A 72,089-nucleotide genomic window follows, 5' to 3' on the forward strand; every position below is an offset into this window, starting at 1 on the left:
TTCTGCAGATGAAAGGCTGAGGAACGAGGTTCTTTTGTTTTGTTTTTTGGTCTCAGCAACACATGGAAACTTGCTTCTGCACACTGCCTCTGCTGGTCATTCTATATATTCTGCAGATGGAAAAGTCCACTGTTAGTCAATTTTTAGAACTTGAATATTTCCAAAGTAATGTAACAACAAAAAACAGATCTTTATAAAGCATTGATAATTAATACTATGGAGTCTGTAATATTGTGAAAATCCACAGATCATTAAGAATTCTAAACTCAATTTTATTTTCCACCTAGCATACTCTCAATCCTAGGTCTTATTTGCTACCCCTCTCGAGACAACTCTAGCACCTATATTAGGACGTAGATAAAAACATCTCATGGCCAGTCGAGTGACAGCATACCCTTCTCACTGAAAATCTTTTAGGTTATGGTACACCACTAGCAAATAAGTTATCTGATAAGTTGAGGTAGGAAGGTTTATGCTACGGTTAGTGGGAATAATAAAAACTATGAATAACAGATTCTAACATCTTCGTTTTTGCACATCCCTATCAGCTAACCTATAGAGAACTCAAGAATATTGGGATCGATCACAACTTCAAACAAATGTAGGAGCCTCAAATAATGCCCTAGTTTCTTTCATCTCAGAATGTTAATCTTCAGTTGGGCATCCTGTCTGGCCTGCTACCCATTTCAATACCATGATAAATATATTCCATTGTATGCTAGGCAATTGATTGTCCCTCATGTCAGATGACATCCTCCTGTAGCTTTATCGTGTTAGGGCACCACTTGACAAAGCGACCAGGGGACGATTACGAAGGAGAATGAGACCTCAGCAATTACGCGCAATATATCTATCTAAAATAAACACTGCAAGGCAAGTAGTAGGAGGTGTAATGGCAATGTCCTTTGCACCACTGAAAGCATTGGGCTCCTTTTGAAAGTTGGCTGGAGTTACAAGAACACAAGGTATCCTAAACAGAAATACATCTCTAGTACCAGAGTAACATGCAAAGTGCAGGGAACCACGTTAAATGAGCTTCCCTACATGTGAAACTAAGTCAATCGCTCTAACTTAAGAAAACTCATTCCAGCCTCAAAGAAAGTAATTTCCCCTGAGGAAATACTGCTAGCACAAGTCTCAAAAGAAAGTTTTCTTAGCCTTGTAGACATTCAAAGTGTTTGATAAACTATCATGACACTCATAGCGTCCTACACATTGCTACAGTCTTCACAAATTCAATTTATACTGAAGACCCTACTAAAAGGTACTGAAAACCGTCAGATGCGATGAACTTCTTTTAATGACAAGCAAACTGAGTAAATCATAGTTTGACTTACCATATAAATTGAAAACGGAGTAAAGAATGCTGATGGAGTTTTTTTTTATTTCGTCTCAGGAACGCAGTCATTCTCTTCTGCAACACTGCCTGCTGGTCATTCAATATATTCTGCAGATGAAAGGCTGATACACAAGTTTTTTTTTTTTTTGGTCTCAGTAATGCACGGAAATTCTCTTCTGCACACTGCCTCTGCTGGTCACTCAATATATTCTGCAGATGAAAGGCTGAGGAACGAGGTTTTTTTTTTTGGGTCTCAGCAACGCAGGGAAATTCTCTTCTGCAAACTGCCTCAATATATTCTGCAGATGAAAGGCTGAGGAACGAGGTTCTTTTTTTTTTTTTTGGTCTCAGCAATGCAGGGAAATTCTCGTCTGCAAACTGCCTCTGCTGGTCACTCAATATATTCTGCAGATGAAAGGCTGAGGAACGAGGTTTTTTGGTCTCAGCAACGCAGGGAAATTCTCTTCTGCCCACTGCCTCTGCTGGTCACAATATAGTGTGCAGATGAAAGGCTGAGTAACAAGGTTTTTTTTGTTTTGTTTTTGGTCTCAGCAACGAAGGAAAATTCTCTTCTGCACACTGCCTCTGCTGGTCACTCAATATATTCTGCAGATGAAAGGCTGAGGAACGAGGTTTTTTTTTTTTTGGTCTCAGGAACGCAGAGTCATTCTCTTCTGCAACACTGCCTGCTGGTCATTCAATATATTCTGCAGATGAAAGGCTGATGAACAAGTTTTTTTTTTTTTTTTGGTCTCAGTAATGCACGGAAATTCTCTTCTGCACACTGCCTCTGCTGGTCACTCAATATATTCTGCAGATGAAAGGCTGAGGAACGAGGTTTTTTTTTTTGGGTCTCAGCAACGCAGGGAAATTTTCTTCTGCAAACTGCCTCAATATATTCTGCAGATGAAAGGCTGAGGAACGAGGTTCTGTTTTTTTTTTTTGGTCTCAACAATGCAGGGAAATTCTCTTCTGCACACTGCCTCTGCTGGTCACTCAATATATTCTGCAGATGAAAGGCTGAGGAACGAGGTTCTTTTGTTTTTTTTTTTGGTCTCAGCAACACATGGAAACTTGCTTCTGCACACTGCCTCTGCTGGTCATTCTATATATTCTGCAGATGGAAAAGTCAACTGTTAGTCAATTTTTAGAACTTGAATATTTCCAAAGTAATGTAACAACAAAAAACAGATCTTTATAAAGCATTGATAATTAATACTATGGAGTCTGTAATATTGTGAAAATCCACAGATCATTAAGAATTCTAAACTCAATTTTATTTTCCACCTAGCATACTCTCAATCCTAGGTCTTATTTGCTACCCCTCTCGAGACAACTCTAGCACCTATATTAGGACGTAGATAAAAAGATCTCATGGCCAGTCGAGTGACAGCATACCCTTCTCACTGAAAATCTTTTAGGTTATGGTACACCACTAGCAAATAAGTTATCTGATAAGTTGAGGTAGGAAGGTTTATGCTACGGTTAGTGGGAATAATAAAAACTATGAATAACAGATTCTAACATCTTCGTTTTGCACATCCCTATCAGCTAACCTATGGAGAACTCAAGAATGTTAGGATCGATCACACCTTCAAACAAATGTAGGAGCCTCAAATAATGCCCTAGTTTCTTTCATCTCAGAATGTTAATCTTCAGTTGGGCATCCTGTCTGGCCTGCTACCCATTTCAATACCATGATAAATATATTCCATTGTATGCTAGGCAATTGATTGTCCCTCATGTCAGATGACATCCTCCTGTAGCTTTATCATGTTAGGGCACCACTTGACAAAGCGACCAGGGGACGATTACGAAGGAGAATGAGACCTCAGCAATTACGCGCAATATATCTATCTAAAATAAACACTGCAAGGCAAGTAGTAGGAGGTGTAATGGCAATGTCCTTTGCACCACTGAAAGCATTGGGCTCCTTTTGAAAGTTGGCTGGAGTTACAAGAACACAAGGTATCCTAAACAGAAATACATCTCTAGTACCAGAGTAACATGCAAAGTGCAGGGAACCACGTTAAATGAGCTTCCCTACATGTGAAACTAAGTCAATCGCTCTAACTTAAGAAAACTCATTCCAGCCTCAAAGAAAGTAATTTCCCCTGAGGAAATACTGCTAGCACAAGTCTCAAAAGAAAGTTTTCTTAGCCTTGTAGACATTCAAAGTGTTTGATAAACTATCATGACACTCATAGCGTCCTACACATTGCTACAGTCTTCACAAATTCAATTTATACTGAAGACCCTACTAAAAGGTACTGAAAACCGTCAGATGCGATGAACTTCTTTTAATGACAAGCAAACTGAGTAAATCATAGTTTGACTTACCATATAAATTGAAAACGGAGTAAAGAATGCTGATGGAGTTTTTTTTTATTTCGTCTCAGGAACGCAGTCATTCTCTTCTGCAACACTGCCTGCTGGTCATTCAATATATTCTGCAGATGAAAGGCTGATACACAAGTTTTTTTTTTTTTTGGTCTCAGTAATGCACGGAAATTCTCTTCTGCACACTGCCTCTGCTGGTCAATCAATATATTCTGCAGATGAAAGGCTGAGGAACGAGGTTTTTTTTTTGGGTCTCAGCAATGCAGGGAAATTCTCGTCTGCAAACTGCCTCTGCTGGTCACTCAATATATTCTGCAGATGAAAGGCTGAGGAACGAGGTTTTTTGGTCTCAGCAACGCAGGGAAATTCTCTTCTGCCCACTGCCTCTGCTGGTCACAATATAGTGTGCAGATGAAAGGCTGAGTAACAAGGTTTTTTTTGTTTTGTTTTTGGTCTCAGCAACGAAGGAAAATTCTCTTCTGCACACTGCCTCTGCTGGTCACTCAATATATTCTGCAGATGAAAGGCTGAGGAACGAGGTTTTTTTTTTTTTGGTCTCAGGAACGCAGAGTCATTCTCTTCTGCAACACTGCCTGCTGGTCATTCAATATATTCTGCAGATGAAAGGCTGATGAACAAGTTTTTTTTTTTTTTTTGGTCTCAGTAATGCACGGAAATTCTCTTCTGCACACTGCCTCTGCTGGTCACTCAATATATTCTGCAGATGAAAGGCTGAGGAACGAGGTTTTTTTTTTTGGGTCTCAGCAACGCAGGGAAATTTTCTTCTGCAAACTGCCTCAATATATTCTGCAGATGAAAGGCTGAGGAACGAGGTTCTGTTTTTTTTTTTTGGTCTCAACAATGCAGGGAAATTCTCTTCTGCACACTGCCTCTGCTGGTCACTCAATATATTCTGCAGATGAAAGGCTGAGGAACGAGGTTCTTTTGTTTTTTTTTTTGGTCTCAGCAACACATGGAAACTTGCTTCTGCACACTGCCTCTGCTGGTCATTCTATATATTCTGCAGATGGAAAAGTCCACTGTTAGTCAATTTTTAGAACTTGAATATTTCCAAAGTAATGTAACAACAAAAAACAGATCTTTATAAAGCATTGATAATTAATACTATGGAGTCTGTAATATTGTGAAAATCCACAGATCATTAAGAATTCTAAACTCAATTTTATTTTCCACCTAGCATACTCTCAATCCTAGGTCTTATTTGCTACCCCTCTCGAGACAACTCTAGCACCTATATTAGGACGTAGATAAAAAGATCTCATGGCCAGTCGAGTGACAGCATACCCTTCTCACTGAAAATCTTTTAGGTTATGGTACACCACTAGCAAATAAGTTATCTGATAAGTTGAGGTAGGAAGGTTTATGCTACGGTTAGTGGGAATAATAAAAACTATGAATAACAGATTCTAACATCTTCGTTTTTGCACATCCCTATCAGCTAACCTATAGAGAACTCAAGAATATTGGGATCGATCACACCTTCAAACAAATGTAGGAGCCTCAAATAATGCCCTAGTTTCTTTCATCTCAGAATGTTAATCTTCAGTTGGGCATCCTGTCTGGCCTGCTACCCATTTCAATACCATGATAAATATATTCCATTGTATGCTAGGCAATTGATTGTCCCTCATGTCAGATGACATCCTCCTGTAGCTTTATCGTGTTAGGGCACCACTTGACAAAGCGACCAGGGGACGATTACGAAGGAGAATGAGACCTCAGCAATTACGCGCAATATATCTATCTAAAATAAACACTGCAAGGCAAGTAGTAGGAGGTGTAATGGCAATGTCCTTTGCACCACTGAAAGCATTGGGCTCCTTTTGAAAGTTGGCTGGAGTTACAAGAACACAAGGTATCCTAAACAGAAATACATCTCTAGTACCAGAGTAACATGCAAAGTGCAGGGAACCACGTTAAATGAGCTTCCCTACATGTGAAACTAAGTCAATCGCTCTAACTTAAGAAAACTCATTCCAGCCTCAAAGAAAGTAATTTCCCCTGAGGAAATACTGCTAGCACAAGTCTCAAAAGAAAGTTTTCTTAGCCTTGTAGACATTCAAAGTGTTTGATAAACTATCATGACACTCATAGCGTCCTACACATTGCTACAGTCTTCACAAATTCAATTTATACTGAAGACCCTACTAAAAGGTACTGAAAACCGTCAGATGCGATGAACTTCTTTTAATGACAAGCAAACTGAGTAAATCATAGTTTGACTTACCATATAAATTGAAAACGGAGTAAAGAATGCTGATGGAGTTTTTTTTTATTTCGTCTCAGGAACGCAGTCATTCTCTTCTGCAACACTGCCTGCTGGTCATTCAATATATTCTGCAGATGAAAGGCTGATACACAAGTTTTTTTTTTTTTTGGTCTCAGTAATGCACGGAAATTCTCTTCTGCACACTGCCTCTGCTGGTCAATCAATATATTCTGCAGATGAAAGGCTGAGGAACGAGGTTTTTTTTTTGGGTCTCAGCAACGCAGGGAAATTCTCTTCTGCAAACTGCCTCAATATATTCTGCAGATGAAAGGCTGAGGAACGAGGTTCTTTTTTTTTTTTTTGGTCTCAGCAATGCAGGGAAATTCTCGTCTGCAAACTGCCTCTGCTGGTCACTCAATATATTCTGCAGATGAAAGGCTGAGGAACGAGGTTTTTTGGTCTCAGCAACGCAGGGAAATTCTCTTCTGCCCACTGCCTCTGCTGGTCACAATATAGTGTGCAGATGAAAGGCTGAGTAACAAGGTTTTTTTTGTTTTGTTTTTGGTCTCAGCAACGAAGGAAAATTCTCTTCTGCACACTGCCTCTGCTGGGCACTCAATATATTCTGCAGATGAAAGGCTGAGGAACGAGGTTTTTTTTTTTTTGGTCTCAGGAACGCAGAGTCATTCTCTTCTGCAACACTGCCTGCTGGTCATTCAATATATTCTGCAGATGAAAGGCTGATGAACAAGTTTTTTTTTTTTTTTTGGTCTCAGTAATGCACGGAAATTCTCTTCTGCACACTGCCTCTGCTGGTCACTCAATATATTCTGCAGATGAAAGGCTGAGGAACGAGGTTTTTTTTTTTGGGTCTCAGCAACGCAGGGAAATTCTCTTCTGCAAACTGCCTCAATATATTCTGCAGATGAAAGGCTGAGGAACGAGGTTCTTTTTTTTTTTTTTGGTCTCAACAATGCAGGGAAATTCTCTTCTGCACACTGCCTCTGCTGGTCACTCAATATATTCTGCAGATGAAAGGCTGAGGAACGAGGTTCTTTTGGTTTTTTTTTGGGTCTCAGCAGCACATGGAAACTTGCTTCTGCACACTGCCTCTGCTGGTCATTCTATATATTCTGCAGATGGAAAAGTCCACTGTTAGTCAATTTTTAGAACTTGAATATTTCCAAAGTAATGTAACAACAAAAAACAGATCTTTATAAAGCATTGATAATTAATACTATGGAGTCTGTAATATTGTGAAAATCCACAGATCATTAAGAATTCTAAACTCAATTTTATTTTCCACCTAGCATACTCTCAATCCTATGTCTTATTTGCTACCCCTCTCGAGACAACTCTAGCACCTATATTAGGACGTGGATAAAAAGATCTCATGGCCAGTCGAGTGACAGCATACCCTTCTCACTGAAAATCTTTTAGGTTATGGTACACCACTAGCAAATAAGTTATCTGATAAGTTGAGGTAGGAAGGTTTATGCTACGGTTAGTGGGAATAATAAAAACTATGAATAACAGATTCTAACATCTTCGTTTTGCACATCCCTATCAGCTAACCTATGGAGAACTCAAGAATGTTAGGATCGATCACACCTTCAAACAAATGTAGGAGCCTCAAATAATGCCCTAGTTTCTTTCATCTCAGAATGTTAATCTTCAGTTGGGCATCCTGTCTGGCCTGCTACCCATTTCAATACCATGATAAATATATTCCATTGTATGCTAGGCAATTGATTGTCCCTCATGTCAGATGACATCCTCCTGTAGCTTTATCATGTTAGGGCACCACTTGACAAAGCGACCAGGGGACGATTACGAAGGAGAATGAGACCTCAGCAATTACGCGCAATATATCTATCTAAAATAAACACTGCAAGGCAAGTAGTAGGAGGTGTAATGGCAATGTCCTTTGCACCACTGAAAGCATTGGGCTCCTTTTGAAAGTTGGCTGGAGTTACAAGAACACAAGGTATCCTAAACAGAAATACATCTCTAGTACCAGAGTAACATGCAAAGTGCAGGGAACCACGTTAAATGAGCTTCCCTACATGTGAAACTAAGTCAATCGCTCTAACTTAAGAAAACTCATTCCAGCCTCAAAGAAAGTAATTTCCCCTGAGGAAATACTGCTAGCACAAGTCTCAAAAGAAAGTTTTCTTAGCCTTGTAGACATTCAAAGTGTTTGATAAACTATCATGACACTCATAGCGTCCTACACATTGCTACAGTCTTCACAAATTCAATTTATACTGAAGACCCTACTAAAAGGTACTGAAAACCGTCAGATGCGATGAACTTCTTTTAATGACAAGCAAACTGAGTAAATCATAGATTGACTTACCATATAAATTGAAAACGGAGTAAAGAATGCTGATGGAGTTTTTTTTTATTTCGTCTCAGGAACGCAGTCATTCTCTTCTGCAACACTGCCTGCTGGTCATTCAATATATTCTGCAGATGAAAGGCTGATAAACAAGTTTTTTTTTTTTTTTGGTCTCAGTAATGCACGGAAATTCTCTTCTGCACACTGCCTCTGCTGGTCAATCAATATATTCTGCAGATGAAAGGCTGAGGAACGAGGTTTTTTTTTTGGGTCTCAGCAACGCAGGGAAATTCTCTTCTGCAAACTGCCTCAATATATTCTGCAGATGAAAGGCTGAGGAACGAGGTTCTTTTTTTTTTTTTTGGTCTCAGCAATGCAGGGAAATTCTCGTCTGCAAACTGCCTCTGCTGGTCACTCAATATATTCTGCAGATGAAAGGCTGAGGAACGAGGTTTTTTGGTCTCAGCAACGCAGGGAAATTCTCTTCTGCCCACTGCCTCTGCTGGTCACAATATAGTGTGCAGATGAAAGGCTGAGTAACAAGGTTTTTTTTGTTTTGTTTTTGGTCTCAGCAACGAAGGAAAATTCTCTTCTGCACACTGCCTCTGCTGGGCACTCAATATATTCTGCAGATGAAAGGCTGAGGAACGAGGTTTTTTTTTTTTTGGTCTCAGGAACGCAGAGTCATTCTCTTCTGCAACACTGCCTGCTGGTCATTCAATATATTCTGCAGATGAAAGGCTGATGAACAAGTTTTTTGTTTTTTTTTGGTCTCAGTAATGCACGGAAATTCTCTTCTGCACACTGCCTCTGCTGGTCACTCAATATATTCTGCAGATGAAAGGCTGAGGAACGAGGTTTTTTTTTTTGGGTCTCAGCAACGCAGGGAAATTCTCTTCTGCAAACTGCCTCAATATATTCTGCAGATGAAAGGCTGAGGAACGAGGTTTTTTTTTTTTTGGTCTCAGGAACGCAGAGTCATTCTCTTCTGCAACACTGCCTGCTGGTCATTCAATATATTCTGCAGATGAAAGGCTGATGAACAAGTTTTTGGTTTTTTTTTTGGTGTCAGTAATGCACGGAAATTCTCTTCTGCACACTGCCTCTGCTGGTCACTCAATATATTCTGCAGATGAAAGGCTGAGGAACGAGGTTTTTTTTTTTGGGTCTCAGCAACGCAGGGAAATTCTCTTCTGCAAACTGCCTCAATATATTCTGCAGATGAAAGGCTGAGGAACGAGGTTCTGTTTTTTTTTTTTGGTCTCAACAATGCAGGGAAATTCTCTTCTGCACACTGCCTCTGCTGGTCACTCAATATATTCTGCAGATGAAAGGCTGAGGAACGAGGTTCTTTTGTTTTTTTTTTTGGTCTCAGCAACACATGGAAACTTGCTTCTGCACACTGCCTCTGCTGGTCATTCTATATATTCTGCAGATGGAAAAGTCCACTGTTAGTCAATTTTTAGAACTTGAATATTTCCAAAGTAATGTAACAACAAAAAACAGATCTTTATAAAGAATTGATAATTAATACTATGGAGTCTGTAATATTGTGAAAATCCACAGATCATTAAGAATTCTAAACTCAATTTTATTTTCCACCTAGCATACTCTCAATCCTAGGTCTTATTTGCTACCCCTCTCGAGACAACTCTAGCACCTATATTAGGACGTAGATAAAAACATCTCATGGCCAGTCGAGTGACAGCATACCCTTCTCACTGAAAATCTTTTAGGTTATGGTACACCACTAGCAAATAAGTTATCTGATAAGTTGAGGTAGGAAGGTTTATGCTACGGTTAGTGGGAATAATAAAAACTATGAATAACAGATTCTAACATCTTCGTTTTTGCACATCCCTATCAGCTAACCTATAGAGAACTCAAGAATATTGGGATCGATCACACCTTCAAACAAATGTAGGAGCCTCAAATAATGCCCTAGTTTCTTTCATCTCAGAATGTTAATCTTCAGTTGGGCATCCTGTCTGGCCTGCTACCCATTTCAATACCATGATAAATATATTCCATTGTATGCTAGGCAATTGATTGTCCCTCATGTCAGATGACATCCTCCTGTAGCTTTATCGTGTTAGGGCACCACTTGACAAAGCGACCAGGGGACGATTACGAAGGAGAATGAGACCTCAGCAATTACGCGCAATATATCTATCTAAAATAAACACTGCAAGGCAAGTAGTAGGAGGTGTAATGGCAATGTCCTTTGCACCACTGAAAGCATTGGGCTCCTTTTGAAAGTTGGCTGGAGTTACAAGAACACAAGGTATCCTAAACAGAAATACATCTCTAATACCAGAGTAACATGCAAAGTGCAGGAAACCACGTTAAATGAGCTTCCCTACATGTGAAACTAAGTCAATCGCTCTAACTTAAGAAAACTCATTCCAGCCTCAAAGAAAGTAATTTCCCCTGAGGAAATACTGCTAGCACAAGTCTCCAAAGAAAGTTTTCTTAGCCTTGTAGACATTCAAAGTGTTTGATAAACTATCATGACACTCATAGCGTCCTACACATTGCTACAGTCTTCACAAATTCAATTTATACTGAAGACCCTACTAAAAGGTACTGAAAACCGTCAGATGCGATGAACTTCTTTTAATGACAAGCAAACTGAGTAAATCATAGTTTGACTTACCATATAAATTGAAAACGGAGTAAAGAATGCTGATGGAGTTTTTTTTTATTTCGTCTCAGGAACGCAGTCATTCTCTTCTGCAACACTGCCTGCTGGTCATTCAATATATTCTGCAGATGAAAGGCTGATAAACAAGTTTTTTTTTTTTTTTGGTCTCATTAATGCACGGAAATTCTCTTCTGCACACTGCCTCTGCTGGTCAATCAATATATTCTGCAGATGAAAGGCTGAGGAACGAGGTTTTTTTTTTGGGTCTCAGCAACGCAGGGAAATTCTCTTCTGCAAACTGCCTCAATATATTCTGCAGATGAAAGGCTGAGGAACGAGGTTCTTTTTTTTTTTTTTGGTCTCAGCAATGCAGGGAAATTCTCGTCTGCAAACTGCCTCTGCTGGTCACTCAATATATTCTGCAGATGAAAGGCTGAGGAACGAGGTTTTTTGGTCTCAGCAACGCAGGGAAATTCTCTTCTGCCCACTGCCTCTGCTGGTCACAATATAGTGTGCAGATGAAAGGCTGAGTAACAAGGTTTTTTTTGTTTTGTTTTTGGTCTCAGCAACGAAGGAAAATTCTCTTCTGCACACTGCCTCTGCTGGTCACTCAATATATTCTGCAGATGAAAGGCTGAGGAACGAGGTTTTTTTTTTTTTGGTCTCAGGAACGCAGAGTCATTCTCTTCTGCAACACTGCCTGCTGGTCATTCAATATATTCTGCAGATGAAAGGCTGATGAACAAGTTTTTTTTTTTTTTTTGGTCTCAGTAATGCACGGAAATTCTCTTCTGCACACTGCCTCTGCTGGTCACTCAATATATTCTGCAGATGAAAGGCTGAGGAACGAGGTTTTTTTTTTTGGGTCTCAGCAACGCAGGGAAATTCTCTTCTGCAAACTGCCTCAATATATTCTGCAGATGAAAGGCTGAGGAACGAGGTTCTGTTTTTTTTTTTTGGTCTCAACAATGCAGGGAAATTCTCTTCTGCACACTGCCTCTGCTGGTCACTCAATATATTCTGCAGATGAAAGGCTGAGGAACGAGGTTCTTTTTTTTTTTTTTTTTGGTCTCAGCAACACATGGAAACTTGCTTCTGCACACTGCCTCTGCTGGTCATTCTATATATTCTGCAGATGGAAAAGTCCACTGTTAGTCAATTTTTAGAACTTGAATATTTCCGAAGTAATGTAACAACAAAAAACAGATCTTTATAAAGCATTGATAATTAATACTATGGAGTCTGTAATATTGTGAAAATCCACAGATCATTAAGAATTCTAAACTCAATTTTATTTTCCACCTAGCATACTCTCAATCCTATGTCTTATTTGCTACCCCTCTCGAGACAACTCTAGCACCTATATTAGGACGTAGATAAAAACATCTCATGGCCAGTCGAGTGACAGCATACCCTTCTCACTGAAAATCTTTTAGGTTATGGTACACCACTAGCAAATAAGTTATCTGATAAGTTGAGGTAGGAAGGTTTATGCTACGGTTAGTGGGAATAATAAAAACTATGAATAACAGATTCTAACATCTTCGTTTTTGCACATCCCTATCAGCTAACCTATAGAGAACTCAAGAATATTGGGATCGATCACACCTTCAAACAAATGTAGGAGCCTCAAATAATGCCCTAGTTTCTTTCATCTCAGAATGTTAATCTTCAGTTGGGCATCCTGTCTGGCCTGCTACCCATTTCAATACCATGATAAATATATTCCATTGTATGCTAGGCAATTGATTGTCCCTCATGTCAGATGACATCCTCCTGTAGCTTTATCGTGTTAGGGCACCACTTGACAAAGCGACCAGGGGACGATTACGAAGGAGAATGAGACCTCAGCAATTACGCGCAATATATCTATCTAAAATAAACACTGCAAGGCAAGTAGTAGGAGGTGTAATGGCAATGTCCTTTGCACCACTGAAAGCATTGGGCTCCTTTTGAAAGTTGGCTGGAGTTACAAGAACACAAGGTATCCTAAACAGAAATACATCTCTAGTACCAGAGTAACATGCAAAGTGCAGGGAACCACGTTAAATGAGCTTCCCTACATGTGAAACTAAGTCAATCGCTCTAACTTAAGAAAACTCATTCCAGCCTCAAAGAAAGTAATTTCCCCTGAGGAAATACTGCTAGCACAAGTCTCAAAAGAAAGTTTTCTTAGCCTTGTAGACATTCAAAGTGTTTGATAAACTATCATGACACTCATAGCGTCCTACACATTGCTACAGTCTTCACAAATTCAATTTATACTGAAGACCCTACTAAAAGGTACTGAAAACCGTCAGATGCGATGAACTTCTTTTAATGACAAGCAAACTGAGTAAATCATAGTTTGACTTACCATATAAATTGAAAACGGAGTAAAGAATGCTGATGGAGTTTTTTTTTATTTCGTCTCAGGAACGCAGTCATTCTCTTCTGCAACACTGCCTGCTGGTCATTCAATATATTCTGCAGATGAAAGGCTGATACACAAGTTTTTTTTTTTTTTGGTCTCAGTAATGCACGGAAATTCTCTTCTGCACACTGCCTCTGCTGGTCAATCAATATATTCTGCAGATGAAAGGCTGAGGAACGAGGTTTTTTTTTTGGGTCTCAGCAACGCAGGGAAATTCTCTTCTGCAAACTGCCTCAATATATTCTGCAGATGAAAGGCTGAGGAACGAGGTTCTTTTTTTTTTTTTTGGTCTCAGCAATGCAGGGAAATTCTCGTCTGCAAACTGCCTCTGCTGGTCACTCAATATATTCTGCAGATGAAAGGCTGAGGAACGAGGTTTTTTGGTCTCAGCAACGCAGGGAAATTCTCTTCTGCCCACTGCCTCTGCTGGTCACAATATAGTGTGCAGATGAAAGGCTGAGTAACAAGGTTTTTTTTGTTTTGTTTTTGGTCTCAGCAACGAAGGAAAATTCTCTTCTGCACACTGCCTCTGCTGGTCACTCAATATATTCTGCAGATGAAAGGCTGAGGAACGAGGTTTTTTTTTTTTTGGTCTCAGGAACGCAGAGTCATTCTCTTCTGCAACACTGCCTGCTGGTCATTCAATATATTCTGCAGATGAAAGGCTGATGAACAAGTTTTTTTTTTTTTTTTGGTCTCAGTAATGCACGGAAATTCTCTTCTGCACACTGCCTCTGCTGGTCACTCAATATATTCTGCAGATGAAAGGCTGAGGAACGAGGTTTTTTTTTTTGGGTCTCAGCAACGCAGGGAAATTTTCTTCTGCAAACTGCCTCAATATATTCTGCAGATGAAAGGCTGAGGAACGAGGTTCTGTTTTTTTTTTTTGGTCTCAACAATGCAGGGAAATTCTCTTCTGCACACTGCCTCTGCTGGTCACTCAATATATTCTGCAGATGAAAGGCTGAGGAACGAGGTTCTTTTGTTTTTTTTTTTGGTCTCAGCAACACATGGAAACTTGCTTCTGCACACTGCCTCTGCTGGTCATTCTATATATTCTGCAGATGGAAAAGTCCACTGTTAGTCAATTTTTAGAACTTGAATATTTCCAAAGTAATGTAACAACAAAAAACAGATCTTTATAAAGCATTGATAATTAATACTATGGAGTCTGTAATATTGTGAAAATCCACAGATCATTAAGAATTCTAAACTCAATTTTATTTTCCACCTAGCATACTCTCAATCCTAGGTCTTATTTGCTACCCCTCTCGAGACAACTCTAGCACCTATATTAGGACGTAGATAAAAAGATCTCATGGCCAGTCGAGTGACAGCATACCCTTCTCACTGAAAATCTTTTAGGTTATGGTACACCACTAGCAAATAAGTTATCTGATAAGTTGAGGTAGGAAGGTTTATGCTACGGTTAGTGGGAATAATAAAAACTATGAATAACAGATTCTAACATCTTCGTTTTGCACATCCCTATCAGCTAACCTATGGAGAACTCAAGAATGTTAGGATCGATCACACCTTCAAACAAATGTAGGAGCCTCAAATAATGCCCTAGTTTCTTTCATCTCAGAATGTTAATCTTCAGTTGGGCATCCTGTCTGGCCTGCTACCCATTTCAATACCATGATAAATATATTCCATTGTATGCTAGGCAATTGATTGTCCCTCATGTCAGATGACATCCTCCTGTAGCTTTATCATGTTAGGGCACCACTTGACAAAGCGACCAGGGGACGATTACGAAGGAGAATGAGACCTCAGCAATTACGCGCAATATATCTATCTAAAATAAACACTGCAAGGCAAGTAGTAGGAGGTGTAATGGCAATGTCCTTTGCACCACTGAAAGCATTGGGCTCCTTTTGAAAGTTGGCTGGAGTTACAAGAACACAAGGTATTCTAAACAGAAATACATCTCTAGTACCAGAGTAACATGCAAAGTGCAGGGAACCACGTTAAATGAGCTTCCCTACATGTGAAACTAAGTCAATCGCTCTAACTTAAGAAAACTCATTCCAGCCTCAAAGAAAGTAATTTCCCCTGAGGAAATACTGCTAGCACAAGTCTCAAAAGAAAGTTTTCTTAGCCTTGTAGACATTCAAAGTGTTTGATAAACTATCATGACACTCATAGCGTCCTACACATTGCTACAGTCTTCACAAATTCAATTTATACTGAAGACCCTACTAAAAGGTACTGAAAACCGTCAGATGCGATTAACTTCTTTTAATGACAAGCAAACTGAGTAAATCATAGATTGACTTACCATATAAATTGAAAACGGAGTAAAGAATGCTGATGGAGTTTTTTTTTATTTCGTCTCAGGAACGCAGTCATTCTCTTCTGCAACACTGCCTGCTGGTCATTCAATATATTCTGCAGATGAAAGGCTGATAAACAAGTTTTTTTTTTTTTTTGGTCTCAGTAATGCACGGAAATTCTCTTCTGCACACTGCCTCTGCTGGTCAATCAATATATTCTGCAGATGAAAGGCTGAGGAACGAGGTTTTTTTTTTGGGTCTCAGCAACGCAGGGAAATTCTCTTCTGCAAACTGCCTCAATATATTCTGCAGATGAAAGGCTGAGGAACGAGGTTCTTTTTTTTTTTTTTTGGTCTCAGCAATGCAGGGAAATTCTCGTCTGCAAACTGCCTCTGCTGGTCACTCAATATATTCTGCAGATGAAAGGCTGAGGAACGAGGTTTTTTGGTCTCAGCAACGCAGGGAAATTCTCTTCTGCCCACTGCCTCTGCTGGTCACAATATAGTGTGCAGATGAAAGGCTGAGTAACAAGGTTTTTTTTGTTTTGTTTTTGGTCTCAGCAACGAAGGAAAATTCTCTTCTGCACACTGCCTCTGCTGGGCACTCAATATATTCTGCAGATGAAAGGCTGAGGAACGAGGTTTTTTTTTTTTTGGTCTCAGGAACGCAGAGTCATTCTCTTCTGCAACACTGCCTGCTGGTCATTCAATATATTCTGCAGATGAAAGGCTGATGAACAAGTTTTTTTTTTTTTTTTGGTCTCAGTAATGCACGGAAATTCTCTTCTGCACACTGCCTCTGCTGGTCACTCAATATATTCTGCAGATGAAAGGCTGAGGAACGAGGTTTTTTTTTTTGGGTCTCAGCAACGCAGGGAAATTCTCTTCTGCAAACTGCCTCAATATATTCTGCAGATGAAAGGCTGAGGAACGAGGTTCTTTTTTTTTTTTTTGGTCTCAACAATGCAGGGAAATTCTCTTCTGCACACTGCCTCTGCTGGTCACTCAATATATTCTGCAGATGAAAGGCTGAGGAACGAGGTTCTTTTGGTTTTTTTTTGGGTCTCAGCAGCACATGGAAACTTGCTTCTGCACACTGCCTCTGCTGGTCATTCTATATATTCTGCAGATGGAAAAGTCCACTGTTAGTCAATTTTTAGAACTTGAATATTTTCAAAGTAATGTAACAACAAAAAACAGATCTTTATAAAGCATTGATAATTAATACTATGGAGTCTGTAATATTGTGAAAATCCACAGATCATTAAGAATTCTAAACTCAATTTTATTTTCCACCTAGCATACTCTCAATCCTAGGTCTTATTTGCTACCCCTCTCGAGACAACTCTAGCACCTATATTAGGACGTAGATAAAAAGATCTCATGGCCAGTCGAGTGACAGCATACCCTTCTCACTGAAAATCTTTTAGGTTATGGTACACCACTAGCAAATAAGTTATCTGATAAGTTGAGGTAGGAAGGTTTATGCTACGGTTAGTGGGAATAATAAAAACTATGAATAACAGATTCTAACATCTTCGTTTTGCACATCCCTATCAGCTAACCTATGGAGAACTCAAGAATGTTAGGATCGATCACACCTTCAAACAAATGTAGGAGCCTCAAATAATGCCCTAGTTTCTTTCATCTCAGAATGTTAATCTTCAGTTGGGCATCCTGTCTGGCCTGCTACCCATTTCAATACCATGATAAATATATTCCATTGTATGCTAGGCAATTGATTGTCCCTCATGTCAGATGACATCCTCCTGTAGCTTTATCATGTTAGGGCACCACTTGACAAAGCGACCAGGGGACGATTACGAAGGAGAATGAGACCTCAGCAATTACGCGCAATATATCTATCTAAAATAAACACTGCAAGGCAAGTAGTAGGAGGTGTAATGGCAATGTCCTTTGCACCACTGAAAGCATTGGGCTCCTTTTGAAAGTTGGCTGGAGTTACAAGAACACAAGGTATTCTAAACAGAAATACATCTCTAGTACCAGAGTAACATGCAAAGTGCAGGGAACCACGTTAAATGAGCTTCCCTACATGTGAAACTAAGTCAATCGCTCTAACTTAAGAAAACTCATTCCAGCCTCAAAGAAAGTAATTTCCCCTGAGGAAATACTGCTAGCACAAGTCTCAAAAGAAAGTTTTCTTAGCCTTGTAGACATTCAAAGTGTTTGATAAACTATCATGACACTCATAGCGTCCTACACATTGCTACAGTCTTCACAAATTCAATTTATACTGAAGACCCTACTAAAAGGTACTGAAAACCGTCAGATGCGATTAACTTCTTTTAATGACAAGCAAACTGAGTAAATCATAGATTGACTTACCATATAAATTGAAAACGGAGTAAAGAATGCTGATGGAGTTTTTTTTTATTTCGTCTCAGGAACGCAGTCATTCTCTTCTGCAACACTGCCTGCTGGTCATTCAATATATTCTGCAGATGAAAGGCTGATAAACAAGTTTTTTTTTTTTTTTGGTCTCAGTAATGCACGGAAATTCTCTTCTGCACACTGCCTCTGCTGGTCAATCAATATATTCTGCAGATGAAAGGCTGAGGAACGAGGTTTTTTTTTTGGGTCTCAGCAACGCAGGGAAATTCTCTTCTGCAAACTGCCTCAATATATTCTGCAGATGAAAGGCTGAGGAACGAGGTTCTTTTTTTTTTTTTTTGGTCTCAGCAATGCAGGGAAATTCTCGTCTGCAAACTGCCTCTGCTGGTCACTCAATATATTCTGCAGATGAAAGGCTGAGGAACGAGGTTTTTTGGTCTCAGCAACGCAGGGAAATTCTCTTCTGCCCACTGCCTCTGCTGGTCACAATATAGTGTGCAGATGAAAGGCTGAGTAACAAGGTTTTTTTTGTTTTGTTTTTGGTCTCAGCAACGAAGGAAAATTCTCTTCTGCACACTGCCTCTGCTGGGCACTCAATATATTCTGCAGATGAAAGGCTGAGGAACGAGGTTTTTTTTTTTTTGGTCTCAGGAACGCAGAGTCATTCTCTTCTGCAACACTGCCTGCTGGTCATTCAATATATTCTGCAGATGAAAGGCTGATGAACAAGTTTTTTTTTTTTTTTTGGTCTCAGTAATGCACGGAAATTCTCTTCTGCACACTGCCTCTGCTGGTCACTCAATATATTCTGCAGATGAAAGGCTGAGGAACGAGGTTTTTTTTTTTGGGTCTCAGCAACGCAGGGAAATTCTCTTCTGCAAACTGCCTCAATATATTCTGCAGATGAAAGGCTGAGGAACGAGGTTCTTTTTTTTTTTTTTGGTCTCAACAATGCAGGGAAATTCTCTTCTGCACACTGCCTCTGCTGGTCACTCAATATATTCTGCAGATGAAAGGCTGAGGAACGAGGTTCTTTTGTTTTTTTTTTTGGTCTCAGCAACACATGGAAACTTGCTTCTGCACACTGCCTCTGCTGGTCATTCTATATATTCTGCAGATGGAAAAGTCCACTGTTAGTCAATTTTTAGAACTTGAATATTTCCAAAGTAATGTAACAACAAAAAACAGATCTTTATAAAGCATTGATAATTAATACTATGGAGTCTGTAATATTGTGAAAATCCACAGATCATTAAGAATTCTAAACTCAATTTTATTTTCCACCTAGCATACTCTCAATCCTAGGTCTTATTTGCTACCCCTCTCGAGACAACTCTAGCACCTATATTAGGACGTAGATAAAAACATCTCATGGCCAGTCGAGTGACAGCATACCCTTCTCACTGAAAATCTTTTAGGTTAAGGTACACCACTAGCAAATAAGTTATCTGATAAGTTGAGGTAGGAAGGTTTATGCTACGGTTAGTGGGAATAATAAAAACTATGAATAACAGATTCTAACATCTTCGTTTTTGCACATCCCTATCAGCTAACCTATAGAGAACTCAAGAATATTGGGATCGATCACACCTTCAAACAAATGTAGGAGCCTCAAATAATGCCCTAGTTTCTTTCATCTCAGAATGTTAATCTTCAGTTGGGCATCCTGTCTGGCCTGCTACCCATTTCAATACCATGATAAATATATTCCATTGTATGCTAGGCAATTGATTGTCCCTCATGTCAGATGACATCCTCCTGTAGCTTTATCGTGTTAGGGCACCACTTGACAAAGCGACCAGGGGACGATTACGAAGGAGAATGAGACCTCAGCAATTACGCGCAATATATCTATCTAAAATAAACACTGCAAGGCAAGTAGTAGGAGGTGTAATGGCAATGTCCTTTGCACCACTGAAAGCATTGGGCTCCTTTTGAAAGTTGGCTGGAGTTACAAGAACACAAGGTATCCTAAACAGAAATACATCTCTAATACCAGAGTAACATGCAAAGTGCAGGAAACCACGTTAAATGAGCTTCCCTACATGTGAAACTAAGTCAATCGCTCTAACTTAAGAAAACTCATTCCAGCCTCAAAGAAAGTAATTTCCCCTGAGGAAATACTGCTAGCACAAGTCTCCAAAGAAAGTTTTCTTAGCCTTGTAGACATTCAAAGTGTTTGATAAACTATCATGACACTCATAGCGTCCTACACATTGCTAGAGTCTTCACAAATTCAATTTATACTGAAGACCCTACTAAAAGGTACTGAAAACCGTCAGATGCGATGAACTTCTTTTAATGACAAGCAAACTGAGTAAATCATAGTTTGACTTACCATATAAATTGAAAACGGAGTAAAGAATGCTGATGGAGTTTTTTTTTATTTCGTCTCAGGAACGCAGTCATTCTCTTCTGCAACACTGCCTGCTGGTCATTCAATATATTCTGCAGATGAAAGGCTGATAAACAAGTTTTTTTTTTTTTTTGGTCTCAGTAATGCACGGAAATTCTCTTCTGCACACTGCCTCTGCTGGTCAATCAATATATTCTGCAGATGAAAGGCTGAGGAACGAGGTTTTTTTTTTGGGTCTCAGCAACGCAGGGAAATTCTCTTCTGCAAACTGCCTCAATATATTCTGCAGATGAAAGGCTGAGGAACGAGGTTCTTTTTTTTTTTTTTGGTCTCAGCAATGCAGGGAAATTCTCGTCTGCAAACTGCCTCTGCTGGTCACTCAATATATTCTGCAGATGAAAGGCTGAGGAACGAGGTTTTTTGGTCTCAGCAACGCAGGGAAATTCTCTTCTGCCCACTGCCTCTGCTGGTCACAATATAGTGTGCAGATGAAAGGCTGAGTAACAAGGTTTTTTTTGTTTTGTTTTTGGTCTCAGCAACGAAGGAAAATTCTCTTCTGCACACTGCCTCTGCTGGTCACTCAATATATTCTGCAGATGAAAGGCTGAGGAACGAGGTTTTTTTTTTTTTGGTCTCAGGAACGCAGAGTCATTCTCTTCTGCAACACTGCCTGCTGGTCATTCAATATATTCTGCAGATGAAAGGCTGATGAACAAGTTTTTTTTTTTTTTTTTGGTCTCAACAATGCAGGGAAATTCTCTTCTGCACACTGCCTCTGCTGGTCACTCAATATATTCTGCAGATGAAAGGCTGAGGAACGAGGTTCTTTTGGTTTTTTTTTTGGTCTCAGCAACACATGGAAACTTGCTTCTGCACACTGCCTCTGCTGGTCATTCTATATATTCTGCAGATGGAAAAGTCCACGGTTAGTCAATTTTTAGAACTTGAATATTTCCAAAGTAATGTAACAACAAAAAACAGATCTTTATAAAGCATTGATAATTAATACTATGGAGTCTGTAATATTGTGAAAATCCACAGATCATTAAGAATTCTAAACTCAATTTTATTTTCCACCTAGCATACTCTCAATCCTATGTCTTATTTGCTACCCCTCTCGAGACAACTCTAGCACCTATATTAGGACGTAGATAAAAACATCTCATGGCCAGTCGAGTGACAGCATACCCTTCTCACTGAAAATCTTTTAGGTTATGGTACACCACTAGCAAATAAGTTATCTGATAAGTTGAGGTAGGAAGGTTTATGCTACGGTTAGTGGGAATAATAAAAACTATGAATAACAGATTCTAACATCTTCGTTTTTGCACATCCCTATCAGCTAACCTATAGAGAACTCAAGAATATTGGGATCGATCACACCTTCAAACAAATGTAGGAGCCTCAAATAATGCCCTAGTTTCTTTCATCTCAGAATGTTAATCTTCAGTTGGGCATCCTGTCTGGCCTGCTACCCATTTCAATACCATGATAAATATATTCCATTGTATGCTAGGCAATTGATTGTCCCTCATGTCAGATGACATCCTCCTGTAGCTTTATCGTGTTAGGGCACCACTTGACAAAGCGACCAGGGGACGATTACGAAGGAGAATGAGACCTCAGCAATTACGCGCAATATATCTATCTAAAATAAACACTGCAAGGCAAGTAGTAGGAGGTGTAATGGCAATGTCCTTTGCACCACTGAAAGCATTGGGCTCATTTTGAAAGTTGGCTGGAGTTACAAGAACACAAGGTATCCTAAACAGAAATACATCTCTAGTACCAGAGTAACATGCAAAGTGCAGGGAACCACGTTAAATGAGCTTCCCTACATGTGAAACTAAGTCAATCGCTCTAACTTAAGAAAACTCATTCCAGCCTCAAAGAAAGTAATTTCCCCTGAGGAAATACTGCTAGCACAAGTCTCAAAAGAAAGTTTTCTTAGCCTTGTAGACATTCAAAGTGTTTGATAAACTATCATGACACTCATAGCGTCCTACACATTGCTACAGTCTTCACAAATTCAATTTATACTGAAGACCCTACTAAAAGGTACTGAAAACCGTCAGATGCGATGAACTTCTTTTAATGACAAGCAAACTGAGTAAATCATAGTTTGACTTACCATATAAATTGAAAACGGAGTAAAGAATGCTGATGGAGTTTTTTTTTATTTCGTCTCAAGAACGCAGTCATTCTCTTCTGCAACACTGCCTGCTGGTCATTCAATATATTCTGCAGATGAAAGGCTGATAAACAAGTTTTTTTTTTTTTTTGGTCTCAGTAATGCACGGAAATTCTCTTCTGCACACTGCCTCTGCTGGTCAATCAATATATTCTGCAGATGAAAGGCTGAGGAACGAGGTTTTTTTTTTGGGTCTCAGCAACGCAGGGAAATTCTCTTCTGCAAACTGCCTCAATATATTCTGCAGATGAAAGGCTGAGGAACGAGGTTCTTTTTTTTTTTTTTGGTCTCAGCAATGCAGGGAAATTCTCGTCTGCAAACTGCCTCTGCTGGTCACTCAATATATTCTGCAGATGAAAGGCTGAGGAACGAGGTTTTTTGGTCTCAGCAACGCAGGGAAATTCTCTTCTGCCCACTGCCTCTGCTGGTCACAATATAGTGTGCAGATGAAAGGCTGAGTAACAAGGTTTTTTTTGTTTTGTTTTTGGTCTCAGCAACGAAGGAAAATTCTCTTCTGCACACTGCCTCTGCTGGGCACTCAATATATTTTGCAGATGAAAGGCTGAGGAACGAGGTTTTTTTTTTTTTGGTCTCAGGAACGCAGAGTCATTCTCCTCTGCAACACTGCCTGCTGGTCATTCAATATATTCTGCAGATGAAAGGCTGATGAACAAGTTTTTTTTTTTTTTTGGTCTCAGTAATGCACGGAAATTCTCTTCTGCACACTGCCTCTGCTGGTCACTCAATATATTCTGCAGATGAAAGGCTGAGGAACGAGGTTTTTTTTTTTGGGTCTCAGCAACGCAGGGAAATTCTCTTCTGCAAACTGCCTCAATATATTCTGCAGATGAAAGGCTGAGGAACGAGGTTCTTTTTTTTTTTTTTGGTCTCAACAATGCAGGGAAATTCTCTTCTGCACACTGCCTCTGCTGGTCACTCAATATATTCTGCAGATGAAAGGCTGAGGAACGAGGTTCTTTTGGTTTTTTTTTTGGTCTCAGCAGCACATGGAAACTTGCTTCTGCACACTGCCTCTGCTGGTCATTCTATATATTCTGCAGATGGAAAAGTCCACTGTTAGTCAATTTTTAGAACTTGAATATTTCCAAAGTAATGTAACAACAAAAAACAGATCTTTATAAAGCATTGATAATTAATACTATGGAGTCTGTAATATTGTGAAAATCCACAGATCATTAAGAATTCTAAACTCAATTTTATTTTCCACCTAGCATACTCTCAATCCTAGGTCTTATTTGCTACCCCTCTCGAGACAACTCTAGCACCTATATTAGGACGTAGATAAAAAGATCTCATGGCCAGTCGAGTGACAGCATACCCTTCTCACTGAAAATCTTTTAGGTTATGGTACACCACTAGCAAATAAGTTATCTGATAAGTTGAGGTAGGAAGGTTTATGCTACGGTTAGTGGGAATAATAAAAACTATGAATAACAGATTCTAACATCTTCGTTTTTGCACATCCCTATCAGCTAACCTATAGAGAACTCAAGAATATTGGGATCGATCACACCTTCAAACAAATGTAGGAGCCTCAAATAATGCCCTAGTTTCTTTCATCTCAGAATGTTAATCTTCAGTTGGGCATCCTGTCTGGCCTGCTACCCATTTCAATACCATGATAAATATATTCCATTGTATGCTAGGCAATTGATTGTCCCTCATGTCAGATGACATCCTCCTGTAGCTTTATCATGTTAGGGCACCACTTGACAAAGCGACCAGGGGACGATTACGAAGGAGAATGAGACCTCAGCAATTACGCGCAATATATCTATCTAAAATAAACACTGCAAGGCAAGTAGTAGGAGGTGTAATGGCAATGTCCTTTGCACCACTGAAAGCATTGGGCTCCTTTTGAAAGTTGGCTGGAGTTACAAGAACACAAGGTATCCTAAACAGAAATACATCTCTAGTACCAGAGTAACATGCAAAGTGCAGGGAACCACGTTAAATGAGCTTCCCTACATGTGAAACTAAGTCAATCGCTCTAACTTAAGAAAACTCATTCCAGCCTCAAAGAAAGTAATTTCCCCTGAGGAAATACTGCTAGCACAAGTCTCAAAAGAAAGTTTTCTTAGCCTTGTAGACATTCAAAGTGTTTGATAAACTATCATGACACTCATAGCGTCCTACACATTGCTACAGTCTTCACAAATTCAATTTATACTGAAGACCCTACTAAAAGGTACTGAAAACCGTCAGATGCGATGAACTTCTTTTAATGACAAGCAAACTGAGTAAATCATAGATTGACTTACCATATAAATTGAAAACGGAGTAAAGAATGCTGATGGAGTTTTTTTTTATTTCGTCTCAGGAACGCAGTCATTCTCTTCTGCAACACTGCCTGCTGGTCATTCAATATATTCTGCAGATGAAAGGCTGATAAACAAGTTTTTTTTTTTTTTTGGTCTCAGTAATGCACGGAAATTCTCTTCTGCACACTGCCTCTGCTGGTCAATCAATATATTCTGCAGATGAAAGGCTGAGGAACGAGGTTTTTTTTTTGGGTCTCAGCAACGCAGGGAAATTCTCTTCTGCAAACTGCCTCAATATATTCTGCAGATGAAAGGCTGAGGAACGAGGTTCTTTTTTTTTTTTTTGGTCTCAGCAATGCAGGGAAATTCTCGTCTGCAAACTGCCTCTGCTGGTCACTCAATATATTCTGCAGATGAAAGGCTGAGGAACGAGGTTTTTTGGTCTCAGCAACGCAGGGAAATTCTCTTCTGCCCACTGCCTCTGCTGGTCACAATATAGTGTGCAGATGAAAGGCTGAGTAACAAGGTTTTTTTTGTTTTGTTTTTGGTCTCAGCAACGAAGGAAAATTCTCTTCTGCACACTGCCTCTGCTGGGCACTCAATATATTTTGCAGATGAAAGGCTGAGGAACGAGGTTTTTTTTTTTTTGGTCTCAGGAACGCAGAGTCATTCTCTTCTGCAACACTGCCTGCTGGTCATTCAATATATTCTGCAGATGAAAGGCTGATGAACAAGTTTTTTTTTTTTTTTGGTCTCAGTAATGCACGGAAATTCTCTTCTGCACACTGCCTCTGCTGGTCACTCAATATATTCTGCAGATGAAAGGCTGAGGAACGAGGTTTTTTTTTTTGGGTCTCAGCAACGCAGGGAAATTCTCTTCTGCAAACTGCCTCAATATATTCTGCAGATGAAAGGCTGAGGAACGAGGTTCTTTTTTTTTTTTTTGGTCTCAACAATGCAGGGAAATTCTCTTCTGCACACTGCCTCTGCTGGTCACTCAATATATTCTGCAGATGAAAGGCTGAGGAACGAGGTTCTTTTGGTTTTTTTTTTGGTCTCAGCAGCACATGGAAACTTGCTTCTGCACACTGCCTCTGCTGGTCATTCTATATATTCTGCAGATGGAAAAGTCCACTGTTAGTCAATTTTTAGAACTTGAATATTTCCAAAGTAATGTAACAACAAAAAACAGATCTTTATAAAGCATTGATAATTAATACTATGGAGTCTGTAATATTGTGAAAATCCACAGATCATTAAGAATTCTAAACTCAATTTTATTTTCCACCTAGCATACTCTCAATCCTATGTCTTATTTGCTACCCCTCTCGAGACAACTCTAGCACCTATATTAGGACGTAGATAAAAACATCTCATGGCCAGTCGAGTGACAGCATACCCTTCTCACTGAAAATCTTTTAGGTTATGGTACACCACTAGCAAATAAGTTATCTGATAAGTTGAGGTAGGAAGGTTTATGCTACGGTTAGTGGGAATAATAAAAACTATGAATAACAGATTCTAACATCTTCGTTTTTGCACATCCCTATCAGCTAACCTATAGAGAACTCAAGAATATTGGGATCGATCACACCTTCAAACAAATGTAGGAGCCTCAAATAATGCCCTAGTTTCTTTCATCTCAGAATGTTAATCTTCAGTTGGGCATCCTGTCTGGCCTGCTACCCATTTCAATACCATGATAAATATATTCCATTGTATGCTAGGCAATTGATTGTCCCTCATGTCAGATGACATCCTCCTGTAGCTTTATCGTGTTAGGGCACCACTTGACAAAGCGACCAGGGGACGATTACGAAGGAGAATGAGACCTCAGCAATTACGCGCAATATATCTATCTAAAATAAACACTGCAAGGCAAGTAGTAGGAGGTGTAATGGCAATGTCCTTTGCACCACTGAAAGCATTGGGCTCATTTTGAAAGTTGGCTGGAGTTACAAGAACACAAGGTATCCTAAACAGAAATACATCTCTAGTACCAGAGTAACATGCAAAGTGCAGGGAACCACGTTAAATGAGCTTCCCTACATGTGAAACTAAGTCAATCGCTCTAACTTAAGAAAACTCATTCCAGCCTCAAAGAAAGTAATTTCCCCTGAGGAAATACTGCTAGCACAAGTCTCAAAAGAAAGTTTTCTTAGCCTTGTAGACATTCAAAGTGTTTGATAAACTATCATGACACTCATAGCGTCCTACACATTGCTACAGTCTTCACAAATTCAATTTATACTGAAGACCCTTCTAAAAGGTACTGAAAACCGTCAGATGCGATGAACTTCTTTTAATGACAAGCAAACTGAGTAAATCATAGTTTGACTTACCATATAAATTGAAAACGGAGTAAAGAATGCTGATGGAGTTTTTTTTTATTTCGTCTCAGGAACGCAGTCATTCTCTTCTGCAACACTGCCTGCTGGTCATTCAATATATTCTGCAGATGAAAGGCTGATAAACAAGTTTTTTTTTTTTTTGGGTCTCAGTAATGCACGGAAATTCTCTTCTGCACACTGCCTCTGCTGGTCAATCAATATATTCTGCAGATGAAAGGCTGAGGAACGAGGTTTTTTTTTTGGGTCTCAGCAACGCAGGGAAATTCTCTTCTGCAAACTGCCTCAATATATTCTGCAGATGAAAGGCTGAGGAACGAGGTTCTGTTTTTTTTTTTTTGGTCTCAACAATGCAGGGAAAGTCTCTTCTGCACACTGCCTCTGCTGGTCACTCAATATATTCTGCAGATGAAAGGCTGAGGAACGAGGTTCTTTTGGGTTTTTTTTTGGTCTCAGCAGCACATGGAAACTTGTTTCTGCACACTGCCTCTGCTGGTCATTCTATATATTCTGCAGATGGAAAAGTCCACTGTTAGTCAATTTTTAGAACTTGAATATTTCCAAAGTAATGTAACAACAAAAAACAGATCTTTATAAAGCATTGATAATTAATACTATGGAGTCTGTAATATTGTGAAAATCCACAGATCATTAAGAATTCTAAACTCAATTTTATTTTCCACCTAGCATACTCTCAATCCTATGTCTTATTTGCTACCCCTCTCGAGACAACTCTAGCACCTATATTAGGACGTAGATAAAAACATCTCATGGCCAGTCGAGTGACAGCATACCCTTCTCACTGAAAATCTTTTAGGTTATGGTACACCACTAGCAAATAAGTTATCTGATAAGTTGAGGTAGGAAGGTTTATGCTACGGTTAGTGGGAATAATAAAAACTATGAATAACAGATTCTAACATCTTCGTTTTTGCACATCCCTATCAGCTAACCCTATAGAGAACTCAAGAATATTGGGATCGATCACACCTTCAAACAAATGTAGGAGCCTCAAATAATGCCCTAGTTTCTTTCATCTCAGAATGTTAATCTTCAGTTGGGCATCCTGTCTGGCCTGCTACCCATTTCAATACCATGATAAATATATTCCATTGTATGCTAGGCAATTGATTGTCCCTCATGTCAGATGACATCCTCCTGTAGCTTTATCGTGTTAGGGCACCACTTGACAAAGCGACCAGGGGACGATTACGAAGGAGAATGAGACCTCAGCAATTACGCGCAATATATCTATCTAAAATAAACACTGCAAGGCAAGTAGTAGGAGGTGTAATGGCAATGTCCTTTGCACCACTGAAAGCATTGGGCTCCTTTTGAAAGTTGGCTGGAGTTACAAGAACACAAGGTATCCTAAACAGAAATACATCTCTAATACCAGAGTAACATGCAAAGTGCAGGGAACCACGTTAAATGAGCTTCCCTACATGTGAAACTAAGTCAATCGCTCTAACTTAAGAAAACTCATTCCAGCCTCAAAGAAAGTAATTTCCCCTGAGGAAATACTGCTAGCACAAGTCTCCAAAGAAAGTTTTCTTAGCCTTGTAGACATTCAAAGTGTTTGATAAACTATCATGACACTCATAGCGTCCTACACATTGCTACAGTCTTCACAAATTCAATTTATACTGAAGACCCTACTAAAAGGTACTGAAAACCGTCAGATGCGATGAACTTCTTTTAATGACAAGCAAACTGAGTAAATCATAGTTTGACTTACCATATAAATTGAAAACGGAGTAAAGAATGCTGATGGAGTTTTTTTTTATTTCGTCTCAGGAACGCAGTCATTCTCTTCTGCAACACTGCCTGCTGGTCATTCAATATATTCTGCAGATGAAAGGCTGATAAACAAGTTTTTTTTTTTTTTTGGTCTCAGTAATGCACGGAAATTCTCTTCTGCACACTGCCTCTGCTGGTCAATCAATATATTCTGCAGATGAAAGGCTGAGGAACGAGGTTTTTTTTTTGGGTCTCAGCAACGCAGGGAAATTCTCTTCTGCAAACTGCCTCAATATATTCTGCAGATGAAAGGCTGAGGAACGAGGTTCTTTTTTTTTTTTTTGGTCGCAGCAATGCAGGGAAATTCTCGTCTGCAAACTGCCTCTGCTGGTCACTCAATATATTCTGCAGATGAAAGGCTGAGGAACGAGGTTTTTTGGTCTCAGGAACGCAGGGAAATTCTCTTCTGCCCACTGCCTCTGCTGGTCACAATATAGTGTGCAGATGAAAGGCTGAGTAACAAGGTTTTTTTTGTTTTGTTTTTGGTCTCAGCAACGAAGGAAAATTCTCTTCTGCACACTGCCTCTGCTGGTCACTCAATATATTCTGCAGATGAAAGGCTGAGGAACGAGGTTTTTTTTTTTTTGGTCTCAGGAACGCAGAGTCATTCTCTTCTGCAACACTGCCTGCTGGTCATTCAATATATTCTGCAGATGAAAGGCTGATGAACAAGTTTTTGTTTTTTTTTTTGGTCTCAGTAATGCACGGAAATTCTCTTCTGCACACTGCCTCTGCTGGTCACTCAATATATTCTGCAGATGAAAGGCTGAGGAACGAGGTTTTTTTTTTTGGGTCTCAGCAACGCAGGGAAATTCTCTTCTGCAAACTGCCTCAATATATTCTGCAGATGAAAGGCTGAGGAACGAGGCTCTTTTTTTTTTTTTGGTCTCAACAATGCAGGGAAATTCTCTTCTGCACACTGCCTCTGCTGGTCACTCAATATATTCTGCAGATGAAAGGCTGAGGAACGAGGTTCTTTTGGTTTTTTTTTTGGTCTCAGCAGCACATGGAAACTTGCTTCTGCACACTGCCTCTGCTGGTCATTCTATATATTCTGCAGATGGAAAAGTCCACTGTTAGTCAATTTTTAGAACTTGAATATTTCCAAAGTAATGTAACAACAAAAAACAGATCTTTATAAAGCATTGATAATTAATACTATGGAGTCTGTAATATTGTGAAAATCCACAGATCATTAAGAATTCTAAACTCAATTTTATTTTCCACCTAGCATACTCTCAATCCTAGGTCTTATTTGCTACCCCTCTCGAGACAACTCTAGCACCTATATTAGGACGTAGATAAAAAGATCTCATGGCCAGTCGAGTGACAGCATACCCTTCTCACTGAAAATCTTTTAGGTTATGGTACACCACTAGCAAATAAGTTATCTGATAAGTTGAGGTAGGAAGGTTTATGCTACGGTTAGTGGGAATAATAAAAACTATGAATAACAGATTCTAACATCTTCGTTTTTGCACATCCCTATCAGCTAACCTATAGAGAACTCAAGAATATTGGGATCGATCACACCTTCAAACAAATGTAGGAGCCTCAAATAATGCCCTAGTTTCTTTCATCTCAGAATGTTAATCTTCAGTTGGGCATCCTGTCTGGCCTGCTACCCATTTCAATACCATGATAAATATATTCCATTGTATGCTAGGCAATTGATTGTCCCTCATGTCAGATGACATCCTCCTGTAGCTTTATCATGTTAGGGCACCACTTGACAAAGCGACCAGGGGACGATTACGAAGGAGAATGAGACCTCAGCAATTACGCGCAATATATCTATCTAAAATAAACACTGCAAGGCAAGTAGTAGGAGGTGTAATGGCAATGTCCTTTGCACCACTGAAAGCATTGGGCTCCTTTTGAAAGTTGGCTGGAGTTACAAGAACACAAGGTATCCTAAACAGAAATACATCTCTAGTACCAGAGTAACATGCAAAGTGCAGGGAACCACGTTAAATGAGCTTCCCTACATGTGAAACTAAGTCAATCGCTCTAACTTAAGAAAACTCATTCCAGCCTCAAAGAAAGTAATTTCCCCTGAGGAAATACTGCTAGCACAAGTCTCAAAAGAAAGTTTTCTTAGCCTTGTAGACATTCAAAGTGTTTGATAAACTATCATGACACTCATAGCGTCCTACACATTGCTACAGTCTTCACAAATTCAATTTATACTGAAGACCCTACTAAAAGGTACTGAAAACCGTCAGATGCGATGAACTTCTTTTAATGACAAGCAAACTGAGTAAATCATAGATTGACTTACCATATAAATTGAAAACGGAGTAAAGAATGCTGATGGAGTTTTTTTTTATTTCGTCTCAGGAACGCAGTCATTCTCTTCTGCAACACTGCCTGCTGGTCATTCAATATATTCTGCAGATGAAAGGCTGATAAACAAGTTTTTTTTTTTTTTTGGTCTCAGTAATGCACGGAAATTCTCTTCTGCACACTGCCTCTGCTGGTCAATCAATATATTCTGCAGATGAAAGGCTGAGGAACGAGGTTTTTTTTTTGGGTCTCAGCAACGCAGGGAAATTCTCTTCTGCAAACTGCCTCAATATATTCTGCAGATGAAAGGCTGAGGAACGAGGTTCTTTTTTTTTTTTTTGGTCTCAGCAATGCAGGGAAATTCTCGTCTGCAAACTGCCTCTGCTGGTCACTCAATATATTCTGCAGATGAAAGGCTGAGGAACGAGGTTTTTTGGTCTCAGCAACGCAGGGAAATTCTCTTCTGCCCACTGCCTCTGCTGGTCACAATATAGTGTGCAGATGAAAGGCTGAGTAACAAGGTTTTTTTTGTTTTGTTTTTGGTCTCAGCAACGAAGGAAAATTCTCTTCTGCACACTGCCTCTGCTGGGCACTCAATATATTTTGCAGATGAAAGGCTGAGGAACGAGGTTTTTTTTTTTTTGGTCTCAGGAACGCAGAGTCATTCTCTTCTGCAACACTGCCTGCTGGTCATTCAATATATTCTGCAGATGAAAGGCTGATGAACAAGTTTTTTTTTTTTTTTGGTCTCAGTAATGCACGGAAATTCTCTTCTGCACACTGCCTCTGCTGGTCACTCAATATATTCTGCAGATGAAAGGCTGAGGAACGAGGTTTTTTTTTTTGGGTCTCAGCAACGCAGGGAAATTCTCTTCTGCAAACTGCCTCAATATATTCTGCAGATGAAAGGCTGAGGAACGAGGTTCTTTTTTTTTTTTTTGGTCTCAACAATGCAGGGAAATTCTCTTCTGCACACTGCCTCTGCTGGTCACTCAATATATTCTGCAGATGAAAGGCTGAGGAACGAGGTTCTTTTGGTTTTTTTTTTGGTCTCAGCAGCACATGGAAACTTGCTTCTGCACACTGCCTCTGCTGGTCATTCTATATATTCTGCAGATGGAAAAGTCCACTGTTAGTCAATTTTTAGAACTTGAATATTTCCAAAGTAATGTAACAACAAAAAACAGATCTTTATAAAGCATTGATAATTAATACTATGGAGTCTGTAATATTGTGAAAATCCACAGATCATTAAGAATTCTAAACTCAATTTTATTTTCCACCTAGCATACTCTCAATCCTATGTCTTATTTGCTACCCCTCTCGAGACAACTCTAGCACCTATATTAGGACGTAGATAAAAACATCTCATGGCCAGTCGAGTGACAGCATACCCTTCTCACTGAAAATCTTTTAGGTTATGGTACACCACTAGCAAATAAGTTATCTGATAAGTTGAGGTAGGAAGGTTTATGCTACGGTTAGTGGGAATAATAAAAACTATGAATAACAGATTCTAACATCTTCGTTTTTGCACATCCCTATCAGCTAACCTATAGAGAACTCAAGAATATTGGGATCGATCACACCTTCAAACAAATGTAGGAGCCTCAAATAATGCCCTAGTTTCTTTCATCTCAGAATGTTAATCTTCAGTTGGGCATCCTGTCTGGCCTGCTACCCATTTCAATACCATGATAAATATATTCCATTGTATGCTAGGCAATTGATTGTCCCTCATGTCAGATGACATCCTCCTGTAGCTTTATCGTGTTAGGGCACCACTTGACAAAGCGACCAGGGGACGATTACGAAGGAGAATGAGACCTCAGCAATTACGCGCAATATATCTATCTAAAATAAACACTGCAAGGCAAGTAGTAGGAGGTGTAATGGCAATGTCCTTTGCACCACTGAAAGCATTGGGCTCATTTTGAAAGTTGGCTGGAGTTACAAGAACACAAGGTATCCTAAACAGAAATACATCTCTAGTACCAGAGTAACATGCAAAGTGCAGGGAACCACGTTAAATGAGCTTCCCTACATGTGAAACTAAGTCAATCGCTCTAACTTAAGAAAACTCATTCCAGCCTCAAAGAAAGTAATTTCCCCTGAGGAAATACTGCTAGCACAAGTCTCAAAAGAAAGTTTTCTTAGCCTTGTAGACATTCAAAGTGTTTGATAAACTATCATGACACTCATAGCGTCCTACACATTGCTACAGTCTTCACAAATTCAATTTATACTGAAGACCCTTCTAAAAGGTACTGAAAACCGTCAGATGCGATGAACTTCTTTTAATGACAAGCAAACTGAGTAAATCATAGTTTGACTTACCATATAAATTGAAAACGGAGTAAAGAATGCTGATGGAGTTTTTTTTTATTTCGTCTCAGGAACGCAGTCATTCTCTTCTGCAACACTGCCTGCTGGTCATTCAATATATTCTGCAGATGAAAGGCTGATAAACAAGTTTTTTTTTTTTTTGGGTCTCAGTAATGCACGGAAATTCTCTTCTGCACACTGCCTCTGCTGGTCAATCAATATATTCTGCAGATGAAAGGCTGAGGAACGAGGTTTTTTTTTTGGGTCTCAGCAACGCAGGGAAATTCTCTTCTGCAAACTGCCTCAATATATTCTGCAGATGAAAGGCTGAGGAACGAGGTTCTGTTTTTTTTTTTTTGGTCTCAACAATGCAGGGAAAGTCTCTTCTGCACACTGCCTCTGCTGGTCACTCAATATATTCTGCAGATGAAAGGCTGAGGAACGAGGTTCTTTTGGGTTTTTTTTTGGTCTCAGCAGCACATGGAAACTTGTTTCTGCACACTGCCTCTGCTGGTCATTCTATATATTCTGCAGATGGAAAAGTCCACTGTTAGTCAATTTTTAGAACTTGAATATTTCCAAAGTAATGTAACAACAAAAAACAGATCTTTATAAAGCATTGATAATTAATACTATGGAGTCTGTAATATTGTGAAAATCCACAGATCATTAAGAATTCTAAACTCAATTTTATTTTCCACCTAGCATACTCTCAATCCTATGTCTTATTTGCTACCCCTCTCGAGACAACTCTAGCACCTATATTAGGACGTAGATAAAAACATCTCATGGCCAGTCGAGTGACAGCATACCCTTCTCACTGAAAATCTTTTAGGTTATGGTACACCACTAGCAAATAAGTTATCTGATAAGTTGAGGTAGGAAGGTTTATGCTACGGTTAGTGGGAATAATAAAAACTATGAATAACAGATTCTAACATCTTCGTTTTTGCACATCCCTATCAGCTAACCCTATAGAGAACTCAAGAATATTGGGATCGATCACACCTTCAAACAAATGTAGGAGCCTCAAATAATGCCCTAGTTTCTTTCATCTCAGAATGTTAATCTTCAGTTGGGCATCCTGTCTGGCCTGCTACCCATTTCAATACCATGATAAATATATTCCATTGTATGCTAGGCAATTGATTGTCCCTCATGTCAGATGACATCCTCCTGTAGCTTTATCGTGTTAGGGCACCACTTGACAAAGCGACCAGGGGACGATTACGAAGGAGAATGAGACCTCAGCAATTACGCGCAATATATCTATCTAAAATAAACACTGCAAGGCAAGTAGTAGGAGGTGTAATGGCAATGTCCTTTGCACCACTGAAAGCATTGGGCTCCTTTTGAAAGTTGGCTGGAGTTACAAGAACACAAGGTATCCTAAACAGAAATACATCTCTAATACCAGAGTAACATGCAAAGTGCAGGGAACCACGTTAAATGAGCTTCCCTACATGTGAAACTAAGTCAATCGCTCTAACTTAAGAAAACTCATTCCAGCCTCAAAGAAAGTAATTTCCCCTGAGGAAATACTGCTAGCACAAGTCTCCAAAGAAAGTTTTCTTAGCCTTGTAGACATTCAAAGTGTTTGATAAACTATCATGACACTCATAGCGTCCTACACATTGCTACAGTCTTCACAAATTCAATTTATACTGAAGACCCTACTAAAAGGTACTGAAAACCGTCAGATGCGATGAACTTCTTTTAATGACAAGCAAACTGAGTAAATCATAGTTTGACTTACCATATAAATTGAAAACGGAGTAAAGAATGCTGATGGAGTTTTTTTTTATTTCGTCTCAGGAACGCAGTCATTCTCTTCTGCAACACTGCCTGCTGGTCATTCAATATATTCTGCAGATGAAAGGCTGATAAACAAGTTTTTTTTTTTTTTTGGTCTCAGTAATGCACGGAAATTCTCTTCTGCACACTGCCTCTGCTGGTCAATCAATATATTCTGCAGATGAAAGGCTGAGGAACGAGGTTTTTTTTTTGGGTCTCAGCAACGCAGGGAAATTCTCTTCTGCAAACTGCCTCAATATATTCTGCAGATGAAAGGCTGAGGAACGAGGTTCTTTTTTTTTTTTTTGGTCGCAGCAATGCAGGGAAATTCTCGTCTGCAAACTGCCTCTGCTGGTCACTCAATATATTCTGCAGATGAAAGGCTGAGGAACGAGGTTTTTTGGTCTCAGGAACGCAGGGAAATTCTCTTCTGCCCACTGCCTCTGCTGGTCACAATATAGTGTGCAGATGAAAGGCTGAGTAACAAGGTTTTTTTTGTTTTGTTTTTGGTCTCAGCAACGAAGGAAAATTCTCTTCTGCACACTGCCTCTGCTGGTCACTCAATATATTCTGCAGATGAAAGGCTGAGGAACGAGGTTTTTTTTTTTTTGGTCTCAGGAACGCAGAGTCATTCTCTTCTGCAACACTGCCTGCTGGTCATTCAATATATTCTGCAGATGAAAGGCTGATGAACAAGTTTTTGTTTTTTTTTTTGGTCTCAGTAATGCACGGAAATTCTCTTCTGCACACTGCCTCTGCTGGTCACTCAATATATTCTGCAGATGAAAGGCTGAGGAACGAGGTTTTTTTTTTTGGGTCTCAGCAACGCAGGGAAATTCTCTTCTGCAAACTGCCTCAATATATTCTGCAGATGAAAGGCTGAGGAACGAGGCTCTTTTTTTTTTTTTGGTCTCAACAATGCAGGGAAATTCTCTTCTGCACACTGCCTCTGCTGGTCACTCAATATATTCTGCAGATGAAAGGCTGAGGAACGAGGTTCTTTTGGTTTTTTTTTTGGTCTCAGCAGCACATGGAAACTTGCTTCTGCACACTGCCTCTGCTGGTCATTCTATATATTCTGCAGATGGAAAAGTCCACTGTTAGTCAATTTTTAGAACTTGAATATTTCCAAAGTAATGTAACAACAAAAAACAGATCTTTATAAAGCATTGATAATTAATACTATGGAGTCTGTAATATTGTGAAAATCCACAGATCATTAAAAATTCTAAACTCAATTTTATTTTCCACCTAGCATACTCTCAATCCTATGTCTTATTTGCTACCCCTCTCGAGACAACTCTAGCACCTATATTAGGACGTAGATAAAAACATCTCATGGCCAGTCGAGTGACAGCATACCCTTCTCACTGAAAATCTTTTAGGTTATGGTACACCACTAGCAAATAAGTTATCTGATAAGTTGAGGTAGGAAGGTTTATGCTACGGTTAGTGGGAATAATAAAAACTATGAATAACAGATTCTAACATCTTCGTTTTTGCACATCTCTATCAGCTAACCTATAGAGAACTCAAGAATATTGGGATCGATCACACCTTCAAACAAATGTAGGAGCCTCAAATAATGCCCTAGTTTCTTTCATCTCAGAATGTTAATCTTCAGTTGGGCATCCTGTCTGGCCTGCTACCCATTTCAATACCATGATAAATATATTCCATTGTATGCTAGGCAATTGATTGTCCCTTATGTCAGATGACATCCTCCTGTAGCTTTATCGTGTTAGGGCACCACTTGACAAAGCGACCAGGGGACGATTACGAAGGAGAATGAGACCTCAGCAATTACGCGCAATATATCTATCTAAAATAAACACTGCAAGGCAAGTAGTAGGAGGTGTAATGGCAATGTCCTTTGCACCACTGAAAGCATTGGGCTCCTTTTGAAAGTTGGCTGGAGTTACAAGAACACAAGGTATCCTAAACAAAAATACATCTCTAGTACCAGAGTAACATGCAAAGTGCAGGGAACCACGTTAAATGAGCTTCCCTACATGTGAAACTAAGTCAATCGCTCTAACTTAAGAAAACTCATTCCAGCCTCAAAGAAAGTAATTTCCCCTGAGGAAATACTGCTAGCACAAGTCTCAAAAGAAAGTTTTCTTAGCCTTGTAGACATTCAAAGTGTTTGATAAACTATCATGACACTCATAGCGTCCTACACATTGCTACAGTCTTCACAAATTCAATTTATACTGAAGACCCTACTAAAAGGTACTGAAAACCGTCAGATGCGATGAACTTCTTTTAATGACAAGCAAACTGAGTAAATCATAGTTTGACTTACCATATAAATTGAAAACGGAGTAAAGAATGCTGATGGAGTTTTTTTTTATTTCGTCTCAGGAACGCAGTCATTCTCTTCTGCAACACTGCCTGCTGGTCATTCAATATATTCTGCAGATGAAAGGCTGATAAACAAGTTTTTTTTTTTTTTGGTCTCAGTAATGCACGGAAATTCTCTTCTGCACACTGCCTCTGCTGGTCAATCAATATATTCTGCAGATGAAAGGCTGAGGAACGAGGTTTTTTTTTTGGGTCTCAGCAACGCAGGGAAATTCTCTTCTGCAAACTGCCTCAATATATTCTGCAGATGAAAGGCTGAGGAACGAGGTTCTTTTTTTTTTTTTTGGTCTCAGCAATGCAGGGAAATTCTCGTCTGCAAACTGCCTCTGCTGGTCACTCAATATATTCTGCAGATGAAAGGCTGAGGAACGAGGTTTTTTGGTCTCAGCAACGCAGGGAAATTCTCTTCTGCCCACTGCCTCTGCTGGTCACAATATAGTGTGCAGATGAAAGGCTGAGTAACAAGGTTTTTTTTGTTTTGTTTTTGGTCTCAGCAACGAAGGAAAATTCTCTTCTGCACACTGCCTCTGCTGGTCACTCAATATATTCTGCAGATGAAAGGCTGAGGAACGAGGTTTTTTTTTTTTTGGTCTCAGGAACGCAGAGTCATTCTCTTCTGCAACACTGCCTGCTGGTCATTCAATATATTCTGCAGATGAAAGGCTGATGAACAAGTTTTTTTTTTTTTTTGGTCTCAGTAATGCACGGAAATTCTCTTCTGCACACTGCCTCTGCTGGTCACTCAATATATTCTGCAGATGAAAGGCTGAGGAACGAGGTTTTTTTTTTTGGGTCTCAGCAACGCAGGGAAATTCTCTTCTGCAAACTGCCTCAATATATTCTGCAGATGAAAGGCTGAGGAACGAGGTTCTGTTTTTTTTTTTTGGTCTCAACAATGCAGGGAAATTCTCTTCTGCACACTGCCTCTGCTGGTCACTCAATATATTCTGCAGATGAAAGGCTGAGGAACGAGGTTCTTTTGTTTTTTTTTTTGGTCTCAGCAACACATGGAAACTTGCTTCTGCACACTGCCTCTGCTGGTCATTCTATATATTCTGCAGATGGAAAAGTCCACTGTTAGTCAATTTTTAGAACTTGAATATTTCCAAAGTAATGTAACAACAAAAAACAGATCTTTATAAAGCATTGATAATTAATACTATGGAGTCTGTAATATTGTGAAAATCCACAGATCATTAAGAATTCTAAACTCAATTTTATTTTCCACCTAGCATACTCTCAATCCTATGTCTTATTTGCTACCCCTCTCGAGACAACTCTAGCACCTATATTAGGACGTAGATAAAAACATCTCATGGCCAGTCGAGTGACAGCATACCCTTCTCACTGAAAATCTTTTAGGTTATGGTACACCACTAGCAAATAAGTTATCTGATAAGTTGAGGTAGGAAGGTTTATGCTACGGTTAGTGGGAATAATAAAAACTATGAATAACAGATTCTAACATCTTCGTTTTTGCACATCCCTATCAGCTAACCCTATAGAGAACTCAAGAATATTGGGATCGATCACACCTTCAAACAAATGTAGGAGCCTCAAATAATGCCCTAGTTTCTTTCATCTCAGAATGTTAATCTTCAGTTGGGCATCCTGTCTGGCCTGCTACCCATTTCAATACCATGATAAATATATTCCATTGTATGCTAGGCAATTGATTGTCCCTCATGTCAGATGACATCCTCCTGTAGCTTTATCGTGTTAGGGCACCACTTGACAAAGCGACCAGGGGACGATTACGAAGGAGAATGAGACCTCAGCAATTACGCGCAATATATCTATCTAAAATAAACACTGCAAGGCAAGTAGTAGGAGGTGTAATGGCAATGTCCTTTGCACCACTGAAAGCATTGGGCTCCTTTTGAAAGTTGGCTGGAGTTACAAGAACACAAGGTATCCTAAACAGAAATACATCTCTAATACCAGAGTAACATGCAAAGTGCAGGGAACCACGTTAAATGAGCTTCCCTACATGTGAAACTAAGTCAATCGCTCTAACTTAAGAAAACTCATTCCAGCCTCAAAGAAAGTAATTTCCCCTGAGGAAATACTGCTAGCACAAGTCTCCAAAGAAAGTTTTCTTAGCCTTGTAGACATTCAAAGTGTTTGATAAACTATCATGACACTCATAGCGTCCTACACATTGCTACAGTCTTCACAAATTCAATTTATACTGAAGACCCTACTAAAAGGTACTGAAAACCGTCAGATGCGATGAACTTCTTTTAATGACAAGCAAACTGAGTAAATCATAGTTTGACTTACCATATAAATTGAAAACGGAGTAAAGAATGCTGATGGAGTTTTTTTTTATTTCGTCTCAGGAACGCAGTCATTCTCTTCTGCAACACTGCCTGCTGGTCATTCAATATATTCTGCAGATGAAAGGCTGATAAACAAGTTTTTTTTTTTTTTTGGTCTCAGTAATGCACGGAAATTCTCTTCTGCACACTGCCTCTGCTGGTCAATCAATATATTCTGCAGATGAAAGGCTGAGGAACGAGGTTTTTTTTTTGGGTCTCAGCAACGCAGGGAAATTCTCTTCTGCAAACTGCCTCAATATATTCTGCAGATGAAAGGCTGAGGAACGAGGTTCTTTTTTTTTTTTTTGGTCGCAGCAATGCAGGGAAATTCTCGTCTGCAAACTGCCTCTGCTGGTCACTCAATATATTCTGCAGATGAAAGGCTGAGGAACGAGGTTTTTTGGTCTCAGGAACGCAGGGAAATTCTCTTCTGCCCACTGCCTCTGCTGGTCACAATATAGTGTGCAGATGAAAGGCTGAGTAACAAGGTTTTTTTTGTTTTGTTTTTGGTCTCAGCAACGAAGGAAAATTCTCTTCTGCACACTGCCTCTGCTGGTCACTCAATATATTCTGCAGATGAAAGGCTGAGGAACGAGGTTTTTTTTTTTTTGGTCTCAGGAACGCAGAGTCATTCTCTTCTGCAACACTGCCTGCTGGTCATTCAATATATTCTGCAGATGAAAGGCTGATGAACAAGTTTTTGTTTTTTTTTTTGGTCTCAGTAATGCACGGAAATTCTCTTCTGCACACTGCCTCTGCTGGTCACTCAATATATTCTGCAGATGAAAGGCTGAGGAACGAGGTTTTTTTTTTTGGGTCTCAGCAACGCAGGGAAATTCTCTTCTGCAAACTGCCTCAATATATTCTGCAGATGAAAGGCTGAGGAACGAGGCTCTTTTTTTTTTTTTGGTCTCAACAATGCAGGGAAATTCTCTTCTGCACACTGCCTCTGCTGGTCACTCAATATATTCTGCAGATGAAAGGCTGAGGAACGAGGTTCTTTTGGTTTTTTTTTTGGTCTCAGCAGCACATGGAAACTTGCTTCTGCACACTGCCTCTGCTGGTCATTCTATATATTCTGCAGATGGAAAAGTCCACTGTTAGTCAATTTTTAGAACTTGAATATTTCCAAAGTAATGTAACAACAAAAAACAGATCTTTATAAAGCATTGATAATTAATACTATGGAGTCTGTAATATTGTGAAAATCCACAGATCATTAAAAATTCTAAACTCAATTTTATTTTCCACCTAGCATACTCTCAATCCTATGTCTTATTTGCTACCCCTCTCGAGACAACTCTAGCACCTATATTAGGACGTAGATAAAAACATCTCATGGCCAGTCGAGTGACAGCATACCCTTCTCACTGAAAATCTTTTAGGTTATGGTACACCACTAGCAAATAAGTTATCTGATAAGTTGAGGTAGGAAGGTTTATGCTACGGTTAGTGGGAATAATAAAAACTATGAATAACAGATTCTAACATCTTCGTTTTTGCACATCTCTATCAGCTAACCTATAGAGAACTCAAGAATATTGGGATCGATCACACCTTCAAACAAATGTAGGAGCCTCAAATAATGCCCTAGTTTCTTTCATCTCAGAATGTTAATCTTCAGTTGGGCATCCTGTCTGGCCTGCTACCCATTTCAATACCATGATAAATATATTCCATTGTATGCTAGGCAATTGATTGTCCCTTATGTCAGATGACATCCTCCTGTAGCTTTATCGTGTTAGGGCACCACTTGACAAAGCGACCAGGGGACGATTACGAAGGAGAATGAGACCTCAGCAATTACGCGCAATATATCTATCTAAAATAAACACTGCAAGGCAAGTAGTAGGAGGTGTAATGGCAATGTCCTTTGCACCACTGAAAGCATTGGGCTCCTTTTGAAAGTTGGCTGGAGTTACAAGAACACAAGGTATCCTAAACAAAAATACATCTCTAGTACCAGAGTAACATGCAAAGTGCAGGGAACCACGTTAAATGAGCTTCCCTACATGTGAAACTAAGTCAATCGCTCTAACTTAAGAAAACTCATTCCAGCCTCAAAGAAAGTAATTTCCCCTGAGGAAATACTGCTAGCACAAGTCTCAAAAGAAAGTTTTCTTAGCCTTGTAGACATTCAAAGTGTTTGATAAACTATCATGACACTCATAGCGTCCTACACATTGCTACAGTCTTCACAAATTCAATTTATACTGAAGACCCTACTAAAAGGTACTGAAAACCGTCAGATGCGATGAACTTCTTTTAATGACAAGCAAACTGAGTAAATCATAGATTGACTTACCATATAAATTGAAAACGGAGTAAAGAATGCTGATGGAGTTTTTTTTTATTTCGTCTCAGGAACGCAGTCATTCTCTTCTGCAACACTGCCTGCTGGTCATTCAATATATTCTGCAGATGAAAGGCTGATAAACAAGTTTTTTTTTTTTTTTGGTCTCAGTAATGCACGGAAATTCTCTTCTGCACACTGCCTCTGCTGGTCAATCAATATATTCTGCAGATGAAAGGCTGAGGAACGAGGTTTTTTTTTTGGGTCTCAGCAACGCAGGGAAATTCTCTTCTGCAAACTGCCTCAATATATTCTGCAGATGAAAGGCTGAGGAACGAGGTTCTTTTTTTTTTTTTTGGTCTCAGCAATGCAGGGAAATTCTCGTCTGCAAACTGCCTCTGCTGGTCACTCAATATATTCTGCAGATGAAAGGCTGAGGAACGAGGTTTTTTGGTCTCAGCAACGCAGGGAAATTCTCTTCTGCCCACTGCCTCTGCTGGTCACAATATAGTGTGCAGATGAAAGGCTGAGTAACAAGGTTTTTTTTGTTTTGTTTTTGGTCTCAGCAACGAAGGAAAATTCTCTTCTGCACACTGCCTCTGCTGGGCACTCAATATATTTTGCAGATGAAAGGCTGAGGAACGAGGTTTTTTTTTTTTTGGTCTCAGGAACGCAGAGTCATTCTCTTCTGCAACACTGCCTGCTGGTCATTCAATATATTCTGCAGATGAAAGGCTGATGAACAAGTTTTTTTTTTTTTTTGGTCTCAGTAATGCACGGAAATTCTCTTCTGCACACTGCCTCTGCTGGTCACTCAATATATTCTGCAGATGAAAGGCTGAGGAACGAGGTTTTTTTTTTTGGGTCTCAGCAACGCAGGGAAATTCTCTTCTGCAAACTGCCTCAATATATTCTGCAGATGAAAGGCTGAGGAACGAGGTTCTTTTTTTTTTTTTTGGTCTCAACAATGCAGGGAAATTCTCTTCTGCACACTGCCTCTGCTGGTCACTCAATATATTCTGCAGATGAAAGGCTGAGGAACGAGGTTCTTTTGGTTTTTTTTTTGGTCTCAGCAGCACATGGAAACTTGCTTCTGCACACTGCCTCTGCTGGTCATTCTATATATTCTGCAGATGGAAAAGTCCACTGTTAGTCAATTTTTAGAACTTGAATATTTCCAAAGTAATGTAACAACAAAAAACAGATCTTTATAAAGCATTGATAATTAATACTATGGAGTCTGTAATATTGTGAAAATCCACAGATCATTAAGAATTCTAAACTCAATTTTATTTTCCACCTAGCATACTCTCAATCCTATGTCTTATTTGCTACCCCTCTCGAGACAACTCTAGCACCTATATTAGGACGTAGATAAAAACATCTCATGGCCAGTCGAGTGACAGCATACCCTTCTCACTGAAAATCTTTTAGGTTATGGTACACCACTAGCAAATAAGTTATCTGATAAGTTGAGGTAGGAAGGTTTATGCTACGGTTAGTGGGAATAATAAAAACTATGAATAACAGATTCTAACATCTTCGTTTTTGCACATCCCTATCAGCTAACCTATAGAGAACTCAAGAATATTGGGATCGATCACACCTTCAAACAAATGTAGGAGCCTCAAATAATGCCCTAGTTTCTTTCATCTCAGAATGTTAATCTTCAGTTGGGCATCCTGTCTGGCCTGCTACCCATTTCAATACCATGATAAATATATTCCATTGTATGCTAGGCAATTGATTGTCCCTCATGTCAGATGACATCCTCCTGTAGCTTTATCGTGTTAGGGCACCACTTGACAAAGCGACCAGGGGACGATTACGAAGGAGAATGAGACCTCAGCAATTACGCGCAATATATCTATCTAAAATAAACACTGCAAGGCAAGTAGTAGGAGGTGTAATGGCAATGTCCTTTGCACCACTGAAAGCATTGGGCTCATTTTGAAAGTTGGCTGGAGTTACAAGAACACAAGGTATCCTAAACAGAAATACATCTCTAGTACCAGAGTAACATGCAAAGTGCAGGGAACCACGTTAAATGAGCTTCCCTACATGTGAAACTAAGTCAATCGCTCTAACTTAAGAAAACTCATTCCAGCCTCAAAGAAAGTAATTTCCCCTGAGGAAATACTGCTAGCACAAGTCTCAAAAGAAAGTTTTCTTAGCCTTGTAGACATTCAAAGTGTTTGATAAACTATCATGACACTCATAGCGTCCTACACATTGCTACAGTCTTCACAAATTCAATTTATACTGAAGACCCTTCTAAAAGGTACTGAAAACCGTCAGATGCGATGAACTTCTTTTAATGACAAGCAAACTGAGTAAATCATAGTTTGACTTACCATATAAATTGAAAACGGAGTAAAGAATGCTGATGGAGTTTTTTTTTATTTCGTCTCAGGAACGCAGTCATTCTCTTCTGCAACACTGCCTGCTGGTCATTCAATATATTCTGCAGATGAAAGGCTGATAAACAAGTTTTTTTTTTTTTTGGGTCTCAGTAATGCACGGAAATTCTCTTCTGCACACTGCCTCTGCTGGTCAATCAATATATTCTGCAGATGAAAGGCTGAGGAACGAGGTTTTTTTTTTGGGTCTCAGCAACGCAGGGAAATTCTCTTCTGCAAACTGCCTCAATATATTCTGCAGATGAAAGGCTGAGGAACGAGGTTCTGTTTTTTTTTTTTTGGTCTCAACAATGCAGGGAAAGTCTCTTCTGCACACTGCCTCTGCTGGTCACTCAATATATTCTGCAGATGAAAGGCTGAGGAACGAGGTTCTTTTGGGTTTTTTTTTGGTCTCAGCAGCACATGGAAACTTGTTTCTGCACACTGCCTCTGCTGGTCATTCTATATATTCTGCAGATGGAAAAGTCCACTGTTAGTCAATTTTTAGAACTTGAATATTTCCAAAGTAATGTAACAACAAAAAACAGATCTTTATAAAGCATTGATAATTAATACTATGGAGTCTGTAATATTGTGAAAATCCACAGATCATTAAGAATTCTAAACTCAATTTTATTTTCCACCTAGCATACTCTCAATCCTATGTCTTATTTGCTACCCCTCTCGAGACAACTCTAGCACCTATATTAGGACGTAGATAAAAACATCTCATGGCCAGTCGAGTGACAGCATACCCTTCTCACTGAAAATCTTTTAGGTTATGGTACACCACTAGCAAATAAGTTATCTGATAAGTTGAGGTAGGAAGGTTTATGCTACGGTTAGTGGGAATAATAAAAACTATGAATAACAGATTCTAACATCTTCGTTTTTGCACATCCCTATCAGCTAACCCTATAGAGAACTCAAGAATATTGGGATCGATCACACCTTCAAACAAATGTAGGAGCCTCAAATAATGCCCTAGTTTCTTTCATCTCAGAATGTTAATCTTCAGTTGGGCATCCTGTCTGGCCTGCTACCCATTTCAATACCATGATAAATATATTCCATTGTATGCTAGGCAATTGATTGTCCCTCATGTCAGATGACATCCTCCTGTAGCTTTATCGTGTTAGGGCACCACTTGACAAAGCGACCAGGGGACGATTACGAAGGAGAATGAGACCTCAGCAATTACGCGCAATATATCTATCTAAAATAAACACTGCAAGGCAAGTAGTAGGAGGTGTAATGGCAATGTCCTTTGCACCACTGAAAGCATTGGGCTCCTTTTGAAAGTTGGCTGGAGTTACAAGAACACAAGGTATCCTAAACAGAAATACATCTCTAATACCAGAGTAACATGCAAAGTGCAGGGAACCACGTTAAATGAGCTTCCCTACATGTGAAACTAAGTCAATCGCTCTAACTTAAGAAAACTCATTCCAGCCTCAAAGAAAGTAATTTCCCCTGAGGAAATACTGCTAGCACAAGTCTCCAAAGAAAGTTTTCTTAGCCTTGTAGACATTCAAAGTGTTTGATAAACTATCATGACACTCATAGCGTCCTACACATTGCTACAGTCTTCACAAATTCAATTTATACTGAAGACCCTACTAAAAGGTACTGAAAACCGTCAGATGCGATGAACTTCTTTTAATGACAAGCAAACTGAGTAAATCATAGTTTGACTTACCATATAAATTGAAAACGGAGTAAAGAATGCTGATGGAGTTTTTTTTTATTTCGTCTCAGGAACGCAGTCATTCTCTTCTGCAACACTGCCTGCTGGTCATTCAATATATTCTGCAGATGAAAGGCTGATAAACAAGTTTTTTTTTTTTTTTGGTCTCAGTAATGCACGGAAATTCTCTTCTGCACACTGCCTCTGCTGGTCAATCAATATATTCTGCAGATGAAAGGCTGAGGAACGAGGTTTTTTTTTTGGGTCTCAGCAACGCAGGGAAATTCTCTTCTGCAAACTGCCTCAATATATTCTGCAGATGAAAGGCTGAGGAACGAGGTTCTTTTTTTTTTTTTTGGTCGCAGCAATGCAGGGAAATTCTCGTCTGCAAACTGCCTCTGCTGGTCACTCAATATATTCTGCAGATGAAAGGCTGAGGAACGAGGTTTTTTGGTCTCAGGAACGCAGGGAAATTCTCTTCTGCCCACTGCCTCTGCTGGTCACAATATAGTGTGCAGATGAAAGGCTGAGTAACAAGGTTTTTTTTGTTTTGTTTTTGGTCTCAGCAACGAAGGAAAATTCTCTTCTGCACACTGCCTCTGCTGGTCACTCAATATATTCTGCAGATGAAAGGCTGAGGAACGAGGTTTTTTTTTTTTTGGTCTCAGGAACGCAGAGTCATTCTCTTCTGCAACACTGCCTGCTGGTCATTCAATATATTCTGCAGATGAAAGGCTGATGAACAAGTTTTTGTTTTTTTTTTTGGTCTCAGTAATGCACGGAAATTCTCTTCTGCACACTGCCTCTGCTGGTCACTCAATATATTCTGCAGATGAAAGGCTGAGGAACGAGGTTTTTTTTTTTGGGTCTCAGCAACGCAGGGAAATTCTCTTCTGCAAACTGCCTCAATATATTCTGCAGATGAAAGGCTGAGGAACGAGGCTCTTTTTTTTTTTTTGGTCTCAACAATGCAGGGAAATTCTCTTCTGCACACTGCCTCTGCTGGTCACTCAATATATTCTGCAGATGAAAGGCTGAGGAACGAGGTTCTTTTGGTTTTTTTTTTGGTCTCAGCAGCACATGGAAACTTGCTTCTGCACACTGCCTCTGCTGGTCATTCTATATATTCTGCAGATGGAAAAGTCCACTGTTAGTCAATTTTTAGAACTTGAATATTTCCAAAGTAATGTAACAACAAAAAACAGATCTTTATAAAGCATTGATAATTAATACTATGGAGTCTGTAATATTGTGAAAATCCACAGATCATTAAGAATTCTAAACTCAATTTTATTTTCCACCTAGCATACTCTCAATCCTAGGTCTTATTTGCTACCCCTCTCGAGACAACTCTAGCACCTATATTAGGACGTAGATAAAAAGATCTCATGGCCAGTCGAGTGACAGCATACCCTTCTCACTGAAAATCTTTTAGGTTATGGTACACCACTAGCAAATAAGTTATCTGATAAGTTGAGGTAGGAAGGTTTATGCTACGGTTAGTGGGAATAATAAAAACTATGAATAACAGATTCTAACATCTTCGTTTTTGCACATCCCTATCAGCTAACCTATAGAGAACTCAAGAATATTGGGATCGATCACACCTTCAAACAAATGTAGGAGCCTCAAATAATGCCCTAGTTTCTTTCATCTCAGAATGTTAATCTTCAGTTGGGCATCCTGTCTGGCCTGCTACCCATTTCAATACCATGATAAATATATTCCATTGTATGCTAGGCAATTGATTGTCCCTCATGTCAGATGACATCCTCCTGTAGCTTTATCATGTTAGGGCACCACTTGACAAAGCGACCAGGGGACGATTACGAAGGAGAATGAGACCTCAGCAATTACGCGCAATATATCTATCTAAAATAAACACTGCAAGGCAAGTAGTAGGAGGTGTAATGGCAATGTCCTTTGCACCACTGAAAGCATTGGGCTCCTTTTGAAAGTTGGCTGGAGTTACAAGAACACAAGGTATCCTAAACAGAAATACATCTCTAGTACCAGAGTAACATGCAAAGTGCAGGGAACCACGTTAAATGAGCTTCCCTACATGTGAAACTAAGTCAATCGCTCTAACTTAAGAAAACTCATTCCAGCCTCAAAGAAAGTAATTTCCCCTGAGGAAATACTGCTAGCACAAGTCTCAAAAGAAAGTTTTCTTAGCCTTGTAGACATTCAAAGTGTTTGATAAACTATCATGACACTCATAGCGTCCTACACATTGCTACAGTCTTCACAAATTCAATTTATACTGAAGACCCTACTAAAAGGTACTGAAAACCGTCAGATGCGATGAACTTCTTTTAATGACAAGCAAACTGAGTAAATCATAGATTGACTTACCATATAAATTGAAAACGGAGTAAAGAATGCTGATGGAGTTTTTTTTTATTTCGTCTCAGGAACGCAGTCATTCTCTTCTGCAACACTGCCTGCTGGTCATTCAATATATTCTGCAGATGAAAGGCTGATAAACAAGTTTTTTTTTTTTTTTGGTCTCAGTAATGCACGGAAATTCTCTTCTGCACACTGCCTCTGCTGGTCAATCAATATATTCTGCAGATGAAAGGCTGAGGAACGAGGTTTTTTTTTTGGGTCTCAGCAACGCAGGGAAATTCTCTTCTGCAAACTGCCTCAATATATTCTGCAGATGAAAGGCTGAGGAACGAGGTTCTTTTTTTTTTTTTTGGTCTCAGCAATGCAGGGAAATTCTCGTCTGCAAACTGCCTCTGCTGGTCACTCAATATATTCTGCAGATGAAAGGCTGAGGAACGAGGTTTTTTGGTCTCAGCAACGCAGGGAAATTCTCTTCTGCCCACTGCCTCTGCTGGTCACAATATAGTGTGCAGATGAAAGGCTGAGTAACAAGGTTTTTTTTGTTTTGTTTTTGGTCTCAGCAACGAAGGAAAATTCTCTTCTGCACACTGCCTCTGCTGGGCACTCAATATATTTTGCAGATGAAAGGCTGAGGAACGAGGTTTTTTTTTTTTTGGTCTCAGGAACGCAGAGTCATTCTCTTCTGCAACACTGCCTGCTGGTCATTCAATATATTCTGCAGATGAAAGGCTGATGAACAAGTTTTTTTTTTTTTTTGGTCTCAGTAATGCACGGAAATTCTCTTCTGCACACTGCCTCTGCTGGTCACTCAATATATTCTGCAGATGAAAGGCTGAGGAACGAGGTTTTTTTTTTTGGGTCTCAGCAACGCAGGGAAATTCTCTTCTGCAAACTGCCTCAATATATTCTGCAGATGAAAGGCTGAGGAACGAGGTTCTTTTTTTTTTTTTTGGTCTCAACAATGCAGGGAAATTCTCTTCTGCACACTGCCTCTGCTGGTCACTCAATATATTCTGCAGATGAAAGGCTGAGGAACGAGGTTCTTTTGGTTTTTTTTTTGGTCTCAGCAGCACATGGAAACTTGCTTCTGCACACTGCCTCTGCTGGTCATTCTATATATTCTGCAGATGGAAAAGTCCACTGTTAGTCAATTTTTAGAACTTGAATATTTCCAAAGTAATGTAACAACAAAAAACAGATCTTTATAAAGCATTGATAATTAATACTATGGAGTCTGTAATATTGTGAAAATCCACAGATCATTAAGAATTCTAAACTCAATTTTATTTTCCACCTAGCATACTCTCAATCCTATGTCTTATTTGCTACCCCTCTCGAGACAACTCTAGCACCTATATTAGGACGTAGATAAAAACATCTCATGGCCAGTCGAGTGACAGCATACCCTTCTCACTGAAAATCTTTTAGGTTATGGTACACCACTAGCAAATAAGTTATCTGATAAGTTGAGGTAGGAAGGTTTATGCTACGGTTAGTGGGAATAATAAAAACTATGAATAACAGATTCTAACATCTTCGTTTTTGCACATCCCTATCAGCTAACCTATAGAGAACTCAAGAATATTGGGATCGATCACACCTTCAAACAAATGTAGGAGCCTCAAATAATGCCCTAGTTTCTTTCATCTCAGAATGTTAATCTTCAGTTGGGCATCCTGTCTGGCCTGCTACCCATTTCAATACCATGATAAATATATTCCATTGTATGCTAGGCAATTGATTGTCCCTCATGTCAGATGACATCCTCCTGTAGCTTTATCGTGTTAGGGCACCACTTGACAAAGCGACCAGGGGACGATTACGAAGGAGAATGAGACCTCAGCAATTACGCGCAATATATCTATCTAAAATAAACACTGCAAGGCAAGTAGTAGGAGGTGTAATGGCAATGTCCTTTGCACCACTGAAAGCATTGGGCTCATTTTGAAAGTTGGCTGGAGTTACAAGAACACAAGGTATCCTAAACAGAAATACATCTCTAGTACCAGAGTAACATGCAAAGTGCAGGGAACCACGTTAAATGAGCTTCCCTACATGTGAAACTAAGTCAATCGCTCTAACTTAAGAAAACTCATTCCAGCCTCAAAGAAAGTAATTTCCCCTGAGGAAATACTGCTAGCACAAGTCTCAAAAGAAAGTTTTCTTAGCCTTGTAGACATTCAAAGTGTTTGATAAACTATCATGACACTCATAGCGTCCTACACATTGCTACAGTCTTCACAAATTCAATTTATACTGAAGACCCTTCTAAAAGGTACTGAAAACCGTCAGATGCGATGAACTTCTTTTAATGACAAGCAAACTGAGTAAATCATAGTTTGACTTACCATATAAATTGAAAACGGAGTAAAGAATGCTGATGGAGTTTTTTTTTATTTCGTCTCAGGAACGCAGTCATTCTCTTCTGCAACACTGCCTGCTGGTCATTCAATATATTCTGCAGATGAAAGGCTGATAAACAAGTTTTTTTTTTTTTTGGGTCTCAGTAATGCACGGAAATTCTCTTCTGCACACTGCCTCTGCTGGTCAATCAATATATTCTGCAGATGAAAGGCTGAGGAACGAGGTTTTTTTTTTGGGTCTCAGCAACGCAGGGAAATTCTCTTCTGCAAACTGCCTCAATATATTCTGCAGATGAAAGGCTGAGGAACGAGGTTCTGTTTTTTTTTTTTTGGTCTCAACAATGCAGGGAAAGTCTCTTCTGCACACTGCCTCTGCTGGTCACTCAATATATTCTGCAGATGAAAGGCTGAGGAACGAGGTTCTTTTGGGTTTTTTTTTGGTCTCAGCAGCACATGGAAACTTGTTTCTGCACACTGCCTCTGCTGGTCATTCTATATATTCTGCAGATGGAAAAGTCCACTGTTAGTCAATTTTTAGAACTTGAATATTTCCAAAGTAATGTAACAACAAAAAACAGATCTTTATAAAGCATTGATAATTAATACTATGGAGTCTGTAATATTGTGAAAATCCACAGATCATTAAGAATTCTAAACTCAATTTTATTTTCCACCTAGCATACTCTCAATCCTATGTCTTATTTGCTACCCCTCTCGAGACAACTCTAGCACCTATATTAGGACGTAGATAAAAACATCTCATGGCCAGTCGAGTGACAGCATACCCTTCTCACTGAAAATCTTTTAGGTTATGGTACACCACTAGCAAATAAGTTATCTGATAAGTTGAGGTAGGAAGGTTTATGCTACGGTTAGTGGGAATAATAAAAACTATGAATAACAGATTCTAACATCTTCGTTTTTGCACATCCCTATCAGCTAACCCTATAGAGAACTCAAGAATATTGGGATCGATCACACCTTCAAACAAATGTAGGAGCCTCAAATAATGCCCTAGTTTCTTTCATCTCAGAATGTTAATCTTCAGTTGGGCATCCTGTCTGGCCTGCTACCCATTTCAATACCATGATAAATATATTCCATTGTATGCTAGGCAATTGATTGTCCCTCATGTCAGATGACATCCTCCTGTAGCTTTATCGTGTTAGGGCACCACTTGACAAAGCGACCAGGGGACGATTACGAAGGAGAATGAGACCTCAGCAATTACGCGCAATATATCTATCTAAAATAAACACTGCAAGGCAAGTAGTAGGAGGTGTAATGGCAATGTCCTTTGCACCACTGAAAGCATTGGGCTCCTTTTGAAAGTTGGCTGGAGTTACAAGAACACAAGGTATCCTAAACAGAAATACATCTCTAATACCAGAGTAACATGCAAAGTGCAGGGAACCACGTTAAATGAGCTTCCCTACATGTGAAACTAAGTCAATCGCTCTAACTTAAGAAAACTCATTCCAGCCTCAAAGAAAGTAATTTCCCCTGAGGAAATACTGCTAGCACAAGTCTCCAAAGAAAGTTTTCTTAGCCTTGTAGACATTCAAAGTGTTTGATAAACTATCATGACACTCATAGCGTCCTACACATTGCTACAGTCTTCACAAATTCAATTTATACTGAAGACCCTACTAAAAGGTACTGAAAACCGTCAGATGCGATGAACTTCTTTTAATGACAAGCAAACTGAGTAAATCATAGTTTGACTTACCATATAAATTGAAAACGGAGTAAAGAATGCTGATGGAGTTTTTTTTTATTTCGTCTCAGGAACGCAGTCATTCTCTTCTGCAACACTGCCTGCTGGTCATTCAATATATTCTGCAGATGAAAGGCTGATAAACAAGTTTTTTTTTTTTTTTGGTCTCAGTAATGCACGGAAATTCTCTTCTGCACACTGCCTCTGCTGGTCAATCAATATATTCTGCAGATGAAAGGCTGAGGAACGAGGTTTTTTTTTTGGGTCTCAGCAACGCAGGGAAATTCTCTTCTGCAAACTGCCTCAATATATTCTGCAGATGAAAGGCTGAGGAACGAGGTTCTTTTTTTTTTTTTTGGTCGCAGCAATGCAGGGAAATTCTCGTCTGCAAACTGCCTCTGCTGGTCACTCAATATATTCTGCAGATGAAAGGCTGAGGAACGAGGTTTTTTGGTCTCAGGAACGCAGGGAAATTCTCTTCTGCCCACTGCCTCTGCTGGTCACAATATAGTGTGCAGATGAAAGGCTGAGTAACAAGGTTTTTTTTGTTTTGTTTTTGGTCTCAGCAACGAAGGAAAATTCTCTTCTGCACACTGCCTCTGCTGGTCACTCAATATATTCTGCAGATGAAAGGCTGAGGAACGAGGTTTTTTTTTTTTTGGTCTCAGGAACGCAGAGTCATTCTCTTCTGCAACACTGCCTGCTGGTCATTCAATATATTCTGCAGATGAAAGGCTGATGAACAAGTTTTTGTTTTTTTTTTTGGTCTCAGTAATGCACGGAAATTCTCTTCTGCACACTGCCTCTGCTGGTCACTCAATATATTCTGCAGATGAAAGGCTGAGGAACGAGGTTTTTTTTTTTGGGTCTCAGCAACGCAGGGAAATTCTCTTCTGCAAACTGCCTCAATATATTCTGCAGATGAAAGGCTGAGGAACGAGGCTCTTTTTTTTTTTTTGGTCTCAACAATGCAGGGAAATTCTCTTCTGCACACTGCCTCTGCTGGTCACTCAATATATTCTGCAGATGAAAGGCTGAGGAACGAGGTTCTTTTGGTTTTTTTTTTGGTCTCAGCAGCACATGGAAACTTGCTTCTGCACACTGCCTCTGCTGGTCATTCTATATATTCTGCAGATGGAAAAGTCCACTGTTAGTCAATTTTTAGAACTTGAATATTTCCAAAGTAATGTAACAACAAAAAACAGATCTTTATAAAGCATTGATAATTAATACTATGGAGTCTGTAATATTGTGAAAATCCACAGATCATTAAAAATTCTAAACTCAATTTTATTTTCCACCTAGCATACTCTCAATCCTATGTCTTATTTGCTACCCCTCTCGAGACAACTCTAGCACCTATATTAGGACGTAGATAAAAACATCTCATGGCCAGTCGAGTGACAGCATACCCTTCTCACTGAAAATCTTTTAGGTTATGGTACACCACTAGCAAATAAGTTATCTGATAAGTTGAGGTAGGAAGGTTTATGCTACGGTTAGTGGGAATAATAAAAACTATGAATAACAGATTCTAACATCTTCGTTTTTGCACATCTCTATCAGCTAACCTATAGAGAACTCAAGAATATTGGGATCGATCACACCTTCAAACAAATGTAGGAGCCTCAAATAATGCCCTAGTTTCTTTCATCTCAGAATGTTAATCTTCAGTTGGGCATCCTGTCTGGCCTGCTACCCATTTCAATACCATGATAAATATATTCCATTGTATGCTAGGCAATTGATTGTCCCTTATGTCAGATGACATCCTCCTGTAGCTTTATCGTGTTAGGGCACCACTTGACAAAGCGACCAGGGGACGATTACGAAGGAGAATGAGACCTCAGCAATTACGCGCAATATATCTATCTAAAATAAACACTGCAAGGCAAGTAGTAGGAGGTGTAATGGCAATGTCCTTTGCACCACTGAAAGCATTGGGCTCCTTTTGAAAGTTGGCTGGAGTTACAAGAACACAAGGTATCCTAAACAAAAATACATCTCTAGTACCAGAGTAACATGCAAAGTGCAGGGAACCACGTTAAATGAGCTTCCCTACATGTGAAACTAAGTCAATCGCTCTAACTTAAGAAAACTCATTCCAGCCTCAAAGAAAGTAATTTCCCCTGAGGAAATACTGCTAGCACAAGTCTCAAAAGAAAGTTTTCTTAGCCTTGTAGACATTCAAAGTGTTTGATAAACTATCATGACACTCATAGCGTCCTACACATTGCTACAGTCTTCACAAATTCAATTTATACTGAAGACCCTACTAAAAGGTACTGAAAACCGTCAGATGCGATGAACTTCTTTTAATGACAAGCAAACTGAGTAAATCATAGTTTGACTTACCATATAAATTGAAAACGGAGTAAAGAATGCTGATGGAGTTTTTTTTTATTTCGTCTCAGGAACGCAGTCATTCTCTTCTGCAACACTGCCTGCTGGTCATTCAATATATTCTGCAGATGAAAGGCTGATAAACAAGTTTTTTTTTTTTTTGGTCTCAGTAATGCACGGAAATTCTCTTCTGCACACTGCCTCTGCTGGTCAATCAATATATTCTGCAGATGAAAGGCTGAGGAACGAGGTTTTTTTTTTGGGTCTCAGCAACGCAGGGAAATTCTCTTCTGCAAACTGCCTCAATATATTCTGCAGATGAAAGGCTGAGGAACGAGGTTCTTTTTTTTTTTTTTGGTCTCAGCAATGCAGGGAAATTCTCGTCTGCAAACTGCCTCTGCTGGTCACTCAATATATTCTGCAGATGAAAGGCTGAGGAACGAGGTTTTTTGGTCTCAGCAACGCAGGGAAATTCTCTTCTGCCCACTGCCTCTGCTGGTCACAATATAGTGTGCAGATGAAAGGCTGAGTAACAAGGTTTTTTTTGTTTTGTTTTTGGTCTCAGCAACGAAGGAAAATTCTCTTCTGCACACTGCCTCTGCTGGTCACTCAATATATTCTGCAGATGAAAGGCTGAGGAACGAGGTTTTTTTTTTTTTGGTCTCAGGAACGCAGAGTCATTCTCTTCTGCAACACTGCCTGCTGGTCATTCAATATATTCTGCAGATGAAAGGCTGATGAACAAGTTTTTTTTTTTTTTTGGTCTCAGTAATGCACGGAAATTCTCTTCTGCACACTGCCTCTGCTGGTCACTCAATATATTCTGCAGATGAAAGGCTGAGGAACGAGGTTTTTTTTTTTGGGTCTCAGCAACGCAGGGAAATTCTCTTCTGCAAACTGCCTCAATATATTCTGCAGATGAAAGGCTGAGGAACGAGGTTCTGTTTTTTTTTTTTGGTCTCAACAATGCAGGGAAATTCTCTTCTGCACACTGCCTCTGCTGGTCACTCAATATATTCTGCAGATGAAAGGCTGAGGAACGAGGTTCTTTTGTTTTTTTTTTTGGTCTCAGCAACACATGGAAACTTGCTTCTGCACACTGCCTCTGCTGGTCATTCTATATATTCTGCAGATGGAAAAGTCCACTGTTAGTCAATTTTTAGAACTTGAATATTTCCAAAGTAATGTAACAACAAAAAACAGATCTTTATAAAGCATTGATAATTAATACTATGGAGTCTGTAATATTGTGAAAATCCACAGATCATTAAGAATTCTAAACTCAATTTTATTTTCCACCTAGCATACTCTCAATCCTAGGTCTTATTTGCTACCCCTCTCGAGACAACTCTAGCACCTATATTAGGACGTAGATAAAAAGATCTCATGGCCAGTCGAGTGACAGCATACCCTTCTCACTGAAAATCTTTTAGGTTATGGTACACCACTAGCAAATAAGTTATCTGATAAGTTGAGGTAGGAAGGTTTATGCTACGGTTAGTGGGAATAATAAAAACTATGAATAACAGATTCTAACATCTTCGTTTTGCACATCCCTATCAGCTAACCTATGGAGAACTCAAGAATGTTAGGATCGATCACACCTTCAAACAAATGTAGGAGCCTCAAATAATGCCCTAGTTTCTTTCATCTCAGAATGTTAATCTTCAGTTGGGCATCCTGTCTGGCCTGCTACCCATTTCAATACCATGATAAATATATTCCATTGTATGCTAGGCAATTGATTGTCCCTCATGTCAGATGACATCCTCCTGTAGCTTTATCATGTTAGGGCACCACTTGACAAAGCGACCAGGGGACGATTACGAAGGAGAATGAGACCTCAGCAATTACGCGCAATATATCTATCTAAAATAAACACTGCAAGGCAAGTAGTAGGAGGTGTAATGGCAATGTCCTTTGCACCACTGAAAGCATTGGGCTCCTTTTGAAAGTTGGCTGGAGTTACAAGAACACAAGGTATCCTAAACAGAAATACATCTCTAGTACCAGAGTAACATGCAAAGTGCAGGGAACCACGTTAAATGAGCTTCCCTACATGTGAAACTAAGTCAATCGCTCTAACTTAAGAAAACTCATTCCAGCCTCAAAGAAAGTAATTTCCCCTGAGGAAATACTGCTAGCACAAGTCTCAAAAGAAAGTTTTCTTAGCCTTGTAGACATTCAAAGTGTTTGATAAACTATCATGACACTCATAGCGTCCTACACATTGCTACAGTCTTCACAAATTCAATTTATACTGAAGACCCTACTAAAAGGTACTGAAAACCGTCAGATGCGATGAACTTCTTTTAATGACAAGCAAACTGAGTAAATCATAGTTTGACTTACCATATAAATTGAAAACGGAGTAAAGAATGCTGATGGAGTTTTTTTTTATTTCGTCTCAGGAACGCAGTCATTCTCTTCTGCAACACTGCCTGCTGGTCATTCAATATATTCTGCAGATGAAAGGCTGATAAACAAGTTTTTTTTTTTTTTTGGTCTCAGTAATGCACGGAAATTCTCTTCTGCACACTGCCTCTGCTGGTCAATCAATATATTCTGCAGATGAAAGGCTGAGGAACGAGGTTCTTTTTTTTTTTTTTGGTCTCAGCAATGCAGGGAAATTCTCGTCTGCAAACTGCCTCTGCTGGTCACTCAATATATTCTGCAGATGAAAGGCTGAGAAACGAGGTTTTTTGGTCTCAGCAACGCAGGGAAATTCTCTTCTGCCCACTGCCTCTGCTGGTCACAATATAGTGTGCAGATGAAAGGCTGAGTAACAAGGTTTTTTTTGTTTTGTTTTTGGTCTCAGCAACGAAGGAAAATTCTCTTCTGCACACTGCCTCTGCTGGTCACTCAATATATTCTGCAGATGAAAGGCTGAGGAACGAGGTTTTTTTTTTTTTGGTCTCAGGAACGCAGAGTCATTCTCTTCTGCAACACTGCCTGCTGGTCATTCAATATATTCTGCAGATGAAAGGCTGATGAACAAGTTTTTTTTTTTTTTTTTGGTCTCAGTAATGCACGGAAATTCTCTTCTGCACACTGCCTCTGCTGGTCACTCAATATATTCTGCAGATGAAAGGCTGAGGAACGAGGTTTTTTTTTTTGGGTCTCAGCAACGCAGGGAAATTCTCTTCTGCAAACTGCCTCAATATATTCTGCAGATGAAACGCTGAGGAACGAGGCTCTTTTTTTTTTTTTTGGTCTCAACAATGCAGGGAAATTCTCTTCTGCACACTGCCTCTGCTGGTCACTCAATATATTCTGCAGATGAAAGGCTGAGGAACGAGGTTCTTTTGGTTTTTTTTTTGGTCTCAGCAGCACATGGAAACTTGCTTCTGCACACTGCCTCTGCTGGTCATTCTATATATTCTGCAGATGGAAAAGTCCACTGTTAGTCAATTTTTAGAACTTGAATATTTCCAAAGTAATGTAACAACAAAAAACAGATCTTTATAAAGCATTGATAATTAATACTATGGAGTCTGTAATATTGTGAAAATCCACAGATCATTAAGAATTCTAAACTCAATTTTATTTTCCACCTAGCATACTCTCAATCCTATGTCTTATTTGCTACCCCTCTCGAGACAACTCTAGCACCTATATTAGGACGTAGATAAAAACATCTCATGGCCAGTCGAGTGACAGCATACCCTTCTCACTGAAAATCTTTTAGGTTATGGTACACCACTAGCAAATAAGTTATCTGATAAGTTGAGGTAGGAAGGTTTATGCTACGGTTAGTGGGAATAATAAAAACTATGAATAACAGATTCTAACATCTTCGTTTTTGCACATCCCTATCAGCTAACCTATGGAGAACTCAAGAATGTTAGGATCGATCACACCTTCAAACAAATGTAGGAGCCTCAAATAATGCCCTAGTTTCTTTCATCTCAGAATGTTAATCTTCAGTTGGGCATCCTGTCTGGCCTGCTACCCATTTCAATACCATGATAAATATATTCCATTGTATGCTAGGCAATTGATTGTCCCTCATGTCAGATGACATCCTCCTGTAGCTTTATCATGTTAGGGCACCACTTGACAAAGCGACCAGGGGACGATTACGAAGGAGAATGAGACCTCAGCAATTACGCGCAATATATCTATCTAAAATAAACACTGCAAGGCAAGTAGTAGGAGGTGTAATGGCAATGTCCTTTGCACCACTGAAAGCATTGGGCTCCTTTTGAAAGTTGGCTGGAGTTACAAGAACACAAGGTATCCTAAACAGAAATACATCTCTAGTACCAGAGTAACATGCAAAGTGCAGGGAACCACGTTAAATGAGCTTCCCTACATGTGAAACTAAGTCAATCGCTCTAACTTAAGAAAACTCATTCCAGCCTCAAAGAAAGTAATTTCCCCTGAGGAAATACTGCTAGCACAAGTCTCAAAAGAAAGTTTTCTTAGCCTTGTAGACATTCAAAGTGTTTGATAAACTATCATGACACTCATAGCGTCCTACACATTGCTACAGTCTTCACAAATTCAATTTATACTGAAGACCCTACTAAAAGGTACTGAAAACCGTCAGATGCGATGAACTTCTTTTAATGACAAGCAAACTGAGTAAATCATAGATTGACTTACCATATAAATTGAAAACGGAGTAAAGAATGCTGATGGAGTTTTTTTTTATTTCGTCTCAGGAACGCAGTCATTCTCTTCTGCAACACTGCCTGCTGGTCATTCAATATATTCTGCAGATGAAAGGCTGATAAACAAGTTTTTTTTTTTTTTTGGTCTCAGTAATGCACGGAAATTCTCTTCTGCACACTGCCTCTGCTGGTCAATCAATATATTCTGCAGATGAAAGGCTGAGGAACGAGGTTTTTTTTTTGGGTCTCAGCAACGCAGGGAAATTCTCTTCTGCAAACTGCCTCAATATATTCTGCAGATGAAAGGCTGAGGAACGAGGTTCTTTTTTTTTTTTTTGGTCTCAGCAATGCAGGGAAATTCTCGTCTGCAAACTGCCTCTGCTGGTCACTCAATATATTCTGCAGATGAAAGGCTGAGGAACGAGGTTTTTTGGTCTCAGCAACGCAGGGAAATTCTCTTCTGCCCACTGCCTCTGCTGGTCACAATATAGTGTGCAGATGAAAGGCTGAGTAACAAGGTTTTTTTTGTTTTGTTTTTGGTCTCAGCAACGAAGGAAAATTCTCTTCTGCACACTGCCTCTGCTGGGCACTCAATATATTTTGCAGATGAAAGGCTGAGGAACGAGGTTTTTTTTTTTTTGGTCTCAGGAACGCAGAGTCATTCTCTTCTGCAACACTGCCTGCTGGTCATTCAATATATTCTGCAGATGAAAGGCTGATGAACAAGTTTTTTTTTTTTTTTGGTCTCAGTAATGCACGGAAATTCTCTTCTGCACACTGCCTCTGCTGGTCACTCAATATATTCTGCAGATGAAAGGCTGAGGAACGAGGTTTTTTTTTTTGGGTCTCAGCAACGCAGGGAAATTCTCTTCCGCAAACTGCCTCAATATATTCTGCAGATGAAAGGCTGAGGAACGAGGTTCTTTTTTTTTTTTTTGGTCTCAACAATGCAGGGAAATTCTCTTCTGCACACTGCCTCTGCTGGTCACTCAATATATTCTGCAGATGAAAGGCTGAGGAACGAGGTTCTTTTGGTTTTTTTTTTGGTCTCAGCAGCACATGGAAACTTGCTTTTGCACACTGCCTCTGCTGGTCATTCTATATATTCTGCAGATGGAAAAGTCCACTGTTAGTCAATTTTTAGAACTTGAATATTTCCAAAGTAATGTAACAACAAAAAACAGATCTTTATAAAGCATTGATAATTAATACTATGGAGTCTGTAATATTGTGAAAATCCACAGATCATTAAGAATTCTAAACTCAATTTTATTTTCCACCTAGCATACTCTCAATCCTATGTCTTATTTGCTACCCCTCTCGAGACAACTCTAGCACCTATATTAGGACGTAGATAAAAACATCTCATGGCCAGTCGAGTGACAGCATACCCTTCTCACTGAAAATCTTTTAGGTTATGGTACACCACTAGCAAATAAGTTATCTGATAAGTTGAGGTAGGAAGGTTTATGCTACGGTTAGTGGGAATAATAAAAACTATGAATAACAGATTCTAACATCTTCGTTTTTGCACATCCCTATCAGCTAACCTATAGAGAACTCAAGAATATTGGGATCGATCACACCTTCAAACAAATGTAGGAGCCTCAAATAATGCCCTAGTTTCTTTCATCTCAGAATGTTAATCTTCAGTTGGGCATCCTGTCTGGCCTGCTACCCATTTCAATACCATGATAAATATATTCCATTGTATGCTAGGCAATTGATTGTCCCTCATGTCAGATGACATCCTCCTGTAGCTTTATCGTGTTAGGGCACCACTTGACAAAGCGACCAGGGGACGATTACGAAGGAGAATGAGACCTCAGCAATTACGCGCAATATATCTATCTAAAATAAACACTGCAAGGCAAGTAGTAGGAGGTGTAATGGCAATGTCCTTTGCACCACTGAAAGCATTGGGCTCCTTTTGAAAGTTGGCTGGAGATACAAGAACACAAGGTATCCTAAACAGAAATACATCTCTAGTACCAGAGTAACATGCAAAGTGCAGGGAACCACGTTAAATGAGCTTCCCTACATGTGAAACTAAGTCAATCGCTCTAACTTAAGAAAACTCATTCCAGCCTCAAAGAAAGTAATTTCCCCTGAGGAAATACTGCTAGCACAAGTCTCAAAAGAAAGTTTTCTTAGCCTTGTAGACATTCAAAGTGTTTGATAAACTATCATGACACTCATAGCGTCCTACACATTGCTACAGTCTTCACAAATTCAATTTATACTGAAGACCCTTCTAAAAGGTACTGAAAACCGTCAGATGCGATGAACTTCTTTTAATGACAAGCAAACTGAGTAAATCATAGTTTGACTTACCATATAAATTGAAAACGGAGTAAAGAATGCTGATGGAGTTTTTTTTTATTTCGTCTCAGGAACGCAGTCATTCTCTTCTGCAACACTGCCTGCTGGTCATTCAATATATTCTGCAGATGAAAGGCTGATAAACAAGTTTTTTTTTTTTTTGGGTCTCAGTAATGCACGGAAATTCTCTTCTGCACACTGCCTCTGCTGGTCAATCAATATATTCTGCAGATGAAAGGCTGAGGAACGAGGTTTTTTTTTTGGGTCTCAGCAACGCAGGGAAATTCTCTTCTGCAAACTGCCTCAATATATTCTGCAGATGAAAGGCTGAGGAACGAGGTTCTGTTTTTTTTTTTTTGGTCTCAACAATGCAGGGAAAGTCTCTTCTGCACACTGCCTCTGCTGGTCACTCAATATATTCTGCAGATGAAAGGCTGAGGAACGAGGTTCTTTTGGGTTTTTTTTTGGTCTCAGCAGCACATGGAAACTTGTTTCTGCACACTGCCTCTGCTGGTCATTCTATATATTCTGCAGATGGAAAAGTCCACTGTTAGTCAATTTTTAGAACTTGAATATTTCCAAAGTAATGTAACAACAAAAAACAGATCTTTATAAAGCATTGATAATTAATACTATGGAGTCTGTAATATTGTGAAAATCCACAGATCATTAAGAATTCTAAACTCAATTTTATTTTCCACCTAGCATACTCTCAATCCTATGTCTTATTTGCTACCCCTCTCGAGACAACTCTAGCACCTATATTAGGACGTAGATAAAAACATCTCATGGCCAGTCGAGTGACAGCATACCCTTCTCACTGAAAATCTTTTAGGTTATGGTACACCACTAGCAAATAAGTTATCTGATAAGTTGAGGTAGGAAGGTTTATGCTACGGTTAGTGGGAATAATAAAAACTATGAATAACAGATTCTAACATCTTCGTTTTTGCACATCCCTATCAGCTAACCCTATAGAGAACTCAAGAATATTGGGATCGATCACACCTTCAAACAAATGTAGGAGCCTCAAATAATGCCCTAGTTTCTTTCATCTCAGAATGTTAATCTTCAGTTGGGCATCCTGTCTGGCCTGCTACCCATTTCAATACCATGATAAATATATTCCATTGTATGCTAGGCAATTGATTGTCCCTCATGTCAGATGACATCCTCCTGTAGCTTTATCGTGTTAGGGCACCACTTGACAAAGCGACCAGGGGACGATTACGAAGGAGAATGAGACCTCAGCAATTACGCGCAATATATCTATCTAAAATAAACACTGCAAGGCAAGTAGTAGGAGGTGTAATGGCAATGTCCTTTGCACCACTGAAAGCATTGGGCTCCTTTTGAAAGTTGGCTGGAGTTACAAGAACACAAGGTATCCTAAACAGAAATACATCTCTAATACCAGAGTAACATGCAAAGTGCAGGGAACCACGTTAAATGAGCTTCCCTACATGTGAAACTAAGTCAATCGCTCTAACTTAAGAAAACTCATTCCAGCCTCAAAGAAAGTAATTTCCCCTGAGGAAATACTGCTAGCACAAGTCTCCAAAGAAAGTTTTCTTAGCCTTGTAGACATTCAAAGTGTTTGATAAACTATCATGACACTCATAGCGTCCTACACATTGCTACAGTCTTCACAAATTCAATTTATACTGAAGACCCTACTAAAAGGTACTGAAAACCGTCAGATGCGATGAACTTCTTTTAATGACAAGCAAACTGAGTAAATCATAGTTTGACTTACCATATAAATTGAAAACGGAGTAAAGAATGCTGATGGAGTTTTTTTTTATTTCGTCTCAGGAACGCAGTCATTCTCTTCTGCAACACTGCCTGCTGGTCATTCAATATATTCTGCAGATGAAAGGCTGATAAACAAGTTTTTTTTTTTTTTTGGTCTCAGTAATGCACGGAAATTCTCTTCTGCACACTGCCTCTGCTGGTCAATCAATATATTCTGCAGATGAAAGGCTGAGGAACGAGGTTTTTTTTTTGGGTCTCAGCAACGCAGGGAAATTCTCTTCTGCAAACTGCCTCAATATATTCTGCAGATGAAAGGCTGAGGAACGAGGTTCTTTTTTTTTTTTTTGGTCTCAGCAATGCAGGGAAATTCTCGTCTGCAAACTGCCTCTGCTGGTCACTCAATATATTCTGCAGATGAAAGGCTGAGGAACGAGGTTTTTTGGTCTCAGCAACGCAGGGAAATTCTCTTCTGCCCACTGCCTCTGCTGGTCACAATATAGTGTGCAGATGAAAGGCTGAGTAACAAGGTTTTTTTTGTTTTGTTTTTGGTCTCAGCAACGAAGGAAAATTCTCTTCTGCACACTGCCTCTGCTGGTCACTCAATATATTTTGCAGATGAAAGGCTGAGGAACGAGGTTTTTTTTTTTTTGGTCTCAGGAACGCAGAGTCATTCTCTTCTGCAACACTGCCTGCTGGTCATTCAATATATTCTGCAGATGAAAGGCTGATGAACAAGTTTTTTTTTTTTTTTGGTCTCAGTAATGCACGGAAATTCTCTTCTGCACACTGCCTCTGCTGGTCACTCAATATATTCTGCAGATGAAAGGCTGAGGAACGAGGTTTTCTTTTTTGGGTCTCAGCAACGCAGGGAAATTCTCTTCTGCAAACTGCCTCAATATATTCTGCAGATGAAAGGCTGAGGAACGAGGTTCTGTTTTTTTTTTTTGGTCTCAACAATGCAGGGAAATTCTCTTCTGCACACTGCCTCTGCTGGTCACTCAATATATTCTGCAGATGAAAGGCTGAGGAACGAGGTTCTTTTGTTTTTTTTTTTGGTCTCAGCAACACATGGAAACTTGCTTCTGCACACTGCCTCTGCTGGTCATTCTATATATTCTGCAGATGGAAAAGTCCACTGTTAGTCAATTTTTAGAACTTGAATATTTCCAAAGTAATGTAACAACAAAAAACAGATCTTTATAAAGCATTGATAATTAATACTATGGAGTCTGTAATATTGTGAAAATCCACAGATCATTAAGAATTCTAAACTCAATTTTATTTTCCACCTAGCATACTCTCAATCCTAGGTCTTATTTGCTACCCCTCTCGAGACAACTCTAGCACCTATATTAGGACGTAGATAAAAAGATCTCATGGCCAGTCGAGTGACAGCATACCCTTCTCACTGAAAATCTTTTAGGTTATGGTACACCACTAGCAAATAAGTTATCTGATAAGTTGAGGTAGGAAGGTTTATGCTACGGTTAGTGGGAATAATAAAAACTATGAATAACAGATTCTAACATCTTCGTTTTTGCACATCCCTATCAGCTAACCTATGGAGAACTCAAGAATGTTAGGATCGATCACACCTTCAAACAAATGTAGGAGCCTCAAATAATGCCCTAGTTTCTTTCATCTCAGAATGTTAATCTTCAGTTGGGCATCCTGTCTGGCCTGCTACCCATTTCAATACCATGATAAATATATTCCATTGTATGCTAGGCAATTGATTGTCCCTCATGTCAGATGACATCCTCCTGTAGCTTTATCATGTTAGGGCACCACTTGACAAAGCGACCAGGGGACGATTACGAAGGAGAATGAGACCTCAGCAATTACGCGCAATATATCTATCTAAAATAAACACTGCAAGGCAAGTAGTAGGAGGTGTAATGGCAATGTCCTTTGCACCACTGAAAGCATTGGGCTCCTTTTGAAAGTTGGCTGGAGTTACAAGAACACAAGGTATCCTAAACAGAAATACATCTCTAGTACCAGAGTAACATGCAAAGTGCAGGGAACCACGTTAAATGAGCTTCCCTACATGTGAAACTAAGTCAATCGCTCTAACTTAAGAAAACTCATTCCAGCCTCAAAGAAAGTAATTTCCCCTGAGGAAATACTGCTAGCACAAGTCTCAAAAGAAAGTTTTCTTAGCCTTGTAGACATTCAAAGTGTTTGATAAACTATCATGACACTCATAGCGTCCTACACATTGCTACAGTCTTCACAAATTCAATTTATACTGAAGACCCTACTAAAAGGTACTGAAAACCGTCAGATGCGATGAACTTCTTTTAATGACAAGCAAACTGAGTAAATCATAGATTGACTTACCATATAAATTGAAAACGGAGTAAAGAATGCTGATGGAGTTTTTTTTTATTTCGTCTCAGGAACGCAGTCATTCTCTTCTGCAACACTGCCTGCTGGTCATTCAATATATTCTGCAGATGAAAGGCTGATAAACAAGTTTTTTTTTTTTTTTGGTCTCAGTAATGCACGGAAATTCTCTTCTGCACACTGCCTCTGCTGGTCAATCAATATATTCTGCAGATGAAAGGCTGAGGAACGAGGTTTTTTTTTTGGGTCTCAGCAACGCAGGGAAATTCTCTTCTGCAAACTGCCTCAATATATTCTGCAGATGAAAGGCTGAGGAACGAGGTTCTTTTTTTTTTTTTTGGTCTCAGCAATGCAGGGAAATTCTCGTCTGCAAACTGCCTCTGCTGGTCACTCAATATATTCTGCAGATGAAAGGCTGAGGAACGAGGTTTTTTGGTCTCAGCAACGCAGGGAAATTCTCTTCTGCCCACTGCCTCTGCTGGTCACAATATAGTGTGCAGATGAAAGGCTGAGTAACAAGGTTTTTTTTGTTTTGTTTTTGGTCTCAGCAACGAAGGAAAATTCTCTTCTGCACACTGCCTCTGCTGGGCACTCAATATATTTTGCAGATGAAAGGCTGAGGAACGAGGTTTTTTTTTTTTTGGTCTCAGGAACGCAGAGTCATTCTCTTCTGCAACACTGCCTGCTGGTCATTCAATATATTCTGCAGATGAAAGGCTGATGAACAAGTTTTTTTTTTTTTTTGGTCTCAGTAATGCACGGAAATTCTCTTCTGCACACTGCCTCTGCTGGTTACTCAATATATTCTGCAGATGAAAGGCTGAGGAACGAGGTTTTTTTTTTTGGGTCTCAGCAACGCAGGGAAATTCTCTTCTGCAAACTGCCTCAATATATTCTGCAGATGAAAGGCTGAGGAACGAGGTTCTTTTTTTTTTTTTTGGTCTCAACAATGCAGGGAAATTCTCTTCTGCACACTGCCTCTGCTGGTCACTCAATATATTCTGCAGATGAAAGGCTGAGGAACGAGGTTCTTTTGTTTTTTTTTTTGGTCTCAGCAGCACATGGAAACTTGCTTCTGCACACTGCCTCTGCTGGTCATTCTATATATTCTGCAGATGGAAAAGTCCACTGTTAGTCAATTTTTAGAACTTGAATATTTCCAAAGTAATGTAACAACAAAAAACAGATCTTTATAAAGCATTGATAATTAATACTATGGAGTCTGTAATATTGTGAAAATCCACAGATCATTAAGAATTCTAAACTCAATTTTATTTTCCACCTAGCATACTCTCAATCCTATGTCTTATTTGCTACCCCTCTCGAGACAACTCTAGCACCTATATTAGGACGTAGATAAAAACATCTCATGGCCAGTCGAGTGACAGCATACCCTTCTCACTGAAAATCTTTTAGGTTATGGTACACCACTAGCAAATAAGTTATCTGATAAGTTGAGGTAGGAAGGTTTATGCTACGGTTAGTGGGAATAATAAAAACTATGAATAACAGATTCTAACATCTTCGTTTTTGCACATCCCTATCAGCTAACCTATAGAGAACTCAAGAATATTGGGATCGATCACACCTTCAAACAAATGTAGGAGCCTCAAATAATGCCCTAGTTTCTTTCATCTCAGAATGTTAATCTTCAGTTGGGCATCCTGTCTGGCCTGCTACCCATTTCAATACCATGATAAATATATTCCATTGTATGCTAGGCAATTGATTGTCCCTCATGTCAGATGACATCCTCCTGTAGCTTTATCGTGTTAGGGCACCACTTGACAAAGCGACCAGGGGACGATTACGAAGGAGAATGAGACCTCAGCAATTACGCGCAATATATCTATCTAAAATAAACACTGCAAGGCAAGTAGTAGGAGGTGTAATGGCAATGTCCTTTGCACCACTGAAAGCATTGGGCTCCTTTTGAAAGTTGGCTGGAGATACAAGAACACAAGGTATCCTAAACAGAAATACATCTCTAGTACCAGAGTAACATGCAAAGTGCAGGGAACCACGTTAAATGAGCTTCCCTACATGTGAAACTAAGTCAATCGCTCTAACTTAAGAAAACTCATTCCAGCCTCAAAGAAAGTAATTTCCCCTGAGGAAATACTGCTAGCACAAGTCTCAAAAGAAAGTTTTCTTAGCCTTGTAGACATTCAAAGTGTTTGATAAACTATCATGACACTCATAGCGTCCTACACATTGCTACAGTCTTCACAAATTCAATTTATACTGAAGACCCTTCTAAAAGGTACTGAAAACCGTCAGATGCGATGAACTTCTTTTAATGACAAGCAAACTGAGTAAATCATAGTTTGACTTACCATATAAATTGAAAACGGAGTAAAGAATGCTGATGGAGTTTTTTTTTATTTCGTCTCAGGAACGCAGTCATTCTCTTCTGCAACACTGCCTGCTGGTCATTCAATATATTCTGCAGATGAAAGGCTGATAAACAAGTTTTTTTTTTTTTTGGGTCTCAGTAATGCACGGAAATTCTCTTCTGCACACTGCCTCTGCTGGTCAATCAATATATTCTGCAGATGAAAGGCTGAGGAACGAGGTTTTTTTTTTGGGTCTCAGCAACGCAGGGAAATTCTCTTCTGCAAACTGCCTCAATATATTCTGCAGATGAAAGGCTGAGGAACGAGGTTCTGTTTTTTTTTTTTTGGTCTCAACAATGCAAGGAAAGTCTCTTCTGCACACTGCCTCTGCTGGTCACTCAATATATTCTGCAGATGAAAGGCTGAGGAACGAGGTTCTTTTGGGTTTTTTTTTGGTCTCAGCAGCACATGGAAACTTGTTTCTGCACACTGCCTCTGCTGGTCATTCTATATATTCTGCAGATGGAAAAGTCCACTGTTAGTCAATTTTTAGAACTTGAATATTTCCAAAGTAATGTAACAACAAAAAACAGATCTTTATAAAGCATTGATAATTAATACTATGGAGTCTGTAATATTGTGAAAATCCACAGATCATTAAGAATTCTAAACTCAATTTTATTTTCCACCTAGCATACTCTCAATCCTATGTCTTATTTGCTACCCCTCTCGAGACAACTCTAGCACCTATATTAGGACGTAGATAAAAACATCTCATGGCCAGTCGAGTGACAGCATACCCTTCTCACTGAAAATCTTTTAGGTTATGGTACACCACTAGCAAATAAGTTATCTGATAAGTTGAGGTAGGAAGGTTTATGCTACGGTTAGTGGGAATAATAAAAACTATGAATAACAGATTCTAACATCTTCGTTTTTGCACATCCCTATCAGCTAACCCTATAGAGAACTCAAGAATATTGGGATCGATCACACCTTCAAACAAATGTAGGAGCCTCAAATAATGCCCTAGTTTCTTTCATCTCAGAATGTTAATCTTCAGTTGGGCATCCTGTCTGGCCTGCTACCCATTTCAATACCATGATAAATATATTCCATTGTATGCTAGGCAATTGATTGTCCCTCATGTCAGATGACATCCTCCTGTAGCTTTATCGTGTTAGGGCACCACTTGACAAAGCGACCAGGGGACGATTACGAAGGAGAATGAGACCTCAGCAATTACGCGCAATATATCTATCTAAAATAAACACTGCAAGGCAAGTAGTAGGAGGTGTAATGGCAATGTCCTTTGCACCACTGAAAGCATTGGGCTCCTTTTGAAAGTTGGCTGGAGTTACAAGAACACAAGGTATCCTAAACAGAAATACATCTCTAATACCAGAGTAACATGCAAAGTGCAGGGAACCACGTTAAATGAGCTTCCCTACATGTGAAACTAAGTCAATCGCTCTAACTTAAGAAAACTCATTCCAGCCTCAAAGAAAGTAATTTCCCCTGAGGAAATACTGCTAGCACAAGTCTCCAAAGAAAGTTTTCTTAGCCTTGTAGACATTCAAAGTGTTTGATAAACTATCATGACACTCATAGCGTCCTACACATTGCTACAGTCTTCACAAATTCAATTTATACTGAAGACCCTACTAAAAGGTACTGAAAACCGTCAGATGCGATGAACTTCTTTTAATGACAAGCAAACTGAGTAAATCATAGTTTGACTTACCATATAAATTGAAAACGGAGTAAAGAATGCTGATGGAGTTTTTTTTTATTTCGTCTCAGGAACGCAGTCATTCTCTTCTGCAACACTGCCTGCTGGTCATTCAATATATTCTGCAGATGAAAGGCTGATAAACAAGTTTTTGTTTTTTTTTGGTCTCAGTAATGCACGGAAATTCTCTTCTGCACACTGCCTCTGCTGGTCAATCAATATATTCTGCAGATGAAAGGCTGAGGAACGAGGTTTTTTTTTTGGGTCTCAGCAACGCAGGGAAATTCTCTTCTGCAAACTGCCTCAATATATTCTGCAGATGAAAGGCTGAGGAACGAGGTTCTTTTTTTTTTTTTTGGTCTCAGCAATGCAGGGAAATTCTCGTCTGCAAACTGCCTCTGCTGGTCACTCAATATATTCTGCAGATGAAAGGCTGAGGAACGAGGTTTTTTGGTCTCAGCAACGCAGGGAAATTCTCTTCTGCCCACTGCCTCTGCTGGTCACAATATAGTGTGCAGATGAAAGGCTGAGTAACAAGGTTTTTTTTGTTTTGTTTTTGGTCTCAGCAACGAAGGAAAATTCTCTTCTGCACACTGCCTCTGCTGGTCACTCAATATATTTTGCAGATGAAAGGCTGAGGAACGAGGTTTTTTTTTTTTTGGTCTCAGGAACGCAGAGTCATTCTCTTCTGCAACACTGCCTGCTGGTCATTCAATATATTCTGCAGATGAAAGGCTGATGAACAAGTTTTTTTTTTTTTTTGGTCTCAGTAATGCACGGAAATTCTCTTCTGCACACTGCCTCTGCTGGTCACTCAATATATTCTGCAGATGAAAGGCTGAGGAACGAGGTTTTTTTTTTTGGGTCTCAGCAACGCAGGGAAATTCTCTTCTGCAAACTGCCTCAATATATTCTGCAGATGAAAGGCTGAGGAACGAGGTTCTGTTTTTTTTTTTTGGTCTCAACAATGCAGGGAAATTCTCTTCTGCACACTGCCTCTGCTGGTCACTCAATATATTCTGCAGATGAAAGGCTGAGGAACGAGGTTCTTTTGTTTTTTTTTTTGGTCTCAGCAACACATGGAAACTTGCTTCTGCACACTGCCTCTGCTGGTCATTCTATATATTCTGCAGATGGAAAAGTCCACTGTTAGTCAATTTTTAGAACTTGAATATTTCCAAAGTAATGTAACAACAAAAAACAGATCTTTATAAAGCATTGATAATTAATACTATGGAGTCTGTAATATTGTGAAAATCCACAGATCATTAAGAATTCTAAACTCAATTTTATTTTCCACCTAGCATACTCTCAATCCTAGGTCTTATTTGCTACCCCTCTCGAGACAACTCTAGCACCTATATTAGGACGTAGATAAAAAGATCTCATGGCCAGTCGAGTGACAGCATACCCTTCTCACTGAAAATCTTTTAGGTTATGGTACACCACTAGCAAATAAGTTATCTGATAAGTTGAGGTAGGAAGGTTTATGCTACGGTTAGTGGGAATAATAAAAACTATGAATAACAGATTCTAACATCTTCGTTTTTGCACATCCCTATCAGCTAACCTATGGAGAACTCAAGAATGTTAGGATCGATCACACCTTCAAACAAATGTAGGAGCCTCAAATAATGCCCTAGTTTCTTTCATCTCAGAATGTTAATCTTCAGTTGGGCATCCTGTCTGGCCTGCTACCCATTTCAATACCATGATAAATATATTCCATTGTATGCTAGGCAATTGATTGTCCCTCATGTCAGATGACATCCTCCTGTAGCTTTATCATGTTAGGGCACCACTTGACAAAGCGACCAGGGG

General features: G+C 39.4%; 6 long non-coding RNA genes across 6 annotated transcripts; all 6 read right to left on the reverse strand.

The window, feature by feature from the left end:
- Positions 1–3,829: 3,829 nt before the first annotated feature.
- Positions 3,830–9,126, reverse strand: LOC146796310 (uncharacterized). Its single transcript, XR_014969595.1, has 3 exons — positions 8,269–9,126; positions 5,928–7,042; positions 3,830–4,700 (listed from the first exon to the last, which is right to left on the reverse strand). It is a non-coding gene; the product is annotated as an uncharacterized LOC146796310 (long non-coding RNA).
- A 15,794-nt stretch (positions 9,127–24,920) lies between these two features.
- On the reverse strand, positions 24,921–29,943 carry LOC146796311 (uncharacterized). The gene is made up of 3 exons (XR_014969596.1): positions 28,856–29,943; positions 27,112–27,627; positions 24,921–25,884 (listed from the first exon to the last, which is right to left on the reverse strand). It is a non-coding gene; the product is annotated as an uncharacterized LOC146796311 (long non-coding RNA).
- A 1,406-nt stretch (positions 29,944–31,349) lies between these two features.
- Positions 31,350–36,372, reverse strand: LOC146796312 (uncharacterized). The gene is made up of 3 exons (XR_014969597.1): positions 35,285–36,372; positions 33,541–34,056; positions 31,350–32,313 (listed from the first exon to the last, which is right to left on the reverse strand). It is a non-coding gene; the product is annotated as an uncharacterized LOC146796312 (long non-coding RNA).
- A 6,091-nt stretch (positions 36,373–42,463) lies between these two features.
- On the reverse strand, positions 42,464–47,486 carry LOC146796313 (uncharacterized). The gene is made up of 3 exons (XR_014969598.1): positions 46,399–47,486; positions 44,655–45,170; positions 42,464–43,427 (listed from the first exon to the last, which is right to left on the reverse strand). It is a non-coding gene; the product is annotated as an uncharacterized LOC146796313 (long non-coding RNA).
- A 1,406-nt stretch (positions 47,487–48,892) lies between these two features.
- On the reverse strand, positions 48,893–53,915 carry LOC146796314 (uncharacterized). Its single transcript, XR_014969599.1, has 3 exons — positions 52,828–53,915; positions 51,084–51,599; positions 48,893–49,856 (listed from the first exon to the last, which is right to left on the reverse strand). It is a non-coding gene; the product is annotated as an uncharacterized LOC146796314 (long non-coding RNA).
- A 12,330-nt stretch (positions 53,916–66,245) lies between these two features.
- Positions 66,246–71,290, reverse strand: LOC146796315 (uncharacterized). The gene is made up of 3 exons (XR_014969601.1): positions 70,281–71,290; positions 68,537–69,052; positions 66,246–67,309 (listed from the first exon to the last, which is right to left on the reverse strand). It is a non-coding gene; the product is annotated as an uncharacterized LOC146796315 (long non-coding RNA).
- Positions 71,291–72,089: the final 799 nt, after the last annotated feature.

Source organism: Triturus cristatus, chromosome 10 (assembly GCF_964204655.1).
Source record: "Triturus cristatus chromosome 10, aTriCri1.1, whole genome shotgun sequence".
NCBI classification, from domain to species: domain Eukaryota; kingdom Metazoa; phylum Chordata; class Amphibia; order Caudata; family Salamandridae; genus Triturus; species Triturus cristatus.